The sequence below is a fragment of the Canis lupus genome, chromosome 34 (assembly GCF_011100685.1).
Source record: "Canis lupus familiaris isolate Mischka breed German Shepherd chromosome 34, alternate assembly UU_Cfam_GSD_1.0, whole genome shotgun sequence".
Lineage (NCBI taxonomy): Eukaryota > Metazoa > Chordata > Mammalia > Carnivora > Canidae > Canis > Canis lupus.
Window position 1 is genome coordinate 33,881,919 of NC_049255.1, and position 72,089 is coordinate 33,954,007.

Sequence of the window (72,089 nt, forward strand, 5' to 3'; positions counted from 1 at the left end):
ACACCAGGTGGAATGCTAATTTACCCATAGGATTTTGAGTGATTTTTCTATCCCTAGGGATGTGATAAAGATGTTGGTTGGGAAGTTCAGTCATTGAGAAAACAATTCACAGGGTATAGCTAAGAAGTCCACAGCCCCTACCTGGATGGCCTCTTCAGAACTCAGCCTCAGTACCTCTGTGTTTAGATTTAGAATTTAGTAAAAAAAAAAAAAAAAAAAAAGATTTAGAATTTACTAAGTAATTCACCTGCTCAAATTTGATGTCTATTGCATGATGTAATGTAGAGCCTTGGTGTCTATTTGAATGAAGAGGAGAAAAAGAGAATAATACAGAGATAAAAGATATAAATTAATATCTCAAAGATTGAAATCACTTTTAGAAACTTCAGTTGTGTAGTTTATGAACTAAATATTCAAAATGTTATGCATTCAGTTATTTAGGCATATATACATTCATTCGTTGATTCTTTCAACATCCTAAGTTTCTATTGTATTTGCATTATTAGACTAGGTGCTAAAAAGTTAACATTAAAGGAGAAAGTATTCTTATCTTGAAGCTTACCTGGGAGAATAAGGAATACAAGAAATGCAAATATAATAATTAACAATAATAATAATAACCATGAGTGGCTAAAATCTGAATTCTGACAGTCAGCCTTCTCTACTCCTTCTCCTTTAATGTTCACATTTGATCATTCCTATTGGTTTCACTTCCTAAATATATCATCTTGACCTAGCAGACTTTTCTCTGTCTCCCTTGCCATCATCCTGGTATAAATCACCCTCAGTTCTTGCCTAGACTTCAGACATAACTCCCAAAGAGATCTTCCTTATTCTACACTTTCCCCTCAAATGCATTCTCCACCATAGAAAGGTGGTCTTGTAAAAGCCATGACAATTCATGCAGTTCCCCTCCTTAAAAGTCTTCAGTGATCTCCCAGTGCTGTCATAATAAGTTCAAAATCCTTGAAGGGCGTACAATGCTTTGGGTGATCCAACTCCTTTCTGCCTTCATGTCTTGCCCTCTCTTCCTAATTCACCCTATATTCTCTTTGTCCTTCTCTGTTTCTTGAGTAGAACATGCTCTTTCCCATCTCAGAGGTTTGGTACACTTGTACATGTGTTGGTTCCTTTCTTTGAGTGTTGTCTGTCTCCTTTCTCCACTCACCTAAATTCACCTCTCTTTCTCCTGTTTCATCTGCCTAATCCACTATTTTTTCAGACTGAAAATTTGCTTTATCACAGAGGCCTTCTCTTTCCTACTTGTGACTCTGCATCCTTCAATATAGCACTCAGAGCACCCTTTATGTACTTTTATGTTGTTATAATTACATTGCTACAGTTATATACTTAAATATCTAGCTAATTTATGTGTGTTATTCCCTCTCCATAAGCAGATTGCAAGCTCCATGAAGTGAGAGACTGTTTTTTCACTTTTATATCTTAGGGTCCCTACATAATACCTTACTGTAAAAATGAATGCAAAATAAGTCAGAATAAAAATATCACAAAGGAAATACAAGAGATTTTCAGTAATCAAGTGACATAATCCACTTTGTTAGAAATGATACCATCACCCAAAACCATTTTCCATTATTCATGGAGCCAAGAACACTAGAAAGATCATATGTTTTCCATTACCTTTGACACCATCTCCCTGAACAGAATAAGTCAAGAAGATGTGTTTGCCATTCCCTGCCTTTTATTACCTTTTTCCTGCTTCTTCAGTATTCTCCCTTTCTCAAACATCATACTTTTCTCTGAAGTTACTCCCATTTTTCCTATTATGTGGAAAATGGCCTAATGAAAGCACATTTTCTCTCCCTGAATATTCCCATTTTTAAAAAAGATATTGGAAGAATTCTCACTCTAGTGATGATTAAATTCTGACATTAACTAAGGAAGATACCTATTTTTATAGCCTTCCAATCCATGCTTAACATCCATAAATGATACTGATTCTAGAATGTTGATGGAAGTCTTTCTGCTTTTCATTCTTGGAATCTTTTCAAATTAGTCATGATAAGCTAACTACAAATTCCAAATGTTAGGGCTTAATATAATAAAAGTTTATTCTCAGGTATACAGCAGCATAATGCAATGTTCTGGGTTGATTTAGATTTTCAACCAATATTGTTGCTTATTTCAGTATTCCATTGTATGGATATGTCACAATTTATTTATCCATTTACCTGTTAATGAACATTTGAGTTATTTCAGTTTTGGACTATTGTAAATAAAGCTTTATGAATATTTATGTATAAATCTTTGTGTGCACATATACTGTAATTTCTCTTGACGAAATACCTAGAGTGGAATTGCTGATCGCATGGTAGTTATATGTTTAACTTTTTAGGAAACTGCCAAATTGTTTCCTTAAGTGGTTGTACTATTTTGCGTGCCTATTTGCAGTGTGTGAGAGTTGTAGTTGATTTAAATCCCTGTCAACATTGGTTTGTGAAATTTTTTTAATTGTGGCCATTCTAATAGATGTGACTAGTATCTTATGATTTCAATTTGCATTTCTCTAAAGACAAATGATGTGGAGCACCTTTTTATGCTCTTATTTGCCACCTGTATATCTTCTTTGTTGTATCTGCTTCAAATATGTTCCCCACTTTTTTTATTAGGTTGTTGATTTTCTTATTGTTTCTTACTATTTCTTCAAGTATTTTGTCCACTTTTTAAAAATTATGTTGTTGATTTTCTTATTATTTCTTATTTTTTCTCATTTCGATTAAAGAATATATCAGAAAATTAAAAAAAAAATGTCTGGCTTTCCTTCAAAGAAAAACTTTTCTCTTGCGGCTTTGCTCTTGTGTGGCTCTGCCCCCCTCTGGGTACTTAAAGTTCTCAAGATTCAGCCCTCACATGGAGAGGAACAATGTAGAGGCAGAATGAAGGTTTATTGGCAGGAAGATTATACAGGCCAATTCCAGAAATGGCTCACATTAGTTCTATCCACAGAACATTGCAAGGAAGGCTGGGAAATGTAGTCTGCCTGCCTAGGAAAGAAAGATGAACAGTTTGGTGAAAATAGCAAGTCTCAGTCACATCTTTCATTCTAAGGTGAAAGACTATTCCAAATCTTTAAGGTATCTAGAAACTCTCATATGTTCAGATCTGTATTCTTACATTTCTCACACCCAAGTCCCAGGAATCTGCAGTCTTTTGCTATTAACATTTTAATTAAAACTTGTTTTATTGTTGTTAGTGTTACTTTGGCATGAGGAAGGGTGCCTAACGTTAGAAAAAATTATTGGGGGCTCAATTTGAAATCTATTTCACTAAATCCCTTTATCTAGACTCTGACTATCCTGGAGTTTTCAAATAGCATTTGGGGGGAAAAACAAGAACAAAAAACAGAACTGTTGAGTCTTTCCTGATGTACCCTACATTAATAAGAAGTAAAAGTATTATATTTACATAGCCACCAATTCTAGCCATAATGAATACTTCATTTAGAAGGAAAATAAAACTGCTACAAGAGGTTTAGCTCTCCTTGACTCTGTAAAACTTCCCATCTTCAGTGAAAAAAATAGAATAACCAAGACAAAAATGTAGGTAGTTTTAATGAAAATAGAAATTTAAACGTCAAAATACCTTACAGTCATTGCATTATCAATCCTCTAATTTCCTAATTTAAAAGCTTTTTAAGGCTATTATGTTAATTGTCTGATTCCATAAAGAACCACAACCCATATATGGCTAGATCCAAAACAAACACAATGTAGCAAAACTTTCATTACATATATGCAGAGCAGAGAACTCAAGAAATAATTGTAAGTTGAATGTCTACCCTTTCAGATTGGCCTCTTCAGTCTTCTCAGTCATTATTTGTACTGTTAGGCCCATCCAATTATTAGTTGGTCAGCCAATAATTTTCATTTTAAGGGATGGACTTGATACATGCTGAGTGTCAAATATTCCAGTGAATTTTAATTCCTGAAAAATAAAGTCATGACTAGGCTGGATTTGGCTCCTAATACTTTAAAGCTCTAATACCTAGTTGATATGTACAGAGAGTTCTTTCCCTTGCCCTGAAAAACTGTTGGTTTATTTCTTTAAAATGTGTGAACTAAAACCATAGATAAATTCGAGATTGTACTGATTGAATTGGATACAAAATACTGAATGTACCAAGAAGTATCAGATTTTAAAATATTCTTTATTTCTTTTTTCAAATCATAAGCATAATGCATATTTCTCAAGTCCCTTGCAAAAACAGGTTTCTGTCACATGGTTTTAACACATCATTTTAGACTGGTTTTTACAGGAGGAAAAAAAAGTCAGAATAAAACAGTGTGCATTGTGTTGAGACACATTTCTCCTGGTCTGAAAAGTATTTTAGGATCTTTGTAATAAAATATCCTAATACCTAATATCCTACTGGATTATATTTATCTTCTAAATCACACTGGGTTACACCCATCAATAATTCCCAATTAACAGTTAACAGAACAGGGAATGTATCTTACTAATTTTTGTATTTCCAGAACCTTGGGCAATATTAACACATAGCAGACACTTGATAAATGTGTGATGAATACATGAATTAATTTATTTCTATTCTGTTTTAATAAAAACAAAACAAAGTAGCATGACTCAATCTGATAAATTGCATAAAATATATCATATTCCTTTTTTCTGGGCTACCTTTACCTCCTAACTGCTCAGTTCTCAAATTCCACCACAACGTATCACATGACTTCTAACATAACACATATGTGATACATACTAAATGTCTAATAATATGTATTTACTGAATGATTTAATGAACAAATGGCAATGCTCAATTAAAAAACAATAAAACAGGAGTACCTACATGGTGCAGTTAGCCAGACTCTTGGTTTCAGCTTAGGTTGTGATCTCAGGGTTGTGAAATTGAACCCTACATCAGGCTCCATGCTCAGCAGGGAGTCGGTTTAAGATTCTCTTTGTCTCTCCTTCAACCCCTCCCACTTGGGCTCTCTTTCTTTCTCAAATAAATAAATAAATCTTTTTAAAAAACAATATAATAAATTCTGCAAACTATGAATAGAGTTTAGACATGAAAATGCTCCTTTAGAAAAGGTAGAGAAAACAATTCTATACTGTTGATGGAAATGCTAAAAATATATTAGTGAAAGTTTATTTGACCAATATCATCATGCACTGACTTCTACTTTTGAAAAAACAGATTGTTATTCAAATCTCAATGCTTTTTTACAACATTAAGAAAAATATAATGCTTTGGGGTACCTGGATGGCTCAGTCAGTCAAGCGTCCAACTCTTGGTTTTGGCTCAGGTCATGATCTCAGTATCATGGAATTGAGTCCCGCACCCAGGCTCTGCACTCAGTGCAGAGTTTGCTTGTCCTGCCCCCACGCATGCACACATTCTCTCTCTCAAATAAATAAATAAATAAATAAAATCTTAAAAAAAGAGAAATATACTGCCTATAACACATAGTTTAGGATTTTTATGTATTATCATATTAATTATAAGTTAGTCACTTCAAGGATATGGAAAATTATTGCTCATAAAAACGCTATCATAACTTACTGCATGCTCACTAAATTCCATACATTTTATATACATATCATTAAACAGCCTGTTATGTTACTGCATATCAATTTACTCTGAGAATTTGTCTCAGTTATCTGTATGATCTTCTAACTCTGTATTTCCAAGGCTAGAAATTTTATGAGAGCAAGAAATAAGTGCATTCTGTTTATCACAACATACACAATATTTAGTACAAGATCAGTCATATATTAGTTCAAATAAATATTTACCAATTAGTAAGTGAACAAATAAATTAACACTGCATAGTAGATAATATTGCTCCCACCATACTTAACAGAAACAACTTAGACTTAGAGGCTGCAAGGAATTTGTTCAAAGTCAAATAACAAGTGTCAAACCAGAATCTGAACCCTTATTTTAAAATCTCCAGATCTATGCTATAATATGCCAAGGTTTCTAGTTCAAGCAAACACCATGTTTTCACTTCTCGGTTTAGTCTGTCCAGGCTGCCACAGCAAACTACCATAAACTGGGTGGCTAAAACAAAACAAAACAAGACAAAAACATTTATTTCTTGCAACTCTAGAGATTGGTACGTCCAAGATAAGGGTGTCCAGTACCAGGTGAGAGCTTGCTTCATGGATCATAGATGGCCCTCTTCCCTCAATATCCTCACAGTGCAGACGAGGGCAAGAGGGCTCTCTAGGGTCCTTTTTAAAGAGCATTAGACCCATTCATGAGGGCTGCACCTGCATGACCTAATCACCTCCCAAAGTCCACACTTCCTAACACCATCACATTGGGGATTAGGATTTAAACATAAGAATTTGGGGGGAGAGCATAAACATTCAGGCCATAATACTCCTCATTTATTCTTCAAAATAAATGATATAGCATGTGTTATTGGTTTGTGTGAGACCTAGATAAATGTCTCTAAAGAAATTATATGGACTACAGACTAACTAGACCTGGTTAAGACACATTATTCAAGATGTTTCTGGTTGAAGAGTGGGAATTAACACATTGTTTAACTTTAGATTTTGTTAAGTAAAATCTGTCAAAAAAATTGCAAAGTCCAAAGCTGGGCAAGAAGAAAAGAAAACAATAATAGAAATTTCACTTCTACCAATCAATTTTTAAAAGACAAGACAGGAGAAAAAAGGATAGAAAATCTGAATATGAAAATAAAAATTTATATTAACTAATATGTCAATAGTTATAATTTGTCAGTTAAAGGCCAAATAATTCCAATTGAATTAAGGAAATAAATCTATTATGAGATTATTTATCTCATAATATTTATGTCTCATAATATTTATGTCTCATAAATTCTATTTATGAGACACTCCTAATGCATAAAGATTTAAAAAGGCTGATAGTAAAAGATGTTATTTTATTTTATTTATTTTTAAGAGACTTGATTGATTAGATACAACATATATATTTATGTGAAAGTTTTGATAAATTCGATATAGTAGAGATTATACCCTAAATTATAACATATACATTCCTCTTAAGCACAATTATGGTATTTACAAAAAATTACATTTATTACATTTATAATAGGCTAGAGGCAAGCCTCAACCATCCCTGATGGTCCTCTAAGAAAATAAAAAAACATTAAAGACACCAGAAGGAAGAAACAACACCAAAAGAATCTAACATGAGTTGTTGAATAGAATATGATTATACATACCAAGTTAACAGAATATTAAATTAATATACAGTAATCAGTATTTTTAGAGTAGCAACAAAACTCAGAAAAAAATTTTAAATGCCATTTGTAAAAGTGGTAAAAGCTATAATCTCTTGGGGGAAATTAAACAAAAGATGTGCAAGACATAATGTAATAATATTTTAAAACTTTATTCAAATAATTTAACCAACACCTAAATTAATGGAGAGATACTTTCTAGTTAGATATAGTCAATGTTATAGAGATATCAAATGTCCCCAAACTGATCTATAGCTTTAATGCTATTCTGATTAAAATTCTAAGTTTTATGTAGGATTTTTAAATCAGATTCTAATATTTGCATAGAAGAGAAAAGAGCCAACATTAGCTAAGATATTCATGAGGAAGAATAAAGAGGGGTGATTTGTCCTACTGGATATTAAATATTAAGATAAAGCCTTAATAAATAAGAAAGTGTGGTATTGGCACAATGGATACACAGATTGACCACAGGACAGAATAAAAGAACAGGCACAGAAGAAACCTTGATAAATATAGCATAGCACATCACTGGGGAAATGAAAGGCTATTTGATAAAAGTAGCTTTAAAAAGTCAATTTATATTAAAAAATTAAATTAGGGCCCTCCTCTCATCATATTAAAGCTAATGATTTAAAGATTTCCATATGAAATATAAAACTGTAAGCATTTTTCAAAATAATATAGGAGAGATCACCCTGAAATCAGGGTAAAGAAGACTTTCTTAAATAATGCATAAAAGCACTAACCACGAAGAAAAGATTGATGACTATGATTCCGTTAACAATTTCTGTGCCTCGAAAGAAAATGAAAATACAAAAATACAAGTCACAAGCTCTGAGAAGATATTTGCAATACTTATGACCAACAGAAGAGTATGATTGCCTCCGATATTAAAAAGAAACCTCCTAAGTCAACAATACTATTACTCTACAGGAAACTGGGCAATAATATGAACAGAAGTTTCACAAAAAGAAAGGAAAGATTGTTTTAGTAAGCAAAATTATGAAAAGTAGTTCAATCTCAGTAGTAATAAGAGAAATGAAAATTAAGATGAAATGTGATAGCCATCGTTGTACCCGCTCAATTGCAGAAACTAAGAATTTGACAACACCAAGGTAGTTGACCTGTGAACAATGTGGGGGTGAGGGGTGCTGATCCAGCTGAAAATCTGCGTGGAATTTTGACTCCAAAACTTAACTACTAATAGCCCACCAGCGACCAGAAGCCTTATTGATAGCATGAACAGTCCATTACCACATATTTGGTACGTTCTATGCCTTATGTACTGTATTCTAACAGTAAAATAGTCCAGAATAAAGAAAACATTATTAAGGAATCATAAGGGAGAGAAAGTAAGTATATTTGCAGTACTGTACTATAAAAAACCCTCATAAAAGGAGACCCACACAGTTGAAGCCCATGTTGTTTAAGGGTGAACTGCAGATAGAGAAGATATGGAAAGTCTTAGTCGTCGCTTGTGTAGTATTAATTCTTTTCAGTTAAACCCTTATAAGAATCTCCCCTATTTCTACCATGACTCCATTTCATATACACATTTTTACTTCCATCCTTGTTTGTAGGCTCATCATTGTTGGGCACATTCTTGGGCTTAATAACATATTTCTTATTGTATTTTATATCACCTTGTAATGCATATGTTACACACATTCTTTTGTATTAAAAGGAAAAATGTAAGTTAAAAAAAATAATGTGGCTATTTCCAATATAGCAAGCCAATTAAGAAATCTGTGAACTGTATTTGTGTTTATACTTCTAGGTCCAAAGGCTTTAATTGGATAGTCTCTCTCTCTCTTTTTTCTTTTTTTTTTTTTTTGGATAGTCTCTTATTAATACTAACCACATTTATACACGAAAGCTTCTAAAGTATTTGAATTCCTGAATTTGTATAAAATGGGCTCCCGAAATTTCCTTATTTCTGAAATTGTGCTGTAGTTCTCCTCAATAGTGACTATAATCAAGAACACATTTCACAGATTTCTAAATTACTTATTGTGCTCTGCAGTTCAAAAGAGTGATTTCAAATCCATTTGACTCTCGCAAGAAGCTTGGGTGGTGGATGGATGGGGCAGTTATTACAGGGAATTTTTAAATAAACAGAAACTAAGTCTTTAAGAGGGTAAATGCCCTGCACAGCTCCACATACTGGCTAGTCGCAAAGTTTTTGTACCTGACTTCCCCCTCTGTCCACTCTCTCCCCTACGCCATCTCACCTCTAAAGATAATAATAAGCTTGTAAGTCTGTGAAATGTTTCACCACTTTCAAAATGCTTTCCATATCACGTCATCTGTTTTGATTCTCACATTCAGCCTTGAGTTCCTTTAGCATATTTCTTTCTTCTCATAACATATATAGAGCATAATTTAAACCAAACATATATGGTATTAGCTATGAAAATATTAGGTCTTTCTGTTAGAAAATTACTTGATAGTCAAATCAAAGTAACAATAAATAATCTTGTTTTTGTTCCATAAACCTCACAGTTATGTTCACTGGTTTGTCTACCAAATAAGTAGAAATAATTATTTTGGAATTTCTCAGTTGTTTTTTTTTTTTTTTGAAAATAATGAATGAAAGGATGAATGGATGGTTATGTCATCCAAACATCTTCTGCTATTCTGGGCTTTGTGAAGATGAAAAGAATTGTGTTCCTCTCTCTAGAAATTGACTTATTTTACGCTTAACAAGTACAAAGGAAATCCTAGCAGAGATATTTCTTTAAATGCGCTGTGACGTATAAGGAGCACTATTCAAATGAAGTATTATTGAACGGTATGCTTCATTTTCATTCTTATTGGTAAACATCTGCTTAGATTTTTCTCGCTCTCTGCCTAATATCCATGTGGTCTTGCCAGCGAATGGTAGTCTTGTTAGAGGCAAACTACATTTCACATCCCATCAAACCCACCTGCTCACACTTGGCAGGATTTGGCCAGAATTGCTTGCTCATTAGAGGCTCTGGCAGAGAGAAAGGGGTGGGTGGAAGAAGCAATGAAACCAGTGCCTGAAAAGTGAAACTGAGGTTTAGATTTTATATGGGATTTTATTTGGTGAGTGGTTACACTGCTTTTCATTATACCAGATAACAGGTTGCTGGCAGCATATTTAAAAGATATAGAACTTTTAAGGGGCTGAACATGAAATTAAAGCTCGATGAAATGAATTCTAATCTGTGCCCCATAGTCATATGTGTGCCAGGCAGCGTATACCTTGGTGCCTTAACTGTAATCGGGCTGTTCCCCTAAAAGCAGCAACGATACTCACTTTTGCTGCACAAGGAGAATCTAGGAAACAATACCATTAGGAGTTTATATGCCATCTTATGCTCCGCTTTCTTTGTAACATTACATCAGTTCTACAGGCATTTTCTGCCCCATTTACCAAACTGGCTCCAGTCAATGAAGTTTTGCATTATATGCCTCCAGGGAAGAAAATAATGCAAGAGTTTTACTGTCCATGTTAATGCCATTTAATACATTACTCAAACACATACTTAAGACCAACAGTTCTGATTACGCAACTTTGGTTTAAAGTGGCTTCCAAACTGACTTCTTAACTGGCAACTTCTCAACAGCTCATGTCTTCCCAAACCTCCTTTCGAAAGACTGGAGGGTGGAAGGAGTGCAGTTTGCGATGCTGTGAACACTCTGGGTTGTTTTCAATGTCGTAACTTCGTGGTCTAAAAAGGAAGACAAAAGCAGCATCCAGCTTGTTTGTTTTGTTTTGTTTTTTAAAATCCATGTGTCTAAATTTTGCTTAAATTGGAACTAATCCTCACCTACCTCTTGGGAGTCTAATGTCTTTGAAAAATGGCTTAACATTCTAAAAATGATGTGAGTCCAAAAGTTAAAGTTTGGAGTAGGAGTGAGTAGTGAGGTAGAACAGCATTCCGTCTCTTTTTTGGAGGACTTGGATTTCACTCCACTCCTTTTGAGTAGGAAAAAACAGATCTGTCTTTTCTCTGTTTGGATAAGAAAGGGAGAGGGCTTAAAGAAGAGAAACATTTTCAATACCAGCTGTTCCCTAACTCAAGCCCTGCATAAATTTATTCTTTCTTGAGCTGGAGATACTAGGACAAAACCCTACAAAGAGTGGAAAATAGAAAGTGAATCAATAAAGCCAAATTTATTATTCTAAGTTACAGTATTTTCTTAGAGAACAAAAATGCTAAGGGACAAATTAACCACGGTTCAATCTGGAACCAGTGATAAGAATATAAGCATCTAGGGGTGCCAGGGGGGCTCTGTGGGTTAAAAGGCCAACTTGGGGTTGTGAGATCAAGCCCCGAGTGGAGCTCCATGCTGGTTATGGAGCCTGCTTAAGAGTCTCTCTCTCTCCTTCTGCCCCTCCCCATCTCTCTCTCCGAAAAAACAAAAACAAACACACACTCACACACACACACACACACACACACAAGGTACAGAGCCATCTAATACAAGCTCTGGGCTTCACTGTAGGGGGCGAGCTTTTAAGGCACCCCTATGTGATAAACTCCAGTTGCTAACTCTTTCTACAAAAGTCTCTAACATATTTAAGCAATCATTGCCAAATATGTGAATCAAATAATGCCATTTCAAGATTATGCAACTAGCTTTCTTATTTTTGGATGTATGGTTTGGGTACCTAGAAATAATATAGCCTTAATATCAGGGTCTTCACTTCAAAACAATACCCAGACTTAATATTTAAAGATTCTCCACCAAGTTTAAGGTCCCACCATAAATTTAACTCATAAACATATCACTAAATTTACAAAGTAAGTCTGGGATGTGTGTGCTTAAGCCCAGCAAAAATGACTATTTCAGTCTGAAAGTCTGAATTGAATACAAACGAATCAGCATGTCAAATAGGAATTTAAAAATAATGCTTCATTACGGCTGCATACTTTATTCATCCTGGCTGTTGACCATTTGTCTGCTTAGAGCTAATATATGGGACCCCCCAGGCAAACCGAAATTCTATCTTGCCTTGGCCCACCCATTCTTTTGTGATAAAATATTTACTAGACAAACTTTCTTTCGTTCTTTCTTTTTTTCTGTCTTACCCAGACGCTCTCCTCACGGAAATTTTCCACTTTTTCAACGGCACCAATTTTTGAGATTTGCTCCAATAAAATTTTTATTTATTTTTTCCTACACTCTACTATGGACTCTGCATTTTTCATCCTACCGAACCATGCTAAACTGCTGTGTGAAAGGTCATGGGTTTTAGAACTCTGCAGACCTGGGTACAAGCCCCATTTCTTTTGCTGGCTAGCAATTGCTCCTTTAAGCTTAATATTGTGAGCGTCTGTTTCCTTATCTAAACAGGGCGACAGTTTTGGAGGGGGTGGTATAAGAATTAGTGGTACTGTATGAAGATAGTGGTCCCCTGCTGTAAGCTCTTAAAGAACCAAGGGAAGACAGAATGAAGATGGATTGCCATATCATTCTAGTGCCTTCCAAACAGAGCCTGTGTGTGCTAGGCCTGAAGAATGTGCAACCAGGCGACAGTTCACAAGAGAGCAGTGAGTCTTCTCTGAGAAAGGAGTCCTTGGCCATGGCTTCACTTCCCTAGTGACTAACTCATCTGGGCAAGGGAAGCGAAGCCTGAAATGTTCGGATTGCTGTGAGGGGAAGTCAGCCCGACAGGCTGAGTTGCCTTTCTTGTCCTTGGCATTGTAACAGTGCACGGTCTTCTGTTGTTCCTGGAACCACTCAAGCATATAATGAATGGAGTACCAGTGATTGGAAACGGTCGGCCCTCGATGATATTTCCGCAAGTTGTTTTCCTTCTACAACTTGGTAATGGATTTTTCTAACCTTAACAGGATGGTTGAAGTGTCTCATGATTTTATACGCTGTTGCCCTCTCTGGAGCCAACTCTGTCCAGTTATCATGTCATTTTTTTCTTAGCACCAAAAATCAACTTCTCTCCAAAATCTGAAATGTTTTCCTTGGGAGGTTACATGAGCCTAAGCAAACAAACAAACTGAAGAGCCATTCCGGGTTTTCTGAAGAAATTTGAACTTTCTCTCTCTCTCTCTTTTTTTTTAATGAGTTGAGTTTTTGGATCTGTAGATTAGGTTCACTGAATTCTGCAGAGGTCAGGGGAGAGTAAGGAATGTTTGACAGTCTTTGTGCCCCAGGGGGGTGGGGAAATGGAGCTCTGTGAGGCTGACCCATTTCTGTGTCCCAACACCTGGTAGGCCAATTGCAGGGTAAGACAGAGGTCCAGCTTGTGAATACGAACTAATGAAGCACTGTGAAGACCGGCTAGCCAGACGCATCTGGGTTAAAATCCCAGCCTGGCCACTAACTAGATGGATGAACTTGCACAAAATTCTTAAAATCTATGAGCTTCAATTTTCATGACTTTGTAGGATTGTGAGGATTAGCATGTATTGCTTATTGAGTGCTTATTATATGTTGGCCAGTATTCTAAGCATTGTGCTTGTAATATTCCAACTGATTTTAACCACAGTCCTTTGAGGTATGAAGCAAATATTATTATTTGGATTCTAAAGATGAGGGGACTGAGAGAAAGGACACCTGGCCGAAGGTACCAAAGTTACTGATGACAAAGTTAGAATTTTTACGTAGGTAATGTGACCAGAAAATTCATATTCTTAACTAGTATGGTATAATTAGGTCACCTGACATATTGACCTGCCATATAATTAGCATTTAGTAAATGGAAGAATTCAATATATACTTATATATGTTATTTATATATTTCAATATATGTCATTTATATTCAAGGCTTATTTTTGGAAGTTTGAACAACAATCAGTAAACTTGGCTTAAAAACACCGAACATGCTTTGAGGATTTCTTGTTGGAGCTTTAGAGTTGACACACTGGTCACTGGTTGCTGATTTAGGAAGATCTACTCCCTTTTTCATTTTAAATTCAGAGATGATACAGATACTCCAAGGCTGGTTCCAATATTGAATAAGGATCTTTTCCTCTCTGTTCCTAAGGACATGATTTTGTTTTATAGAAAGAGAAAATTTAAATAAACTTACTTTTCATTTTCATTCTTATTCTGTTGTCTTCAGCTTTGCTCTACATTGATATGATCTTGTGATTCTTTTTTCCTAATTTATTTTGATCCATATTTTTCCAGTCCACCAGCTGACTCTTCAGCAGTTGAGTTTCTGTGCTCTAGATGCCATGAGGACACAATTCTAATTCAATGGGTGCACGATAGAGCACAGAGTCCCTTCTTCTACTACACCTGACACAAACCAATACATGCCTTCACAGTAAGTCTACATGTCTTCTTTCTATAAACCCCCTGCTGCTTATTCCTCATGTCCAGCCAGCTGTATGATGAGAAATGTATTTAAAAGCTTCTGTATTGATTTTAAAATTCAACACAAATGTGATACAATTTAAAATTCAATACAGAATTTAAAGTACCAAATCAACTAACTTTATTTTAGGATTTCAATTCAATAGAATTTCTTTTTTTTTCTTTTTAACACCTTAAAACGTTCTCGATTTTCACCATTGTTTTTCTTTTTTAAGATTTTATTTATTTATTCATGAGAGACACAGAGAGAGAGAGGCAGGCAGAGACATAGGCGGAGGGAGAAGCAGGATCCACCCAGGGAGCCCAATGTGGGACTCGATCCCAGAACTGTGGGAATCACGCCCTGAGCCGAAGGCAGATGCTCAACCACTGAGCCACCCAGGCTCCCACCATTGCCTTCTAACATGCACGTCTGTCTCTAGCCTCCTGATGCTCCTCTTTCTAGATCTGCACTGTTTCTCTAGCCTATGATTGTGCTTCCACAGTCACACATCCTGGACATGTCCTCCTCACCACTGGCCTCTCATCAATCTACCTTCCAACTTACCCTCTCTAAAATATTTTGCTGACAAACTTCACCCTGTAATAATTCTTAGTATCATAAATATAGGATAAGTACTCAAGAAGTTATTGATTATAAATAGTTTGTGAATTCTTGGCCAACCATATATTTAGATGTTTCATGACATGACATGATAGAAGCATGTGGGCACAGTGGACTGTCAAGTTCTGCCACCATTTCTCAGGTTGGATTATGTTCTTAAATGGGCTGAAAAGTTGCTTCGCAAACATCTGTACACATTTCATAAGTGTTTAGTTTCTTACGTTGCCTTGTTTTGAGGAAGGAAATTTGAGTTTTAACTTTCTCCATTTAATTCTGTCATCTGGTCTCCTCTAAAGTTCCTACTTAAATTGTTTTCTGAGATAATAAAAACATGTAAATAGTTTTTTATTATTGAGTCAAATTTCTTATTATCCCTGGTAATTGTTTAACTTTTTAAAAATCTGATTTTTATCTTGCTTTTTCTACCATATTTAATCTCTAATTAATGTCTATGTATATAACCTATTTCAGGATCGCATCTTTTTTTTTTTAATAACTGTGCTTTTTTTCTAAGTGCTTCATATACCAACTAACTAATCAACCAACAAATAAGTGAATAAATGAAATTGACCAACCAAAAAGGGCCTTTGGAAAAGGGAAACCCAATCCTATTTTGGTTTTCTTGAATGAATTCATATGAGAAATTTAGATCCGTGCCATACATAAACTGAGTTTAGCAACCAAAGCCTGACATTCTGGCAATTTCACCAGACTTGTAAAAGTTGTTATTTTTGACTAACGAAATGAAATTTGCATTGATTACCTAAACAGACTGACATTCATTTGCGTGAACATGATAAATCTACAGCAAGCACACCAGCCAAATAACATGTTCACTGGAAAATAGTTGCAGTGTGAAATTAATAAGTTCTTTTCCTCTTTTCAACATAGGCAATAGGAACTTTTTGGTTTTGCTTGAGTATTATCTCTTCCAGCTTATACATTGTTTACTTTTCTTAATGGAATAATAACACCATGGCACAAATGCATTCTTTCCGTGTGAGATAATTACATAAATCAAGTTAGTCCAATACTTACACCTAGCCTGAGTTCAAAACAGTTTTTTTTTTTAATGTTTTGATTATAAGCAAGTAAATGAGCATATGTCCAATTACATTTTGGGTGCAATAGCTTTAGCCACCACATTTTGGCATTTTATTTTATTAGCTAAAAATTCACATATGGTTCCCATGTCTCCAAGCTGTCTTTAAGGATACAAGAGTTGTATAACCTAACATTGTTTTCTTCCCTTTTCCCTCCCCGGCCCCCTCCCTATTTCTCACATATGTTCTCTCACTGAGGTACCTCTCTTCGTTTCAAGGATTATATGTGCAAATTGTGAAAACCTAAAAGTTTGCTGGTGCTTTGAAGAAATGATGAAAGAAATGCTTCCTATCCTAAATTTTTACCTACTAGAAGAATCTGAAAGGAATGCCACAATGTTTACTATAGAAACAGCAGTATTGGGGCACCTGGGTTGCTCAGCGGTCTAGCATCTGCCTTCAAGTCGGGTCCTAATCCCAGGGTTCTAGGATGGAGTCCTGCATCGGACTCCCTGGAGGGATCCAGGGATCCTGCTTCTCCCTCTGCCCGTCTCTTCCTCTCTCTTTGCATCTCTCATGAAAAAATAAATAAAACCTTAAAAAAAAACCCACAATACACATCAGTATTAGTATGCAAAGATAGAAAGCTCACAATGATCATTATTTAGCTGCTTCTTTCCTATGGCTTGGGGCACACTGTAGTTACCACAGTCCCTCCCCTCTTCAGAGCCCTCCCCAGCGTGGCTTTGGAATGAGGAGGGGGGAAGCTAAGGGAAGGAACATCTTAAAAACTAAAATGTGGAAGACACAGCCATGCTAAGGAAGGACACCGGGTAAGGGAGCACAAAGAAACATATTCAACCCCTTGTGGTCTCAGCATTCCTCCCCATGTATCTGTGTTGCTGATACAGTTAATGGTTTGGAAAACTGCAAGACTTGCATATTTTGGCCAAGAGTTAAAGACAACCTTTCTAAACAACTGACTAAAATTCTGTTACTTTTTAAAGCTGTGACACTAACATTTCAAGAGCCTTGGGGTAAATTAAATGTCTTTCTTTCAGTTGCCTTTGCTTATGTATTAGAAATGCTATTTCCAATTCCCAAAGGAAGTGGGAATTTTGAATATATGGTTGATTTACAAAGATTTCTGAAACCTCATACATTTGCAGAATTAAATCAATATTAGACACTCTTCGAGTTCAATATATATTTAATTAAAAAAGAAAAAACAGTAAGATCCTGAAAGTCAACTGTGCTAAATATTGAACAGGGCACACTATAAGGGTAGATCTGATCCCTGGCTTTCAGATGTTTAACTTTAAAAAGTTTTCACTATTTGCAAGCCACCTTTAAGAACCAGGACATGGAATGTTTCATCTTCCCTCCCACCCCAAAAGAACAGATATGATGAGTGTAGTGTGCAGCTGCTGAGATGACAAAAGTGTTTGAGCTTCCCTGGTCACCAGGTACCTACTTGTTCAGTTGATTTTCCTCTCTCACATTTATAGATAAAAATGTCTTTTCAGAAGATAGAAAAATCTTTGTTTCTTTTGTGGGAAATAGATTGCAAAAGAGAGCCAACTGCTTAATAAATGGTGTTAGTCTTTTATGTATAAAATTTTAACAATATGAAGGGTTTCTTCAATCATAATCTTTTGCATTTGAGTTGTGGGACATATTCCGATAATGGTATTTAAACTTTGGGCCTACTAAATTCTATATTTTGACACATCCTGACTTTTTGGAAAGTCGGTTTTGCAACAAATTGCCAATGAAAGTTAAGGTCTACATGTTTGTAATTGAATCAGAAACTTCAATTTCCTTTTAAAATGGTAGAAATGTATTTAAGACTAGTTGTTTGAATGCAGTGTCTAGAATCTAATATTAATAATGTTCAACATAGAGGATATATCCATTTTACAGTGACTTAAATACTCATATCATATGATATAAAATTCATAGAAACTATGATGCTCTCAGATTTTGGTTAAGACATAAGATAGGCTATTGTTCCTTAGGATAGTTTTGTTATTGTACTATTTCTAAGCTGGCCAATCTTATATCATCATTCCTTTTAACACTATTTAGAGAGAAAATACACAGCCTCATATGAATATTCTCAGGAATAGTAATTATTACGAGAATCATAGAAATAGTAGGTTCCATTTATGAAACACTTACCCCGCCTGGTACTATGCTAGATGTATTACATACGTTATCTAGTTTAATGTTCCAACAAAAACCCTATCTCCATGTTGTACATGAGAAAATAGAAGCTAGAGAAATTGCCACTAATTTCCTCTGAGCCATACTGCCCACAGAACTAAAGTTTTACCCCAAATCCTTCTGTCCATGAAGAGGTTAATAGATTTTTATAATGGTGCAAATTATATGGTAGTATTACACTTTTAATATTAAAGCATTTGATTAAGATGTTATGTGAATTTAGGGGCTCCTGGGTGGCTCAGCAGTTGAGTGTCTGCCTTTGGCTCAGGGTGTGATCCTGGATCCTGGGTTGGGGGATCAGACCCACATCGGGCTCCCCGCAGGGAGCCTGCTTTCCCTCTACCTGTGCCTCTGGCTCTCTCTGTGTGTCTCTCATGAATAAATAAAATCTAAAAAAAAATTACATAAATTTGAAATTTTGAAGAGTTTTATTGAAAAGCATTTTAAAAGGAGGTACCATTTTTCATTAAAATATTTTTGTAATAAATAACTATATGTTGGCAAATTGAACACCAATAAAAAATAAATTTATATATATCAATAAAGTGTTTGGTGGCCACTAGAAAATGCTTATTATATGTCATTAAGGAAAAATTAGGAAATGAAATTATTCATGTAATATAATATCCATACATGAACAAATATCTCCTAGAGAAAAGACTAAAGATATGAGAATGTTAACCATAGTTTTTGGAGGTTGGAGTTATTGGAGTTATCTTTTCCTTCTTTGTCCTTTATCTCCTTTCCTAATCTCTGATAGTAAGAATTTATTATTCACATAGTCATAAAATGTTTAGGTTAAATTCTTAAAAACTAAAATACCAGAAAGAAGAGGCCGCAAAATGAAGTGGATAAGAGAAGGAAAAAAAAATATATATATATGTCTGAAGTACAAAATTCAAAAATTATACAAGATTATACAACAAAAGGAATCTCTACTTTTACCTATTTTTAAATTTTCCTCCTAAGAGGAAGCTAAAACCACCTATTTCTTATTTCTCCTCATACATATCCACTGCATACATGTGGTGCACAAGGGCGTGTTCATGCACATGTGGACACATGCATGTGTGCACACAAGTGCACACACAGACACACACACTTTTCCTGCCCAATCCCTGACAATCTCTCCTTCCACATAATGGAAGCTCATTCTGTTCTGGGTAAATATATGCCCAGCTAAAACGCAATATTTCCAAGATGCCTTGTGATTTGAGCAGCTATTCAATACAGTTCTGGCCAATGAGAGGGAAGCAGAAGCTCATAGGGCTTCTAGGAATGTTTTTTGGAACCTTACAGATTACACAATTCCACTTCTTTCTGTCTACAATATCACTAAGATGTAAGAAAATGGACAACCATCTGTAATAAGTAAGTGGTAAGTCACACAGTGAAAATTGAGAGAAAGAAAGCAGCAGTCTGGATCTTTGCTGGCATAAATGGTGTCAGTGCGATAGCACTAGACAGCTTCTGTGTGAGAAAAGTAAAATTCCTAATTTATACCACATCCTTTAACAGCAGCATAATCTTCTACTTTGTGGATATGGTATAATTTATTTCTTGCCGCCCACTAAAGTCCAGTTAGGTTGTTTTAATGCTCTGGTAAAAGACAGTTCTGCAGTAACTAGTGAGGTAATGTCATTCTGTGTGTGAACATGCATATCTGCAATGAATTCTCAGAAGCAGAATTGCTTGGTCAAAGGGCTACACAAGTTTGGGTATTGTCAAATTGCTTGCCACAGAAATTGTTCCAGTTTATTGACATCAATTCATGAAAAAGCAGGTTTTGCTACATTCTTATTAAGACATATCAAGCTTTGAGATTTTGTTTTCCAGACTGAAAAGTAAAAGGCTTATCCCCATATAGTTTTAATTTAAAATTTTGTCATTGTAAATAAGGTTGGAAATCTTTTTGTTAAATAGCCATTTATTTTCCCTTTACCCACAGTGTCTGACATTATTTGCTCCACTTTCATTGTGTTCATTTTTTCCTAATTATTCAAAGGAATACTCATAGCTGAGAAAAAATTATTTATTTATTTATTTATTTATTCATTCATTCATTTATTTAATATTTACTTACTTGAAAGAGAGAGAGATAATGAGTGCATGGAGGACGGAGGGAGAAGGAAAAAAAAAACAGGCTGTCACAGGGCTTGTAGGAGCTGGATCTCATAACCCTGAGATCATGGTCTGAGTTGAGATCAAGAGTCCAATGCTTAACTGGCTGAGCCACCCAGATGCCTCACAATTCCTTTATTTTTATATAATTTATGGATTCCTAGCTTTTCCGTATTTTGCTTTTTTTTTTTTATTTAGTCTATGCAGAATTCTTTTCCACTTGTGAAGTTGAATTTGTCTTTTTTTTTTTTTTTAATGGCCTCTAGAGTCACATTTGACTTGAAAAGTCCCTTTTCCGCTCTGATTATTAAAACATTCTCCTATGGATTTAAGTGGGTTTTTTAAAAAGATTTTATTTATATATTCATAAGAGAGAGAGAAAGAGAGAGAGAGAGGCAGAGGGAGAAGCAGGCTCCATGCAGGAAGCCCGATGTGGGACTTGATCCCGGGTCTCCAGGATCAGGCCCTGGGCTAAAGGCGGCGCTAAACCACTGAGCCACCCGAGTTGCCCAGACTTAAGTGCTTGATGCATTTAGGAATTCATTTTGATGTAGCATGTGAGGTAGGGATTCAACTTCATTTTCTGCCTGGTGTTTACTCAATTGTTCCAACATAGTTATTGAATAAACCCTTTCTCCTTACTAATTTGCAAAGCCACCTTTATATACCAAATGCATATCCATATCTGAGTCTATTTTTGGCCTTTTAGGTCTGTTCCATTAATCAACCTGTCTAGTCATGTGCCAGCATCACACTGTTTTAATTATTATAGCATTATAATGTGGTTTAACATTGGGCGTGGTCCCTCGTTATTTTCATTTTACAGAATGGTTCCTCCTCCTCTTGCTTGTTTATTTTTCTACATGAACTTTAGAAACAGCATGTCTGCTTCCAGAAAATATTATTTTCTTATGAATTTAACATTAAACATATAGATTAATTAAGGAACAATCTTCAAGATGCTGTCTCTCTCTATTTGAAAATATTATAAACATTTCCATTTATTTAAATCTTATTTTGTTTCCTCAGTAGCATCGTATGATTTTTTTCTTACGGATCTTATGCATCCTGTTAATTTATTCTTCTATATTCATTCTGAGTTGCTATAATTTATCATTGTGAAAAGAGTGTGCATTGTCTTTTTTAACATGCCGTTTTATCCGTCTAGCATGATTTCAGAATATTAACATTTCTTCAACAAGTTTAACAAATGCATTTATTGCTTGTGAAGCTGTTGAATTCATTTTCTTAAACTTTTAAAGTACACACATGATTAACAAATAATCATAATATTTTTTCTTTTCTAATTTTTAAACTTATTATTGCTTCCTTTTTTTCTGATTGCAATGTCTTAAGAAGTTCAAATTCAAGTTTGGACTCTAATTTAGCTGCAAATATATTAATGTACCCTCCCAATTTTGCTCCTTTCCCCCTCATCTCCAATGCTAGTAAATTTATCCTGGCACAGCCTTCTTTTCGAATATCTTAATAATCTGTAGCAAATGTATGTTAAGTACATTTTTTTTTTTTTTGGTGGAAAGCAGGGCAGTAAAGAAAGGTAAAAATGGATGATGAGTTTGAAAACAAATGAAATTTGTAAATAACGAAAATATTTACAAGCCTTGGCTAACAATTCCACCTTTTGAAATATATTCATAGCAATAAAATTCAATGCAAAGAATAGTGTTGCCCTGGAGTTTAATGGAGGAAAAAATCCACTTGGAAAATTCCTCACTCTAATCAAAATAAATGTTGGCATTTTGATAGTGCTTTATAAATATGTTCAATATTTTTTTTACTGGAGTCAGATTTCAATTATTTAATAAGGGATGTTTTATATCTAAATAACTGGAAAGTTTAAAATGACTAGATAACTTTCTTAAATTAGTGGACTTTTGATAGAATGGTCAAATGTTTAAGCCCTCGCCGTGATTTGTTGTATTCCATGTTTGATTTTCATGAGAAACAGACAAACGGATAAAAGAAACCATCACATCAGAAAAATAGAACATGTAAAATAATGAACTAAATGAGATCAAAGATGATAAAGTCAGTTTACTGAGATGAATAGTTTACCTATTTCAAATGTTGATCTCAAAACTAATTTCACAGCAAATTCTTTCCTTAAAAAAAAGAGAAAGAAACATGTCATGGCCAATAACTGCTGAAAAACTGTGGAGACTGGCACTTCCAAATGCTTGGCAGATTATTAAGCCAATTTTTATTGAGTCCACTCTAGTTGTTGGAGGGTCTGTGATTCCCAACTGTTTCACATCAGAGAATGAAAACAAGTAGGGCCCAGCCAAGACCACATTGGTGACTGCCAGCCCCTTTATATGCCAAACATGAAAGCAACAAGTCCAGATGCTTTGATCCTTGCATTTTTGGACTTAGCCCAAAGTTATAGAAAAAAGCACAACTCATGTTAGGACAACATACATTATAAGTAGAAATCAATCAATAGCACTGTGACCTTCAAACTCAGTAAATGTTTGGAGTTAGTTTCAGAGCATGTAATCTAAATTGGGGATTGGAAGTTGGAACTGGTCCTAAACCAACAAAAAAAAAAATGTATATTTTTAAAAAAATAGAGATTAAAGGAAGCAACAGATGAAATTTTAATTTATATGTGTATGTGTGTGTGTATGTATATGTGTATATACACATATACTCATTGAAGAATGTATTCTATTTTAAAAGGCCCTGAATGGTAAGGAAAAGCAAGCAACCACCACAATGAAAACCTCTTTCCTGCATATAATTAAAAGAGAAACTACACTGTGGCAGGAAAATATATTGGAAGGAAATTATGAGCTTTCTCCCAATTTAGGGTAAGAGAATAATGAGATAATTTAGGAGGTGAGTCACTTGGTTGCTAGGACACTGTCCTGACTTGCAGCAGAGCTCCAGCCTGCCAACTTATGAAACAATTGGCCCTGGTCTTGGCAGCGTTGTGGGTCTAAATTCCCCAACACAGGTATATTGAAGAACTGGCAATGGCAGAGCTGAGCTGAAAAGTTGATGGTCAATCTGAATTTGGGCACAAGTAAAACTGTAGCCTCAACCCTAGTATTTTAAATCACTGCCTGTGGCCAGGGTAGTTACTTGAAAAAAAAAATCTTCTGGGACAGAAAAAATAACAGTGAAAAATAGCTTCGTTTAGAGGGGTGGGATCTGGCACCAAGAAATAATTAAAAGCAATTTTGCATCTTTTATTTTTTTTTAACTTTACAGTAATGATTTGATTGTATTGTCGCACAAGTTCTGTCTAGACCGCATTGTGTTAAAACCTCACCGTTTTGTATTGTAAAGCTTTAGAATTGTTCCTGGCACCAAATAGGCTGTTCTAGCACAAAAGCTAATTTACAGTAATGCTGATAATGTTCAAGAACCTATCATTAGGATTTCTTTCTCTTTTTCCACATTTTTAAGTACAACCTTTCTTTGTCAGAAAAGTAAATTAGTGGCAGTGATAATACTTTGCAATCCCTACCAACCCCTCAGAAAGGCAATGTACAGATAGCCTGACATTTTCAAAACCTTCCAGGAACTGGCTTCTCCAGTTCCTGGAAGATCTGGTCTCAGGCTGCAAAAACAACTTTTCTTCTTTTCATGCAGTATGCACTTACTCAAAATGCCTCAAAGCATCCCTCAGAGAGCTGGGTCAGGGAAGTTGATCATGCCATCAGTGAGACTGTGTCATCCGGATGTGTTCTGGATGTCGACAAGTGTGCCCATGCACAAGGCACGGCCCACGAGTGTATCCAAATAAGGGTAAATTAAGGCACAAGAGCAGAAGGTGATCATTTGTAAATGAGCCCATTTACCCAAGTCTGTGAACAGTCTGATTCAAAACGTAGAAATATTGACATGACACCGTGGAATCCATCGTTTGCACTGAGACTTTTAGTTGTTGCTAGTTATTTCTTACAATGATCCATGCTCATATGTTGATCTATGCATTCAACAATTAATGCTCTTGTCTTTATATATGTCATCCATACCCTCAGAAGACTCCTTTTACTCTGAAGCAAATATCAACTAGGCATATTTCTAACTAGGTGTTTGAATGGTGAGTTGAAAAGACCATCTATCTATTCATTTATCCACTCATTCTTCATGGAGCCCTTACAGCTCATGAAAGACTTTATCAGATGCTTAAAAGGGTTTTAAAAAGTGGAAAAGAATATGCTGTAGTGGAAGGGTCACTGGCTTTGAAGTAAGAATATTTAGTTCTAGTCTGGCTTCTTCATTTATCAAGGATATGGCCTTGAAGAAATCACCTATGCTCCCCGTACTTCCAATTTTTGATCGCTTTGAAAACTGAAATAAGGCCACTTTTCTGCCCTACTCTGGTTTTGAGGATAAGAAAGACAATCTTAAATAGAGGATAATCCTTTGTAAATTACAGGCAGGAGCCCAACACAGGGATTATAAGAGGAGGCTGTTTTCCTGCTCCAAAGGAACTTCCCATCTATTTTTAGAGGCAAGGTATCTTTACAATAAAATGGTTTGGCACTCGTTAAAGGAAGTTTTTTGATTGACCACAATGAGTAACAAAAAAGTGACTGCTTTAATAGTTGATTGACAAAAAAACATTGAGCAGACTGGGATAGGGATCGGACACTCTGAGATTTGGGATTTGAGGTGACCCCAAAGGATGGGGACAATTGCACCAAGCCAAGAAAAAGAGAAAATACATATAGTGAGGGAGTTCTGTGAACCACGATATGAAAGTACAAATATACAGTGAATATTCATTGAGCTGATCATTTATTCACTGAATAACATTTGTTTAGTGTGAAGGGAACAGTTTGGCTGAAATTCTTCTGGGGCAGATCAAAGACAAAATGTAGAGCTTCTGCTCCTTTCTGATACGCTATCAATAATTGTAAAAGCTGAGGCAACTGTGTCATATTAGAGATGGGACAAGTAAAAGATGTATATCTGAAAGGAGAGAATATAAGACAGGCTAACAGGAAATCTCTGTTCCAATTTCTCTAGCCCTAGCTTGCCAAGTGGGGAAGTGACACTCAGGCCAAAATATAGTGATATATTTTTGGAACAACTCCTGGCTTAGTCCTGGTTTGGAATAACCACGGAGGGGTATTTTGGATAGTGTATCTGGTCTACTTTGTGTTGGCACTTCTGATGTTGTTCTGAAGCTAGGTGAGCCACTCTGTCTTGTCAGAATGCAGGCAACTCTGGATGTCAGGCAGATGGCCAGGAACACCAAGAAAGGCCTAAAGGAGGGTCAGAGGTGGAAGAGGGAAAAAGGAGAGCATTCACTCCCCATTTCCAGCTGGAGTAAGTACAAGAAGTGCTGGTAATATATGCCCTAGATCTACAGGCCAACAAAGAGTCTAAATGAAGCACGGTGGGTTGCATCCAGTGACTGGGCTGGCCATGAACTTACCAGATGGGTTGATTGAAGTGACAAGAAGTGGCAGGGACAAAAAAGAGATATAACGTAAACAAAATGAAACAACAAACAAACAAAGGTAGCTTCAGAATGAAACTGATCTGGAGACCTGGAATGATCTGTTGTCTCATCTCTGCCATGGTATCTCCTCTTTTTCTCCTTTCTTTCTCCGCCTCTACTTTCTCTTGCAGAATTCTTCATCTTCTTCTTTTCTCTCTTACCTTCTTTTTGATTTCTGTTTTGAGCAACCAATTCTATGACAGAGTTTCAAGGTTAGCATTGGATGTCAGAGCCTCCTGCAAATTATTTTTACAAAATTATTTTAATTGAACAAATTGAATATTTAGAGTTTATATCAGGCACTTTAATAGTCTGGTAATACTGAGCTACCATAGATGAATCCTCCCACCAAAAAAAAAAAAAAAGGAAAAGAAAAACCAAACAAAATAAAAACTGGACAACGCACAGACACACATAGACATACAAATATATCTTTCTATCTCTATTAGGTAGATAAATTATGGATGATAGATATGATAGATAAATTTTTATGTTTAGGAATTGGATAGCTATTAAGGCAGTAAGGATAATAAAATTGAAAATTATTTCCAAGATGAAAGAAGTTCCCCCAAAAATGCAGAGAGGTAAAAAGATGAGTCCAATGTCCTGGATGATTTTTTCTTACTGTATACTGATCACAAGAAGCTAAGAGATGGAGAGGCTGAATAGACTGTTAAGATTGGATAGCAAAAATCGAAGTTTAGGGCTTACCAACAAGGAGTCCTAGAAAAGACCTCTGACTGTCAGTTGGGGCACCCCAGAGGGCCACACTTTAGGTGTAGGGGTAAGTTGGAATTAGATGGGCCTTAGCATGACTACTCATCTAATAGGGTTAAAATGGCTTGTCCTTATCTTAACTGCCTACAAGATCATATGACCCAAAAATAAGGAGGGGAAAAAAAAAAAAAAAAAAAGGCAAGAGGAACAAACTTCAAAAAAGTCCAGATAATAGTAGTTATCAAGCACAAACCTTAAAATAACCAATTAATATATTCAAAACATTATATAGTAAGAGAATTTCAGCATAGAATTGAAAGCCAAAAATGATAAATTATTAAAAAAAATAAATTATAAATTCTAGAAGTGAAAAATACAATAATTGCAATTAGAAACACAATAGATCAAATTAATATCTAACTTGACAGAGCTGAGATGGGGACTACTGAGCTGGAAGACAGATCAGGGCAGCTCGGGTGGCTCAGCGGTTTAGTGTCGCCTTCAGCCCAGGGTGTGATCCTGGAGACCCAGGATCGAGTCCCATGTTGGGCTCCCTGCATGGAGCCTGCTTCTCCTTCTGCCTGTGTCTCTGCCTGTCTCTCTCTCTCTGTCTCTCATGAATAAATAAATAAAATCTTTATTAAAAAAAAAAAGGAAGACAGATCAGAAAAAGAAAATTAGGGGCATCTGGGTAGCTCAGTCAGTTAAGCATCTGCCTTCGGCTCAGGTCATGATCCCAGGGTCCTAGGATCTGTCTTGAATTGAGCTCCTTGCTGAATGGGGAGCTTGCTTCTCCCTCTCTTTCCCTCTGCCCCTTCCTCTTGCTTGTGGGCTCTTGTACTCTCTATCCCTCTCAAAAAAAAAAAATCTTTTTTAAAAAAGAAAGAAATGAAAGATAAAATTATATCCAGACTAAAGCATGTAGAGAAAAAAAAGTATTAAGAAAAAAAAAAAAAAAAACAGAGGGGCACCTGGGTGGCTCAATAAGTTAAGCCCTGATTTGTGGGATCAGGATCGTGAGATCGAGCCCCATGTCAGGCTCTGCTTGTCCTTCTCTCTTCTCTCCCTCCCGCCAAATAAAGATATAAAAGAACAACAATAATACAAAGAAACAGAAACAGAAAATGACCTAAAAGACATTTAAGACATGGTAGAGAACAAAGAGGGAGGAAATTACCACGATTGTAGCTGGAGTCCTGAAAAGGAAGAAAAAAAGAATTTTCTAAATCCTAACAAAAATGTCATTCAGTAGAGTCAAAAGTGCTATGAACTCCAAACACAATAAATATGGAAACAACAACACGTAGGACCATCACAAAGTTCAAAACAAAACAAAGAGAGTATCTTAAGGTAATCCAAAGAAAATAGACATATTCCTTACAAGTTAGTAAAAATAACACTGATAACCAATGATGAAGGTCAGAAGCCAAAGGAATGGTATTTTCAAAGTGTAGCAACACTATAAATATCAGAAACTTGTGAAATGCAACAGCTAAAGTCCTGCTTTGAAAAAATACGTACCCTCAATTACATATATTAGAAAAGAAGAAAAGTTGAAAAATTTACGTCTAAATGTCATCTCAAAAAGAGTGAAAGAAAGAAAGAAAGAAAGAAAGAAGAAAGAAAGAAAGAAAAAAAGAAAGAAAAAAAGAAAGAAAAAAAGAAAGAAAGAGGAAGAAAGACCATAGAAAGTAGAAGAAATATAAGAGCAGGAATTTATGAAATAGAAACAAAAGATGCAACAGCAAAATTCAACAGAAGCAAAAATTATTTTTAAAAGTAGTAATAAGAGTTAGTAACAATAAAGCAACACTGATCAGCCAGGGGAGGCACTAATTACCAATGTTGGGAATCAAAATGGTAAATCATACAATAAGAAAAAAATTTTTAATACTAAGAAAAAATTTAAAATATGTCAATAAATGGGCAAATGTCTACAAAAGATTTAAAATAATAGGGTTATAAATTACTAGCTTGATATCAAAGTACCCTAAAGAATAGATTTTAGATCAATACATTTTGTGGATCTAAAAGAAATTTCTTTTAGTACTACTGGGAATACCATTCTAGTCATTTCCTGTCCTTCATATTGACAAGGACAGGCCACTCAGACATCCTTGAACAGCTATTGTACAGAATTATCCTTTATGGTTTGTTACAAAATTATGTATGGAAAGGTTGTAGAGGGTGACATCATAGATTCATAGAATAAATGAACTTTGGGTTGGATGATGACATGGTGAAGGAGAGGATAAAGAAGAGGGGAGTAGAGGATCCTATATCATCTCAACATTTCAAAGAGCTGCTTAGCATGTATTCCAGGTCTTTGCTGAAGTCCAGCAGGCCAAAGTGCTCCAAATTCCCTGGCAATGTGTCTGAATATATATTTTCAAAGAATGAAAATTTTGTGTGCAAGATACTCCTTCCTGTCTCCCTGCAGTGCTTTCTTAATCTTCTCCCATTTCTCTACTCCTTCCCTCTCCTTGTGTGAAAGGCTTTCCCACCCTCCAGCTTCGGCCATGTCTCCTCACATTGAACACAATAATTTGCTATCTCCTGCCTACAATGACAATTAATCACTCATCTTGGATGACCCCCAAATTTCTGGAAGTTTGGTTTTGTTGAACTCGAGACACACACCAAATCATGACACTCTCGCCTCATCCCAGTGACAAAGGTCCTCAATCCAAGACTCAAACATTTCTGCCACTCGGCTTCAAACCACCCTTCCAGCTTTCACTGACATTGCCCCCTTCATCCCCATCTTGCAACCAAAAAGCCCCACTCTCCTGTCTCACTGGCATCTGCGATGGTCTGCGAACGTTCTCTGTGTGCTTCAGTTCACTCTCCCTCTCTCCTCCCCCAGAAATGCCCTGGAATTTCCCCTGGTTTGACCTCTCACACTCTTACTCTTCCTTCAAGTGCTAGCTCAGATTCTATCTTATCTGAGAACACTTCTTGGGTTACTACCCTGTTCCCTCCTTTCTCTACAGTCCCGCAATATTTTCACCCTGTATAGAGACCACTCACTTATACCATTTTTAAGTTTTATAACTGAGTAATTTAAATTGCTTTTCCTACTAGATTATAATGGTGGGGAACACTTTTTATTCACCATTGTCTTTCCTCAACTTTTAGGCCATAGTTTATACAATGTAATTAATAGAATCCTTCTAAGTTTTTACTCTGAACGTTCACTGGTTTTGCTCATGCACATCCTACCTAAACTACCCCTCTCTCCTAGAAAAAAAAAAAATCCTTATTCTTTAATATGCAACTCTTTTATCATTTCTATAATGAGTTGTCCCCATAAAGTTAAGTTCACAATTCTATATGTAAAACATACTCTTTTGTTAGAACATCTAAGAAGTGTTTCTCACAGAGATGTGCTTTATTTGGCACTAAGTTTGTGATGAAAACTTGAATTGTATGTACATATGTTTAGTATCATCTCACATATTTTAAGGCACCTTAGACTACCTGTGATTTTGTGTGTGTGTGTGTATTTAATTAATTTTGACTAAATGTGGCAACCAGCCTGTGTGAGAAAAATACATATTCTTATTAATATGAGTGTCTTAGAATAGGGTTTGAGGGCAGAAGGAGTTTCCACAAAATTGCAAGGTCAAAGGGAAGGTATAAAAGAACAGTGCCAAGAACTTCAATCAATGATTCAGCAAGATTGCTTTAGCTCAAGGTTAACTGTGTTTTGGGGGGAACACTGAAGGGGTATCACACTTCTAATCTGATCCATGTCATTACGCCATGGGAACAGCAATCTACCAAAAAATTTAGAGTATATATGTAGAGTTCTCAAGAGATAAAACCCAACTTATTTAACCAAAGGCAGTATTCTTCAAACGCAGCAAATAATTCCCAACTCACTGAGCATTTTTGATCCAGGCATACATCCAACAGCTGGATGTGTATGCTCAACAACTGAACAGTGTGTGTTCTGTAATAGGCACCTTTAGTATGAGCTAGAATTTGTGTCACTGTACGATGGTTTGATCTTGTCCTGGGCCACATTTCTAGATAGACAATGGTTTGAGATATTTGACTTAGTTGATAGTTATACCAAACAAACAAACAAAAACAAAAAAACCCACAAGAAAACAATTGTCACTTTTACTAGAAATACATTTTAAAAGATAAGTTGTTATATTTCATCCTCTACTGTTTCTACCAAAACTAATAAACCTTGTTCAAAACACTGTGACAGAGCGAATAGGCATACAAAGAAAAATGTCGGCTTTTGCCATAAGAGAAGTCACAGTTGAATTGGGAGGACAAAAATATGCATGCAACTATAAATAACAGTAGGAAAAACTGAAAATTAAATATGTAGTTGGTAAAACTTTCTCTCACATGAGAAAAGATTTAGCAGATTGCTAGGATGGGGAGCAGAGGTAATTATTCTCTGGGCAAGTTGCATACATTCTTAGTCAGGAGGTGGCAACAATCAATATCAGACTAAGCATAAATCAGAGGAGGAACACAGTGTTCTTCATTTAATTTTCTCAGCAGGAATCATGAAACTTTTCAGTTGCTGGGTCAGCTTGGACACTCTATGTCCATGTTGCGTGTATATAATTTGGGTTCTCATCTTTTCTGGCAGTTCTCACAGAAGTTATTCTTTTAACTGGTTGAGTTTAATTCTGCCAAGGTGATCCCATAGGCAGATTTCAATAAAAGAATGTGTGTAAATTATCAGCCGTTTTAGATTCTAAATTTTAATCTGGTGATAATTCTGCACTAATAAAAGAAGTTGAATTTTAATGGGGAAAGATGAAATAGACTTCTTTATATTTATGGAAATAATTCTGGTTAGAAAGTGTATTACTCAGTCTAAGTAGGTAATGAGGTATGAATCATTTCAACATAAAATCGAAAATGTTGCTTTAAAACTGAAATGACTGAGGGTTTTTCCCCCCCTACTTTCTTAAGATAGATCTTCAAAGCTAAATACATACCACAATATGCGTCCAACATGAGTGTTTTTGATTGGAGAAATATCTCTAACAGAAATAGGGTGTACCCAGCACTTTTTAAGAAAGGTCATCTCTTTTCTTAAATTGATGTTTAGTTTTTTCCATAGCTAACAATTTGGGATAAATCTGAAACATTCATTTAACATTTTCTAACCACATTATCTGTGGCCAGTTTCATTTATTCATAACTAAAGATTCAATAAATCATCCAGTGTTTACCGACTGCCTGCTGTGTGCACAGCCCTAGGCTCTGTTTTGTGTGAGATTAGAAAGAATGGATTTCTGACCTTGGAGAGACTATAATCCGATTCGGTTAGACAACTGGCACACAGAAATGATAGCAACATTGATGAGGCCAAGTAGAATCAAACTCTTCAGAGTGTGGAAAGACCTTAGGTGTGGTTTAATGAGAGAGAGAGAGAGAGAGAGAGAGAGAGAATTTTTGAGGGAACCCCAGAAACTAAGCCAGAATCGAGTAGATGGAAGAGTGTTACAAAGACAAAGAGCAGCACCAGCATCCACCCAGTGTGACTCAGGAGTCAGAGCAGAAGGTAGTCTATGCCCCAGCAACTCGCAGCACATGGCTTCCAGAGCATCCCCAACACCCCCATGGCTCCAATGGCTGTGCCTTAACAATGTGTTCCCAGCCTCTTCTATCATTTCCACAAGCCAGAAACATATTCCCCTCAGGTCTACTTCAGATGCTACCTCTTTTCTTCACGATTTCTGATTGATCCAGTTGTTTTTCTTCAGAAACTCTTAATCTCCACCTTTCTTATTTCAGGACTATGTTTGGTTCTGCATTGCAGCTCTTTGTGTCTAGTACTAAGTTCTTCTCATTTCTCCAAGAGCATCTTTACCAAAAATGATTCTCCTTTATATCTTTGACAGAGCCTAATATGGGCTACATTCTCAAGGATTACTTACCAAATGAATGGATAGCATATAAACAAATCAATAATATGTGTAATTAATCACACAGTTGCTATTGTACCCGCCTAAGTGATTCTTGACAAACTAGGTAAAACAGCCCTCCAGATTTTTGAGCAGAAAAAAACATCTGCAGGCAGATTACATAAAAGAAAGAATACAACACAGTTTAGGGTGTTAGTGAAGAGACTTTTATCCCAACCATGAGATGATAAGGGCAGGAGCAGGCTATTGGTGCTGGTAATAAGGAACAGAATGGATATATATGATTGGATAGATATGGGACATGAAACAACTAGATAATGAACTAGATGTTTTTCTAATTTTTTAAGTTCCATAAAATTTTGAAATTTTGGATAATGTCTCGTGTGCCATTGTAGATGTCTCAATATTTTTGTTTAAGTTTTTATCTATTTATTCATGAGAGACAGAGAGAGAGAGGTAGAGACATAGGCAGAGGGAGAAGAAGGCTCTCTGCGGGGAACCTGATGCAGGACTCGATCCCAGGACCCGCAGATCACACCCTGAGCCAAAGGCAGACGCTCAACCACTGAGCCACCCAGGTGCCCCTCGATGTCACAGTAGTAAGCAGCGATTTGTAAGTGAAAGAGGATTGCAGAAAAGAGGATTGCTGAACTCCAGTCTCAATCTGGGTATCCCCTCACCATGTGATAGTGAATAATTACTTGATATCTCTGATTGTCAATTTCCTCAAAGATACAATAGGGACAGTAATATTGAATTCTTTTGAGTGCTGTGAAGAACCAAAAGAAAGTATAAAAACATGCCCACTGCAGTGTCTGGTATTTTAACTAATTAAAGGTAATTATCACTGAATGTTTGCTGAATTTATGAACAGAAGCATTAGAGTGAAGGTGGAAGGTAAAGAACAAAGAGAGGACACAGGGAAAGAATGAACAAGCCACTGGAAAAGAAAGAGAATAGTTCAGGGTCGGTAGACTCACCAAAGCACTTCAATGTTCTTTGATTGCTTTAAATTGTAGTAGAAAATCATGCCAAAGAGATGAGCCTCTATGAAAAAGGGACTGGAGACAACAGAGGTTGTTGAGATCATGTAAAGCCTACCGCAAATGAACTGGACACACCTTTAGTATGAACAATTTTTAATTATGCTATGTGACCATTAGGTACAAATAGTCTGCAGTTAGGATAAATGACTATACTTGCCATCTGTGGTTGCAAGGCTTAACCAAGCTTTAGGTAGAATTAGCTTTGGAAAAAATCATGAACCAGGTGGAGGCCTTAAGTGACTGCAGTCATGTGAATGATAAGAGCTTGAAGTAAAGGATAGCTATTGACTTGGCCCACTATTCCCAGTGTCTCTCATTTTCTGCACTTCCTCTTTGTTTTGACCTCCCAAACCTTAAGGAATGAAGGACAAGAAGCTTATGGCATGAAATCTTTTAGATTTCCTCAAGATATAGAAGTCAATTTTAAAAATCCCCTAAAATGTGAAGGACAATTTTGGCAAAAGAAAAGGCAGGTGAAATATTTCTGTAGTATGTAACTACGCCCCAGAATATCTCCTGAGTTTTTATACTGTGTGTTACCTTCTTCTTACCTCCATAGTTTAGACTGTGAAGGGCAAATGCATAGCAGTAAAGGCCAGACTCCATCCCAATATGTGTCTGGACTCTTATTCCTGGACTTGAGCAATTTAGACCCTACATGATCAATCAGACTCAGTACTCCTCCGCTTGGAGCTAAACTCAGCCTCAGAATTCACCTCAATGCATTGCTCTAGCCAGTCAACCACAAATGGATTGGAATTAGTTTCTAAGTTAAAACCTATTTGTCATCCTTGGTTCAGATATTTATCTGCCTCAAGGCAGGCGTCTGGAATACATGGTCTCTAAAATTCATGTCTTGTTCTATCAGCCTATAAAACTCTCAGTTCCAATAATCTAATTAGCAGAACAAGGTCATGATTATGTAAGATGGAAACTCTTGAGTATTAAACCTTAAGGTAAATCAAGATTAAGGAAATTTATGTCTTTGGTTGTATGGATAAGTATATCTTCATGTTGGTATCCTTTAGCTCCTTCTAGTCATGCATTCACGTGTGTGTGCGTGTTTATAGAATTACTTCATATATGACTTTACCCATGTTCATAATTTTATCCCATATTTACTTCCCTAATCACTTTTTTATAGCTTTTATTCTAATTGTTTCATGTTTCAGAACCAACTCATAATTTAATCTGAAGTCTTCTAATCATTCCTTTTGGCATTACTTACCAGTCTGAAATATGATGATGCTAAGACACTTTTTAAACCCCTAGTACTTTGAATAACGATGGGCAGATTGCCTTGAAGGAGAGATACCTGGCTGTTTTCGGTGCACTGGGTTTACTGCCAACAAATTTGAGAAGAATAAACGTTTAAACATCAAGTATTCCAGAATTAAAAACTAGCTTATGATTTGTCTATACCCTTGTATATTTTGGATTTTTTTTCCTTTTCTTATTTCCTTCCTTTCCTCCACCGTCATCTCTCAAAGATTTCTGACCTTTATTTCACACAAAGGTTTCCAAGCTGTAGGTGTGACTCTACACTTAACATTCTTCCTTGATGCTCTTTTCTTCCCCTCCCTCCATCAAAACATCATGGATTAGTATCTTCGTATTTCTTTCCCATGTTTGCAATAGTTCCCCCTAAACTGAAGTTTAAACAAATAAACTGTAATATGTGGCTATTTCCCATTTCTCCCATGGCACCAAAATAAACAGAGTAGAAGCCCTAAAGAAATAACTAGAGTAGAAGGTAACCTTTGGATTCTTAAGAAGACATATGCATGATTTTAAGATTTTAGTGCTCTGTATTAAAGGGCCTTTAGTAATTAATTAAATCCACCTAAATCATAGTATACAATTAAATGGTATTTCATATAATTTTACCTTTTGCCATTTTTTTATGGTGCACATTTATTGAATGGCATTAAAGAGTAGTATAATCAAATATTTTAGGGTGAGAGTGAACACGACATTTCAGGGGTTAATGGGCAGGTTAGCCTGGCTGGAGCAAGGTGCTTTAAAGAATTTTAAGGAGGAGTAATGGTAGGCATAAAGTCTAAAATCAACCAATCACCACAGAGTATCATAACTTCAAAAAGGTGGGCACCCCTAACGACAATCTGGGTGTCTTTACAACATTTTAATTTTCGCTCGGAAGGTTGGGGGGGGTCTTGCTAAGGTTTCTCCAATTCATCTTAAAATTAAACACTCTGGAGACCATTCTTTAACAACTCTTTTGGGTCATTCCAAAACACCTCTGTTATGGAGATTAATACTCTTTGATTCGGAGCCAAAAGCATGGTTTTCAGATGTTACAATTACCTGTTCAACTTCTCAGGGGCAATTATTTGAAAGGAGTAAATGCTCTGACTACAATTGCCTCTGTGGGAGCCGCAGTAATTGCCATTCATCAGGGCAGCAACCTGCTGAGGGCATCAATTCATAAACTCTGAGCCATCAATAAACTGCAACCTGGGCCCCAGGGTGCCAACATTCTTTACACAATGAAATATTATTACTGGCAATTAGGTAAACAATGAGCCAACCCGGAAATGGAAGGGAGGTTGCCAATGACTACCTTAGTGCGTCATACACAGATGTCTTGATTCTTTTCCTTCTAGAGAAACACCTTGGGATGACTCTTTTTACACCACCGGGATCCCAACTATCACAATAACCCCCACGGATGAAAGGAGGAAGAAAGAGGGAAATGTTAACAGATGGTATTTTGTTTTAATTAGGAACTGTGTTGTGGGGGAGTAGGTAACAGCCTTCCTGTCGTAGATACCCACCCACATCATACTCTGCCTTTGCAGGTGGTTGGCAGTGGGGAGAATGGGGGGAAGGAAGGGAACCATTTAACTGAACTCAGGGAGGCCACCTCCCCAGCAGACCATTTAACCGTGTTCAGAATATCTGTGTTAATGAGAGCCGATGATGTGTGATGTCTTGGAGAGTTTAAAAAGATTTTGCCACACATGAGATTCAGTCACCGATCCTATCTTATTAGTGAGGTAAACAGGGTGGGAATGAGGGCTTGTGTGCCATTGTTGTTGCTTTTCATAAGGGGAAAGGATGGAGGGTCAGAGACGCTAAGTAATTGCTCAGACCCCTGGGGTCCCTCCCAGACCAGTGCTTTACCCATTCTGTCCAGTTGTCTATCTTGTTCAGATTTCTCCTTGGAAGGTGCTCATACCAGGCTGGAAGTACCAGTACCAGGGTATCCAAAAGGGGCCCCCACCCCTCTCCCACTGAGCAGCTCTTTCCCGGGGCTCTGGCCTGAGGAACCAGGGAATGGGCAGCCAGAGACGGGTGTGGGAACTTATGGGGAAGGCCTGTTTCTTGTTGGGGAGCCAGAAGACCAGGAGTGAAACTGAAGGCACCATCAGCAGCTTCAGACAAACAGACAAGGCTGTGAAAGTTCTTTGAACTGACAAACATGGTGGCCACGTTGAAATGCACTCAGAAAGTTGATATATGATGAATGTTGGGGATGTTTTATGAAGTGAAAAAGAAAGTAACTCCACAGCCAGATAATTTCAGTCATTTTTTCTGTCTATGTTGGAATTGATGGGTCCCTCATCTCCACTCCTGTTATTTTTACCCAAATAAATAACGCCACTGAAAGCTGTTTGATGGGATGAGAGTACTGCTAAAACAGGAAAAATCTGTGAGAGCAGAAGTGGTGGGAGGTCAGGAATTTTTAAAAGACACCATTAGAGAAATGCTGTGGTTTGGGGTATGTTCCTAAGGTAATGCCATGCATCCTGGGTCAGGAAATTCTTCTGACTGATAAATCATATTTTATTTTTATATGGGTCTTAAGTTTATGAAATTTGTTTTATATATCAAGCAAGTGTAGGATCGATAAAATGTATTTCTGAAAACTAAGCAGGAAATGTCAGTGCAGTGGTCAGAGCACAGGATGGAGCGCTCAGAGTCCTGTAGAAGTCCCCGCCACCACGCCACCACCATGAGCTCCCCTGCTTGGTGGGATCTGGACAGGAGAGCCAAAGACTATTCCTTTCCTTCCTTCATCTTAAAAACAAATTTTAAAAATAGACCTTTTCACCTTTCAAAGCACTTGCTCGCTTCATGCTTGCTTACTTCCCTTATTTTTCTTTTTCTCCTTTCCTTTGGTTTATAAGCCAACTCAGGGTTTCAGGGGGACTGCAGCAGGGTCTAGGATAGATATTTTTTTGCAGAATTTCTATCCAGAACTCTTCATAGCAACATTTAAAATGTCAAAGAGAGGGGCCCCTGGGTGGTACAGTTGGTTAAGTGCTTGACTCTTGGTTTCAGCTCAGGTCCTGCTTTCAGGGTGGTTGAGACCAAGCCCCAGGTGAGGCTCTGCGCTCAGCGTGGAACCTGCTGCAGTTTCTCTTACTCTCTCCCTCTACCCCTCCCCCTGCTCACACTCTCTCTAAAATAAATAAATTTTTAAACATAAATGAATAAAATGTCAAAGACAGGACAAGCTCTAATGAAAAGTTTACAATAGTTCTATTTGACCTTTGCTCATGGTAGGAGCAAGGATTGGGCCAAGAGGATCCTGAGAGCCAAGTGCGTATAAAATCCTCTGAAGAATTTCCTCTGAAGTTTCAATAGAAAGCCTTCTAAAGTTTCCCTAACTCCTAGGTGTGGGATTAATTTTGAGACTCAGGAGAGGAAATAAATATTAGAAAATAGCTATTAAATCAAATACTCCCCAGGCTCAAGAATATCCTGGTGTAGCCTATGTCTATAATTAAGCAAGTAAAACAAATCATGGAAGAATTACATTAGATTTAAAATATATATATATATGTTGGAATTAGTAAAATTTTTCACATAAAGATGTGATTTGCCTTTTACTATTTTCTGTGAGTTCAGCTGCCTCGTTGTTTTCTCCCTCGTTAGATTATAAACTTCTGAGAGCAAAGACTATGTGTTTTATTTCTTATTCATCTTCAGGAGGAGCTGATACCATCAATGGACAGTTTTGCATATGACTCTCTCTCAGCTAACGGATTTTTCCCTTCTGGAAGTATGAATTTATTTCCTAAAAATAATGAGAGCATACACATAAACTAATATGGAATCAGAATTATAAAGAATTTGGAATATCAAATATTTTTATGTATTTTACATTTAGATTTTATATATTTTATGTTTACTTTATAAAACCCGTAATTCTCACTGATGCCCAGTGTCTTTACGGTAAGTTGCTAGAATGTGTCCCTCCACTGTTTAGATTTTGATCCAATCATCGCTATTTTACATTAACTCTGGTTAGACATCCAACACACAATTTTAAAAGTCCCTTTGTTTTTTTTTGTGAATCCAGATGCAAATGCCACATACACGAGTCGTTATTTGCATTTTTGGACCTTTAGTGAATGAAACTCCTGGACTGGAGAGAATTTCAGAGACAATGAGACACTAGATTGCATTGAGCACAACTCCTTTATGGGAGTGCTCCCTATGGCACTTAACGTCTCGGCACGGAATGTGGGATTGACTATTCCCAGTTTTACAATTTTATCAACTGCTCACCTATTTCTGAAATAGATGGTAAGGTCCCTGAACGTTGCAACTCTTTTTTTTTTTATGTGATCTTTAACATTTAATACAACTCCAAGAAGTAAAAGCAATCTCATTCAGTCCAAGGTTTTGGAAACCAAAGATAATATCGGATAGGAAAAACAACAAATTTTTATCGCATACTAATAAAATGGTGTGGCTTGTGTGTGCATGTGGATGTGTAGCTAATGATCTGTGAGAAGAGATGTGCTGAAGATTTTTAGGTATGGAAAAACAAGATTTTGCAGTGTGTTTTTAAACTCATCTGTTGGAGTCATTTATTTTAATTGTTAGTCGTGCATTCCATTACATGAAGAGAAATGCTTTCAAAATAAGTTCCTGACTCAATAAGAAAATGTTCAAACCTTACCTACTGATTTGTTGTTAGGAGTAGTGTGGTATCATTCATGTGTCACAACGTCGGTGAGCAAAATTAACCTCAAATATCAACGAGTTTGCTGCATTAAGGGAACAAACACAATTCTCTGCCACAAATTTGAACAACATTTTGACTAATGTCTCAATGATTCAAATCACTAGTTAGAAGATTACTTTAAAATGAACCTTGACTATCATAGGAAAACTCTACTCATTCACTCAAAATAGGCCAAAACATTTTTTATAACTATCCACAGATTAACTATAGATATAATTTAAATTTTATGGCAACAGGTTTATAATTTTTTTCCTAATATTATCTCTCCCCACCCCCATATCCCCAGGAAAAGAATAATGCCTGATCCAGTGCTTTGTATTTTCTAAAATCTTATGTCAGAAGCTCCTTCACTAAAGTTTTTAGTTGGGTAACTTTGCAACTTATGGTTCATGAATTTGACTATCATTGTGTTCATTATTGAATCAAGGACTTTGTGGCCTATACAGTCATTTATTTCCACATAATATATTCTCTTTATTTCTCAAGATGTTGTCACAGGTAGCCAGAGTCTTTCACCCATTCTGTATGAATAAAGATGGCAATGGCCACTGGCAGCCATTCTGTGACTGAGAGGAGGTTGGCCGGAGAGAAACATTATATCTATCTGAGCAAAGAGATAAAAACAAACTAGATCTCCGATAACATTGTGAGCTAACTGGCAGCTCAGAAGATTGTCCTAACTCTAACCCTCCTTGAACATGAGTAAAATTATTTTACTATTGTTTAAACTAGTTTAAGTCTGGGTTTCAGTTATTTCGAGGCAAGAGTACACTAAGACAATCCTCAAAGAAAAAGAGATTAAAGAAGTAGCACAGAGAAACTATTCATATTGCAATTTTTCCTGGCGCCATCCATGATTACTGCTAGATTTGACCTAACCTAGTCAGTTGTAGAAGTTAAGATCAAAGCAATAATCATAGATCAAAGACAGAAACAATAAGAAATAACTCCAAATACAGTTGCAAGTGGTAGTCCCAGGTGGCTCTAACGGTGGTCCCGTGCTCATGTTGGTGATGTTCTTATTGCTATTATTGTTAAAGCCTCGAGGTTCCTCTATGATAACCAGGCTTATTAAGCTTTATTGTATGAGTCAAGTGATTTGCTGTCTACTGAATTCAGAATATGGTTTCTTTGCATCATCAAGAGTTGAAACAGACTGTCACTTACTGTTGTTTATTTCTACATGCTTTCCTAAGAACAAAAGGGAATCATTTCTCAGCCCTTGTGCAACACTAACAACCACTCAGATGACTGCTTTAGCCCACCGTTGCAAGTTTTCCCTTGCATCATCACTTGACTCATCCAGTTAATGGATAACACTCTTGTGCTTTGACAATTTCTAAGCTAAGTGTAATCTTCCTGTTTCTGTCACAGGTGACCGATTGCTGTTGCTGTTCAGATGTACAACATTCATTTTTTTCTCTTTTGACTCCTATTCATTAATAAAGTATTTCAATAAGTTTGTTTTTTTTAAAAAAATAAGACAGCAGCTGGAGCAGTTTGAAACTAGGTTGCCTGGGTTTGAAGTCTCATTCTTACCTACAAGTTCTTAGGTAAGTAACAGCCCTCTAGGTATTAATTTCCTCATTTGTAAAATGAGGTATAAGTAGAATCTATCTCATAGGATTGCTAGGAGGATGCCACGAGTAAATACATGCAAAGCATTTAGAATGATACGTCACATACCTTATATAATTAGCTATCTGCTCATTCATTCATTCAGCAAATAATTCATTGAGCTCCTAATATGGATGAGGTGTTATGACTTATGAGAGTCCAAAGATAAAAAGGCACAGTCTTCTGCTTTTGAGTACTTAACTGTTGCGTATGGGAGAAATGACACGAACAAAAATAACATCAGGGAATATTCAAAAAGCATCACTAAAGCATGTTATATGTGAAGTGAGGAGACAGAGATGAGCTAATGCTACTTCTCTGCCACAAATTTGAACAACATTTTGTTTATAGTCATGTAATTTATGGAGTGTACTGATTTCATGTTTTTTCTGTTGCTATAAGAATTCTTTTGTCAAAGCTTGTTTGCTTACCTGTTGCCTGTTTTCTTATTATCCATGTGGCAAAGTAGCATAACATAAGGAAGGATACTAAAGAAAATGCCAGGGGACACCTGGGTGGCTCAGCGGTTGAGCTTCTGCCTTTGACTCAGGGCGTGACTCCCAGGTCCTGGGATCAAGTCCCAATTGGGCTCCTGCTTCTCCCTCTGCCTATGTCTCTGCCTCTCTCTCTGTCTCTCATGAATAAATAAAATCTTTAAAAAAAGATACCAAAGCAGAAAACATTATGGTATTCTGATTACTGAGTAGAACTAGCCATAACTTCCTTTGTGACTCATCGTGCCCTGTAAATACTTTATTAACTGGAAGATCAAAGATCATATCCTATTGAGCTTTGAATCCCCATTATCTAATAAAATGTCCCTGATTTCAGAGATCTGGCCAATTAGAATATCACTTTTTCCTGGTTACAATGATTGGTTCAGAAATGGGAAAATCACCCAAATAAGACTCAGAAATTTTCTGCCAGAGCAATTGTTGAAAGACTCATTCTGTCTACGCATTTTGCCAAGCTGTTGGAATATGAGGTGGAATTGTCAACAACCATCTTGCTGCCACCTGGAGAAAGTCTGAGAAGGAAGCAGAGCAGCAGAGGCAAGAGAGCCAGAGACATAAAGAGAGAGAGAGAACACTGACAGCGTTGGAACTCTGTTTAGCTGGGCTTGGCTGGCCACTTGGCCTTCATAGTTAACGAGCAAATACATCCTCTCGTTGCTTAAAACCAGCTTGGATAAGGATGTTTGCTTACATACAAGACCCAGAGTATGTTATTATTATTCACAGGGTTTTTTTTAGGTTAAATCTTTCTGAAACATAGTTTTATTATTTAAACAGTTATGGAACTGAAACAATCAACAACATTCTCACCACCCCATCCCTACCGCATCTCTCAACATTATCAATTGCATAGAGCTTCACAGATTACAAAGCACTTCCTCTGTCATGTTAGATCCTAAATTATAATCCTCTCATCAAGTAGGGGAACATTGTTATTAATTCTTTATGTGCAAGGAAACTACGTTTTCAATCAGTTAAGACGCCTGCCTAGCTTAATTCATTTTGTAGATGAGTATCTGTTTTCACAAATTTGGTTTAATAAAATGGAGCAACAAATCCAGATTTACCCTCCCATTTAAAACAACAGAAAAACCAGGGAGAAAAAAACATATATATATATATATATATATATATATATATATATATATATATATGTGTGTGTGTGTGTGTGTGTGTGTGTGTGTGTTTGTTTTATATATGTCTGGAGAAAGAAATATATATATACATATGTTTTTTTTCTCCAGAGATTGAAAACCAGGCAGCACAACCACAGGACTATAATCTCTGAGAAAAGGGAATCAAAGTGAAATAGAAAAGGGAATCAAAGTGAACCATGCCATCATACCAGCCTAATGCCTGGAGGCAGTTTTCAGGCTGCAAATCAGGGAGGAAAAATCCAAAAGCACAAGTTGAGGAAACTGGGAAAACAGTTCCAGAAGGCCAAGGCATCTAGAATTTAGGGATGGAATGCCAGAAAGGAGGGAGCTGCACATAGAGCTCCTTAGAGCTCCAAGGATCTACAGAGGCAACCTTCAGTTTTTGGCTAAGTACTAATCAGTGCAAGTTGGGAGAAAACGATCGATCGAAGTTCAGAGAAAGAGCCACCAGAAAGTAGTAGGGAGAACAATTCCTGATACTTCCACCAGTCTGAGAGTAGTTAGTGTTCCCACTAGGCAGGATGGAAAGACATTATGTTACAATAATACTGTAGAATCCCCAAAAAGGCCAAGCATTGGTGGTGGGACTGAATTAGCCCTCGATCAAAGGCTCCTCTGCTTCCATTCTAGCAAAATCTAAAAGCAAGTCTCAGAATGATTTAACTGATTCCAAGTAACTTAAAACAAAACCCAACACTATTTACAGGAATACAATATAATCCAGCTAGCAACAATAGATGGATTGTTTAGCGGATGTCTGGCATCCATTAAAAAAAAAACTACTAGACATGCAAATAAGCAGGAAAATATCACTTCTAACAAGGAGAAAATCAATCAATAGAAATAGTCCAGAAATGACAGAGATAAGGGAATTACCAGAAAAGCATTTGAAATGGTTATAAATACGCTCCATATGTTCATGGAGTTAGAAAAACACATGAGTATGATGAAAAGAAAAATTAAGGATATGAAAAAGACCATTTCTGAAGATGAAAAATGAACATTAAATCAAAAATGATTTGGGTCAAATTGGCAGCCTATTAGTCACTGCAGAAAAAAATAGAGCAACAGACCGTTGAAAAAAATTATTGAAGGGGTAGAAACTATTAAGACATATCAGTTGAAACTATCCAAAATGCATATAGGACAAAAAAGATTGAAAAATACGATGAAAGCATCAGTGACATATGAGACAATACTAAGCAATCTAATAAAAATGTAATTGGATCTGAGACAGGTGAAAGAGAAGAATAAAAAAATATTTGAAGAAATAATGCTAATTTTTTTGAAATTTGATCTAAATAATCTTCCCACCATTATAAGAAGTATAAAGATTATTGAACAAAATAAACATTAATAAAAGCATGCTAAGTCACATCACAATCAAATTACTAAAAAAAAAAGTGATAAAGTTTTAAAAGTGGTTTAAAGGTGCGTGGTACGGCATATATTAAGGAACAAATATACAAATATTTTCAAAATTTTTGTCAGAAACTATGCAAGCCAGAAGATAATGAAGCAAATTTTTTAAGAGAAGGAAGGAAGGGGCTGGAAAGAAAGAAGGAAATTATCCACTTTCTTACTAGCTAAAATATATTTTCAGACAAGGAAACAGAAAATTCATTGCCAAAAAAAAAAAAAAAAAAAGATAGCGAGAGAGAGGTTCAAATTGCATTAAAAAGCAAAACCTAACTATATCCTATCTACAAGAAATTCAGTTTATTGCATTACTCAAGATTAATGCAGGGAAACAGACCAATGGAACATATATAGGCATATACAAATAAATATTATATATATCCATATGTATATAAAATAGGTCTCTACACATACAGATATAGATATAGATGATATAGATGTAGATATAGATAGATACAGATAGTGATAGAGATAGATATAGATAGATATAGATATAGATACAGACATAGATAGAATTGGCTCACATGATTATGAAGGCTTAGAAGTCTCAGTCTGCCATCTGGTAGCTGGAGACCGAGGAGTGATGGTCATAGAATTTTAATCCAAGTCTGAAGCTTGAGACTCAGAACTGATAGTACAATATCCAGTTCAAGTGCAGGAGAAAACTAAGTCCCAGCTCAAAAACAGGCAGAGAAAAGTTAATTTTTCCTTCCTTCTCTTTTTCACTCTATTTACATTTCCAATTGATCCGATGAGGCCTACCCATATTGAGGAGGACAATCTGCTTTATTCAGTGTACCAATTCAAATGTTACTCTCGCCCAGAAACATCCTCACAGATACACTCGGACTAATGTTTAACCAAATATCTGGGCACCCTGTGATTCCATCAAGTTGGTTCAGAAAATTAACCATCAAAAATACAAATACAGCAATATTAAAAGTAAAAAGATGAGAAAAGATGGACCATGAAAACACAAATTAAAAAAGAAATCTGAAGTGACCATATAATATCAAACAAAATCGACCTCAGAATAAGGAAAATTACTACTAAAAGGACCAATTCATCAAGAGGACAAAAACAAAAACAAGACAAAACACCCTTCTAAATGTGTATGTACCTAATAACAAACCTTCAAAATACATGAAATAGTAACTGAGGGAAAAAGCGTGACAGATAAATAATAAATTTATTGCTGTGGTTGGGGGGAATTCAACACTCTTTCAAAGTAATTCATAGAAAAAGTGGACAAAAAATTAGTAGTGTCATAGACTTGAATACCACTACCAAGTGGCTCATTTTACATGGAGCACTACTTAGAGGAAAATTTACCATTCTAAATGCTTCCAAAAAAATAAAGATCTATAAACAATGATCTGTGCTTGCACTTTAAGAAACTGAATACAGAAGAGAAAATTCAGACAAAGTAAAAATGAAGAAAAGTCTGGTGAAGATAAGAGCCAAAATCAGTGAAAGAGCAGAAAGAAGAATAGAGAAATAAATAAAACCAAAATTTATGTCTTTGAAAACAAAAATAAAATTGGCAAACTTCTTGCCATACTAATCAGAAAAAAGAAAATACACAAATGATCAGTGTCAGAAATGACAGGGAGGAAGGACATCATGATAGACTCTACTGACATGCGAAACATAGGAACAACTTTGTGCCAATAAATTTTAGAACTTTGATGAAATAAATTCCTTTAGGGGAGCCTGGGTGGCTCAGTCAGTTGAATATCTGACTCTGGGTTTCAGCTCAGACCAGGATCTTGCGGTAGTGAAATCAAGCCCTGCATCGGGCTCTGCGCTCGGTGTGGAGTCAGCTTCAGATTCTCTCTCCCTCCCACTCTCTCTCTCTCTCTCTCTATATATATATCAAATAAATAAATAAATCTTTAAAAAGAAGAAAATTCCATTAAAATGCAAATTGTGCTCGGAAAATTGGACATCCACATGCAGAAGAATGAAACTGGACCACTCTCTCTCACCAGACACAAAGATAAACTCAAAATGGATGAAAGATCTAAATGTGAGACAAGATTCCATCAAAATCCTAGAGGAGAACACAGGCAACAACCCTTTTTGAACTCGGCCACAGTAACTTCTTGCAAGATATATCCATGAAGGCAAAAGAAACAAAAGCAAAAATGAACTATTGGGACTTCATCAAGATGAGAAGCTTTTGCACAGCAAAGGATACAGTCAACAAAACTAAAAGACAACCTAGAGAATGGGAGAAGATATTTGCAAATGACGTATCAGATAAAGGGCTAGTTTCCCAGATCTATGAAGAACTTATTAAATTCAACACCAAAGAAACAAACAATCCAATCATGAAATGGGCAAAAGACAGGAACAGAAATCTCACAGAGGAAGACCTAGACATGGCCAACACGCACATGAGAAAATGCTCTGCATCACTGGCCATCAGGGAAATACAAATCAAAACCACAATGAGATCCCACCTCACACCAGTGAGAATGGGGAACATTAACAAGGCAGGAAACCACTAATGTTGGAGAGGATGCGGAGAAAAGGGAACCCTCTTCAACTGTTGGTGGGAATGTGAACTGGTGCAGCCACTCTGGAAAACTGTGTGGAGGTTCCTCAAAGAGTTAAAAATAGATCTGCCCTATGACCCAGCAATTGCACTGCTGGGGATTTACCCCAAAGATACAGATGCAATGAAACGCCGGGACACCTGCACCCCAATGTTTCTAGCAGCAATGGCCACAATAGCCAAACTGTGGAAGGAGCCTCGGTGTCCATCGAAAGATGAATGGATAAAGAAGCTGTGGTTTATGTATACAATGGAATATTACTCAGCTATTAGAAATGACAAATACCCACCATTTGCTTCAATGTGGATGGAACTGGAGGGTATTATGCTGAGTGAAGTAAGTCAATCAGAGAAGGACAAACAGTGTATGTTCTCATTCATTTGGGGAATATAAATAATAGTGAAAGGGAATATAAGGGAAGGGAGAAGAAATGAATGGGAAATATCAGAAAGGGAGACAGAACATGAAGACTCCTAACTCTGGGAAATGAACTAGGGGTGGTGGAAGGGGAGGAGGGCAGAGGGTGGGAGTGAATAGGTGACGGGCACTGAGGGGGGCACTTGACGGGATGAGCACTGGGTGTTATTCTGTATGTTGGCAAATTGAACACCAATAAAAAATAATTTATTATTAAAAAATAAAAATAAAAAAATAAAAAGGTCACTGAAGAAGAACAGATAACCTGAATAGCTCTACATTTGTTAAATTGAAAACATAGTTAAAAACCTTCCTTCAAAAAAGGAAACAAAATAAAACTACAGCATCAGATAATGTTACTGGTAAATTCTACCAAAAATATAAAGAAGAAAGATGATATATTCTAGAAAAACTCTTCCAGAAAATTGAAGAGGAGGAAGTACTTCTCACCTTATTTTGCCAATATCAACCTGGTATCAAAACAGACATAGACAATATAAGAAAATTACAGACCAATAAGCCTCATGAACATCCTAACAAAATTTTAGCAAGTAAAATTTAGGAATATATACAAAATATAATAGATTGTGACCATCTGGGTTTTAATTAAACAATGCAAAATTTTTTTAAAGTCAATCAAAGTGATTCATCATATTTATAGGATACAAAAGAAAACCCATGTGATCGACTTAATACAGAAAAATGTTTATTGAGATGTTTTTATGTTTGGTAAAATTCAAGAGTTATTTATAATAAAAACTCTCAGGAAACTGAGACTAGAAGACAACTTCCTCAACCTGATAAAAGGAAACAACCTATTGCTTTTATCAGGCAAATATTGAAAACAAGGCAAATATTTCCTCTCTGTTCATTTTATTCAATGTTGCATTGCAGACTCTAGCCAATGCAGTAGGGCAATAGAAAAAAATAGTTTAAAGTAGTCTACATAGTCAACCTTAAAGAAGCTGCAAAAATGTTATTAAAACTAATAAGTAAGTTTAGCAAGCTTCAGGGAATTAAGTTCAACATATGAAAACATATCACATTTTATGAACAATAAATATTTATAAATGAAAATTTAAAAGGCATGTCATTTACAATATTTTCAAATAATAAAAAAGTTTAGGGATATATTAACCAAAATAATGAAAATATGTGCACTGAAATCTACAAAATACTCCTGAGAGAAATTAAGAGCCAAAAAAAAAAAAAAAAAAAAAGAAATGAAGCTACGTACCATGCTTATCGATCAGAAGACTGAACAGGATTAAGATAGCAATTATCACAAATTGAAATATAAGTATAATTGAATCCCAGGTAACATCACAGCAGCACATTTTTCTTTGCTGGAAATTTATAAGCTGGTTTCAAAATATATATGGAACATCAAAGGATTTAGAGCAAACAAGAGTGGTCAAGTTTAAAGACTTACATTACTGTACCAAGGTTTATTAATAAGCTACAGTTGTCAAGTATTGGAGCAATGATAGACAAATAAAGTCCAGAAATGGATACATGTATACCTGGTCCATTGATTTTTGACAAAGGCGTTATGGTAACTCAATTGGAAAAAGGATAGTATTTTAAACAAATTGTGCTATAAAAATTAGATAGCCACATGGGAAATAAAATAAATAAACCCGGACCTCTACTTTACACTATACAGAAACATTTGCTTAAAATGGATAATAGCCTTACCTGTTAAGAAGTAAAACTATAAAAATTAACATGAAAAAACAAGACAGAAAATATTTGTGACCTTGGGTAAGGCAAATATTTCTTGTATGGAACACAAGTATAAGCCATTACAGAAAAATGAATAAGGTGAATTTATTTTGATTAGATCAAAATAAAATATAACTGCACTTTAAAAGATCCTGTTCAGAAAATGAAAAGGCAAGCCACAGAATGGATGAAAATATCTGCAGAGTTTTTAAAATAAAAATATTTCAATATATATTCTATATTGAAAATATATAAAAATTCTTACAACCCCACGAGAAGACTTAGGAAAGATGAATAAAATTGGCAAAAGGTTTGAATAGAAACTTTGCCAAAAGAAGTTTACAAATGGCTAAAACGTACACAAAAAGTTGCTTAGGATTATTAATTATTAGGGAAATTCAAATGAAAACCAAAGTGATATATCACATAGTAGAAATGTGCTAAAACGTAAAGGCATGTGTCAGGAATATGTGGACCGACTAGAACATTCATCCATTGCTGATGGGAATGGGAAATGCACAATTGATAATGGAAAACAATTTGGCAGTTTCCTATTAAGTTAAAACGCATTTATCATACAACCCAGTAATCCTGCTCTTACATATTTAGCCAAAAGCAATGAAAACATGTTTACAGAAAGGCTTGTTCTCAAAAATTCATAGCAACCTTATGTGTAATAGTAAAAAACTGGAAACAATCCAAATGCCCATCCTCTGGTATATCCATACCGTGGAATACTACCCAGGAATAAAAAGGAATAAACTTCTGATACCCATGACAATGTGGACAAATCTCAAAAGTAAATTGAAATAAACCAAATACATATTGTATGATATCACTTATATGAATTCTATAAAAGACAAAAAACCAAGTGACACAGAGCAGATCAGTGGTAAGTTGGGCTGGGGTGGGGGCAATGTGAGAACAAAAGGTTGTGTGGGAACTTTCGAGAGTGATGGACATGTTCTGTGTCAGGATTGCGGTGCTGGCTACACAACTGTGTACACGTGCCAAAGTCATCAAATTGTACACTCGAATTTGGTGAACTTTATTGTATGTAAATTATGCCCCAACAAAGCCAATTAAGGGAACATTTCTTTAGGCTCTCTTGTTTATAACACATGTACTGAGGAGTGAAGAAGAAAAGGTTGTTTATTAAGAAATTATAAGACCTTCAATTTTCTCTTTTTTTTTTTAACCTCTGTCTTCAGAGGTCTTCAACTGTCTTTCATAATGCCTTTTTTTTTTTTTCCCTGTGGATATCGTACGAGCTCTTCAAATTCAATTCATCCGATCTCACATCATCATAGCTGTCCCCATGTATTATGCTTTTGTTTTGTTTTGTTTTGTTTTCTGACTCACCTCTGCATGCCAAAGCCAGAACCCTGGATTTTCTTTTTTTTTCTTTGAGTCAGTGTTATTTCCTCAGCAATCCAAGGTTAACCTGGTATGGTGTTTTTTTTACCTTTGAAATCTTTCTGGTTCTCTGCATCTGCTCTGCCTCCACGGCCTGTAGGCCTCATGGTGTCCCTCTGAGAGGACAGCAACAGCCTCCTAGCTGTGCCTCTGCCTCCACCGTAATCTAATTCCAGATCTGACCTGTCACTTGCCCTTCCAGCAGCCCCACACTGCCGACAGTCCTAATCGCTTTACATGGGTGTATAAGGCCAGCAATCACCTGCCCTGCTTACCCTACAATCCTAACTCTGGCCTCCGCCAGAGAATTGTCCTCAGTTCTTACAGTAGTGTGGCACGTTTCTGTCCACCTCTGGGAACGGTGGACATTTCAGCCTGTCCTCAATCCCCATGCCCCTCTGTCCCAACCTCCCCAATCTATCTGCTTCTTACTCATCCTGCAGTTCTTCAGCTTAGACATCACCTCCTCTGGCCACCATTTGACTTGTCTTGTGTTTCCATGGCACCCAGAACCCCAGTCCAAGCAGTTACCCCAGAGAAATCTTTTTGGAATCTTTCAACCTATACCCCCTTCTAGACTACAAGCTCCACGAGGGCAAAGAACTTTCCATCTTCCTCACCAGACCTCCAGAAACTGCCATGATGCATTTTACATAGAAAACACTCAACTAATAAGGGTTAAAAAAGTTAAGTGATTTCGCTTTCTCCTATTGTTATCAAAAAACATTCAGATTAATCACATTATTTTTTTTAATTAAATGCTGAGTCATGTGCTTCGCTATTGAGCACATGGTTCAAATACTCCCTATCTCCATAGGCAGCCATTTTTCAGGGTCACTTTTTAATTTAATTTAATTTTTTAAATCTTTTTTTAAATTCAGGATTTACAACAAGTTTCCTTCTTTTATTTTTTTTAAAGATTTTATTTATTTATTCATGAAAGACACAGGGAGAGAGAGGCAGAGACACAAGCAGAGGGAGAAGCAGGCTCCATGCAGGGACCCTGATGTGGGAGTCGATCCCAGGACTCCAGGATCACACCCTGGGCCAAAGGCAGGCACTAAACCGCTGAGCCACCCAGGGATTCCCTTAAGGGTCACTTTAAAAGCATCATTGGATCCCTTTCATTGTAGTAATCCCCCTCATTTCTCACTCATTCTTTAATTTCCTGAAACTTGTGAACATGCGGTGTTAATAAGTGCCCGTAATAAGTGCAGTTGCACCAGACAGCACTCAAGATACTCCATCATTGATCTGCACCTGTCTGTCCACCACTTTTTCCTTCTTACAAGGTGAGAGGGAGGTCTCAGTTTGCACGCAATATGTGTCTTCTGTTTAAAAAGAAGTGGGTATTTATGTAAAAATTTTCTCGTGTTCAGGGCAAAAGCCCACAGATTGAGAATCCATCTTCTCTCTGATAAAATGCATGGTCATTGTTGGAAATATTATGTACTGAACCTCGGCTGGTGCATTTTAGTAGATTCTGAGAGTGTTTAGTGACATTGAAGAAGGTTTATTTTAAGGAGTAGCCAGATAGGGATCGTCAAAGTTCATGATTTATTGGAGTATAACACGAAATAGTATCTTTCTTTATATCATTATATAGTTCGCCATGGTTCTTGTATTTTCTCTTCCTTATGATTTTCTTAAAACCCTTTGCTTTTCTCTGGCTTACTTTAGTGTAAGAGCATAGTGTATAATACATACAACATGTGAAACGTGTAAATTAACGTTTATGTTATCAATAAGGCTTCCAGTCATCAGTGAGCTATTAGAGATTAAGTTTTTAGGGAGTGAAAAGTTACTATGGATTTTGGACCATACAGGGGTCGGCACCCCTAACCTCTGTGTTTTTCAGGGGTCAACAGTATGTATTTATTTATGAAACTTTGGTTATACTCTACTTGTTCAACTCACTTTCTCATGGTTATATTAAATTTGTTCACTGACCGTAATTTATTTAACCATACTTCTATTGCTGAATATTTTTATGGCAGCATAAACAATGCTGCAAAGAACAAAATGAGCATAAATCTTTTTTAATATCTCAAATTGTTTTCTTAGAATACATTCCTACAAGTGAACTTGCTGGCTCAAATGTGTGAATATTTGTAAGGCTTTTGTTATATCACATCCATATTACCCTCTAAAAAGCTATGTTATCTTACATTTCTAAAAACAATTTATGACTGTCCTCATTTCCCACCACCCTTGCCAATACTGATTATTATCATTTTTTATCTTTGCCAGTGTTGCATGTGAAATGTCTTTTTCAATTAATATTTCAATATGTATTTCTTTGATATTGTGATGTAGATTTTCTTATACTGTTTATAACTTGTCTAGTGAATTTCTTGGTATTTTCTTTTAACAATTTTCCTCTTATAATGTACCACATAAATAAGAACAGTTGCTCTTCATTTTTACTTTATTTTTCAATTACTTTTACGGTTCACCTTTGTTTTTTTATTTATTTTATGAGAATAGTTTTTCAAGTTTATGCTTTTGAATTCATTAACATTTCTAATTTGGTTGTATATTTTTCATTTCTACCAAGAAATCAGATTTTCATCTGTACATTTTTACTGATTTTATGAGTTTAACCTGTATTATTTTAACACTTTATTCCATCTGCAGTTTTTAAATAAATATTGTGAGGTAGACATAAAAGTGTTTATTTTCCAACTAATCAACAAATTATGCCATTCCTCCTTCCCATTGATTAAATCATTCTTCCCTATTGAGTAAAATGGATTTTTTATCATAGGAAGCACATGTTCTCTCTGGTAATCTTGGGCTACTTATTCATCCTTCTTATTTGACTTATATATGCAAAACAGTACATTTATGTTCATTCAAATATGGCTTGAATTTCACTTTTCATCATATGATATTCACTGACCAGACATAGTTAAGTAAAGTGTTGAGTGTGTGTTGGATCATTTTCTCAGTTTTCTACTTCCTTCCATCAATTCATCTGTCCTTATATTAGTATCATGCCAGGGAGTCATTATTATAGCTTCAAAAAGGTGATATCTAATTTTGAAAGCTCTTTTCGATATTCATTCTTTCATAACTTTTTTTGTTGCTGCTTTTCATTTATTCTTCCATAGGAGTTTTAGGACCCATTGTATTGAAATTGTTTTAAATTTGTACATTTAGTTGTGGAGATTCACTACCTTATAATATTTGCATTCAGGAGCATGACATATATCTATACAAAATCAACCTAACCCAGTTTCTCAATAAAGTTTTACATTTATGTTGATGCTGTCAATATATTATTGAGTTCATTCTTAAGCACAATTTTATGTCTTTTTAAAAATGCATTTCCTTTTCCCATTTTGTTATTCTACATGGATTATGATTGGTTATTACTCCAGTGAGGCTATCTCTGAAACCTGAAAATAGGCCAGAATCGCTTGTCATAGAAGGGTATCACTAACCTGTGCTTATCGGGAAGAAATGACCACCACAAAGTGAATAGAAAGCAGAAAATATCATATGATGAACTCAGAGGTATTGTCCAGTCTGAAAGGAATGGCTACTCATCAGTTTCAACAATTGTTGCCAGTCAGGACTCTGTCTGGGATTCTGATTTCACAGGGAGAATATGGAAATCTAGTTTTATGTGAAATGAGCTCTGAATTTCTAAGTAATGATAAAGGCACATAAGGCAAATTCAATGTAAAAAATAGTAAGATCCTAGTAAAAACAGGAAGTTTTCTGTCTACATTAATTTATTTATGCCAAAAATATTTATTGGTTACCTATTATATATCATATTCTATAGGGAAAAACGAATATATTAGTCGGCTTGGGCTACTATAACAGAACGCCATATACTGGATAACTTAAACAACAAACATTTATTCCTCACAGTTCTGGAGTATGGAAAGTCCAAGATCAAGATCCTGGCAGATGTCTAGTGAGATTCCCTGGCTAGAAATATTCCATATGTCATCAGTTCATGTATATTGCCAAACATTAATGCTAGGAAAGTAATGCATCTCTGAGTCCACAGTAAGAAGACAATGGAAGCTCCATGTTTGGCATCCTATGCCCTCCTTCCCTTGGTTGATTTTAAATATATATCCTCTCCCTGTAATAAATCATTATTAGAAATATAATCACTTTCAGTGAGTCCTGAGATCCTTCCAGCAAATTATCAAAACTGAGGGTGGACTTTTGTGGAGAGTGTTCCCTCTAAACTTTGATAGTTGGCTTAAAAACTCACACTGGTCACTCAGGTTAAAGTCCTAAATGACTCGACCCTTAGTGCAAATACACACACACAAACACACACAGAAAAGATATCAAATCTAGTTTTTTAGTTTTCAGTGATATTGAAATAAAAGCAATCAAGAAAATATTGGATCTTTACTTGGAGCAATTTTTGTAAATGGCATAGAAAAAGCAGTTCTCTGCAAGTAAAAAAATTTTGCAGACTGAAATATATAGAACGAGAATTGAATAGATTAGCATAGATCAAAATGATAGTAACGATTATAAGAACACATCACATCCTACACGTCTGAAGTAAGTCCAGCTCATACTAACAGCACTTATAACTGAGATGACAAAACCGTGTGGTAATTTTGGAAAATCACATAAAAGTACAAATAACTAGTTTCAAAATGGGGTATGATAAGGGATTTTGTAATCGGTGTGTACATAGGTATTTGTGGAAAAATTAAAAGAGATCAAGTTTTGATTGATAGTCAACAAAATTTCCTAACTGATCCATGGGATGCACACCAGGCTGTAGCTTAGGTTCATTAATAATGATCTCATTCAGAATACAAATATCTCTCTGTGTGAGAGCTATCTACTTAGTTATCAAAAGTGAAATCTGGGGCTTGCTCTGAGAGAAATATGATTCTATTCCAAATGACCCAGATAACATATTCTGAGCATTAGTTCAAAAGTGATAAACTGAGTAATACTGAGAAGATGCTTTAAAAAAGACAAAGGAAAAGAAGTAGACATTTCTAATCTACATTAAAGGTTTGAGGATAAAACAGTATCCTTCAAATGTTTGAATAATCATTATGTAGAAATACAGACACCTGGGCAGCCTGGGTGGCTCAGTGGTTTAGCGCCGCCTTCAGCTCAGGGCCTGATACTGGGGTCTCCAATAGAGTCCCACATCGGGCTCCCTGCATGGAGCCTGCTTCTCTCTCTGCCTGTGTCTCTGCTTCTCTCTCTCCCTCTCTCTGTGTCTCTCATGAATAAATAAATAAAATCTTAAAAAAAAAAAAAAAAAGAAATACAGACACCTCCACCTGAGTGGCTTGTTAGGTAGAACCAATTCTAGTCTGCAATGATCTCCATGTGAGTAAAACTATCTAATAATCATAGCTGTCCAAGGGTAGAATGAACAAATAAGTATACTTTGCTGTGGAAGCATTTGTCTAAGCATGTGATGGGGACTTTATAGAGAGTACTCAATATAATTTAGTGGTTCTTAATTGATAAACTTTAATCTTCAAAGTGATTTTAAAAACTGAGTCACCTTTAATCACAATCAAACACCTTCAGGTTCCATATCTTCCGATTTGTTTTCCTAGCCCAGAACAGTTTAGAAGTAGTAGGTTAGAAGTGGGGGGAAGCGGTTGCCAGAAATGACCTAACATTTATAGAATTCTTGATATTGTTTTACATATATTATCTGATTTATTCTTTAGGAAAAAAGTTACTATTAAGCCAATCTCTCCTTTTGTAAGAAAAGAGATAAGGTCAGACATTGAAAGAAACCACCCAAGGTCAAACAGCTAGAAAGCAAGAGTACACATTCTGTCCAACCTAGATCCCTCTTCCAATGGCTGTGTTGTTTCTCAAACCACCTCTCTCTAACAGCAGGAAATGAGAGCCAACAATAAGTCAGAGAAGGAATGACAGAGACTTTCTATAAATCAGATTGAATACCTTACAAAGCACAGCTGTCTGGGGCCGTTTACTGTGCCTACAAACAATGGCTCCTATTTCAAAAAGCTCTCGAATATGTCACTGAATTAGAAGAGTACAGCAACCGAAGTTCATTTGAGTATGCAAGCTCCACAACATCAAGAAAATATGGAGGTGTAGGGGCACCTGGGTGGCTCAGGCAGTTAAGCATCCAACTCTTGATTTCAGGCTCAGATCATGATCTCAAGGTCATGGGATGAAGCCCTGAGTGGGGCTCTGAGCTCACTGGGGAGTCTGCTTGAAATCCTCTGCCCTCTTCCCTCTGCCCCTCTCCCAAATAAATAAGTAAATGTTTTTTTTTTTTTTTTAAAAAGGAAGGAAAAATAAAAAATAAAAAATTAAAATTAAAAAAAAGGAAAGAAAAAATATGGAGGTGTGTTCAATATGCTATGTCTAAGATCAATGCCATTACCATTTTTCAGGAAAAATTTCATGTAAACTGCTCCTGTTGCTTCAGAAAATTACATTGATTGAGGTTCACATAAAAACCCTTTGATGTATTCTGTGATGGAGTTCAGAAGTTTGCCGGAATCAGCTGCGGACAATACAGATATGTGATAATGGTATCAGGATGGTTTGGTTTCAAATGACAGAAATTCAAATGGAACTAGCTTAGACAATAAAAGAAGTTTATCCAAAGGCTACTTTTCCAGCCTCATGAAGGACAGAGGTAGAGCTGAGCCTCAGAGGCAAGTGGACAAAATGACTGGTCTTGCCCAGGAATCTTTCTTTCCATCTTCTATTTACTGTGGCTTTCCTCAGAGTCATCTTCTCCTACTGAAGACTGGCTTTCTCTACGCTGTGCATGACCTGGCTGCCAGCAGTACCTTGGCTTTACTTTCTGTAACTACTACCATCACTCTAAATTCCATGGACTGTCTTGTCTTAGTCCTATGTGAAAATCATGAATAAGGACCCCAATTACTTAGTTTAGCTCAAGTGTTGAACAGTGAGCCAATCAGTTGCATCCTTGAGAAAGAGTTCACATAGAATCAAAATGGTCTCTGAATGACCAACCTGTATATTAGGACCACGTCCAGACTTGGAAATTATAAGCCAGGGAGACATCACAATAAGCATCTAATGCATTTGGCCTCCATTGAATTAGAAGTTTTTGAGGAAAATTCTACCAAAACATGCACAAATTATTAACAGAAAAATTAGGCAATTAATAGAATAAGCTTCAATGATCTAGAAAATATACTTATTTCAGACATTTCATTGTTTAATGATAGGCGACAAAACATATATTTTAATCAAAGCCTTTTTCCAAGCCTTTTTCGTGTGTGATTGAGGTCCTAATAGAAAACTGCATTTTTGATAAAACGAGTTTCTCTAAGGGATTTTTGTAAAATATTCCAAGATCTGTTTCATCTTCTTCTAGCTCAGTTGTTTTAAAGCATTACTGTACGAGTTGAGGTGAAAGTGGGTAATATTATTCACTTTTACTGAGGCACAAGCCAAAATTCAGTGAGAGCAATGCATGGAAATGTATGTTAATCATTAGAAGAGGCTTAAAAGTGTGTGTTCCAATGACATGGCTATATAGATACAGTTCTTAACTGGAATACTATTTATGTGAAAATTCAAGTTGCTGCCACTGAAAGTTTATGCCGAAGGCAAATTGTCAAATCTGAAATGTAAGGCCTAAAAAGCTGGTCTTGGATAGATTAAAAAACACACAGCAAATAGACTGCATTGTTGCAGGCTGAAGCTCATTTTCAGAAATACATTGCTCAGCACTAAAGTGGACAGTCTAATCAGTTCCTCTGCAGAAACAGCAAGATTTTTACAAATGAAAGAAAATCTGCAGAGATGAAGCTGTGACTGGAAAATTTGATCCACATGGTTGTATTTTTAGATCTGTCAAAGATTGACCTCTGTTTGCAGTTTTCCTAGCAATAGTTTAATGTAAAATTAGCCTATATGTAGCATTTCTATATTTCATGGAATTGTGCTATATATTATACCTTATCTATTATTTCTAGAAGGTCAAATATTCTCTGCGTTAGTTGCAAATATTTCTTCTTTTTGAGCTATGCAAATAATCTTTAGCTTATTGTGCCTACATTTTGTACAGGATTCTGGTTAACTAACCTAAAATCCTTATCTGTGATGAGAAAGCTTGGTGGAAATTTACAGAGGATGGAATGTACTATTTTGTTGCCTTCGGAATATCTAAAGGGTAAAGAGATGGTGAACATATGGGGAAATTCTCACCACTGGAATCCAAACAGGAAGATTTCTTATTTTTTCATCAGTATGTGGGAAAATCTTGGATGTGGAAAAATAGTAACTTCTCCACATTTAAAACAGACACAACCTGGTTGTTTTCACAGGCATATCATTATTATTCCATAGATAAGTGAGTATATAAGTGTGTCAACACATATATACATGTGTGTGGGTACGTAACGGTGACCAGGAGAAAAAAGCTCTAGAGTAAAACCATTACCCTATTTTAAAGCATGCTTTTACTAAACCTATTATTGGCAATTCAGTTGACAATCATATTACTGTGTGACATTCAAATGTCAAATGCATATCTCATTTTCAACTAAGACCATTACATCATTCCTTGTCAAATGCACTGAAATATGGCTAGGTCTAGCTCTGATTAGATAAGGGACCTCATGCTGGTTTAGCAAATCCAACCCCAGGGATTGATTCCCAAGCCGAGGAAATGGCAAAGTTATTATTGATGATGGTGCCAAAGCTAACAGGTTTCACATGTCCTTCATGAACATATGGCTACGGCCCCAACAGCGACACCATTAAGAGCCATTTGTTCAAGTGTCCTAGAATCATTGCTGAAGAAAGGTGAAAAATATATAAATTTTAAAAACCCACCAGTATAGAAGTTTTCCCAACCCATTGTAGGTTGCTTGGTTCACTGCACTTACCAGAATCATACAAAAAATAATCCTTCGTGTATGTGCAGGAGTTTGTCTCATTAGAGAGACCATATAACAAGTGCATTAGAATCCAAGTCTGGGGTTTGAGTCTGGGCTTTGTGCAGTCCTGGCTATATGACTTTGCAAAGTTTCTAATTTCTCTAAACATCAATTAATTCTTCTACCCATTGTGATTACTGTGAAAATGAAATGAAATCACATATAACGAAGAAATGATGGTTCTTCCTAGGATGTTATTTAGCCTTTTCTCAACTTCATGAAATATGTAGGGTATGCAGTATAGTCTTGTTCTAGATCAAGAAACAGACCCAAGGAGGGAAAGTGCTTGTCCAAGTTCACCAGGCTAATATGGCTGAAAGAGATCAAGCCCAGGTCTCTTGATTTGAAATCTAGTATTCTTAAAGTGTCCATGGAAGAACAGAAACCCTGTAAATTAGACTACAATTAAGGTACTACTACACTCACAGAGGCAAAATGAAATAGTGAATTGGTGTTCAATGACCTCAATGATTCAAACCCAAAAGTACCAAAACACTTTTATGTAATATGTCTGAATATATCAGCCAAATATCCGAATAATTGCTCAATTATTCATATAATTTTGAATGTATATATAAACCTGGTCTTTTTGTGGGGGAGGGGATGAGGGTAGGCTCTGAATCATGTCTCCAATCTTTCCAACATAAATAGAGAGTATTATTTTTCATTTTCCCCTTCTAATTTGTTCAAAATCCGGTGGCTTTTTTTTATTATTATTAAATTGAAGTTTGTGGATAAATGGGAAAATCTTTACTGGAGTACAGTACTTCCAACTGAAATTTTGGTTTGAATTAGACTGCTACTAGGAACACAACTTCATACAAGAGTGACAAGGCATGGCCTTCTTTGTAGGTGTGTGTTGGGGGTAGGGCATAGTTAGAAATCCTTTCAGCTTCTATTGTTAGTGCAGAACCAAATTCTGATCGGGAGAAAATGTTTCAACCCTGTTAAAAGGGGTTACATTCAAGTTAGCCCAAGACAAATCTCATATCAGGAATGAACCAAAATTACAGTTATTTGAAACTAAAAGAAACCTACCCCTTCTTTTTTTCCCCCCTTCTGAACCTTATAAACTGCATACCTATTTCAAGATAGAATTAAATTCTTCTGATTATATTTCCTCAGCTACAGCTCTGAACTGAAAATAATATCAGCATTAAAATAGAAATTAGTGTCATTTAGAAAACAACCAACAACAGTTTTTTAAGCCACAGAAATACACATCAATTGAAACAAATCGTCAGCCGATTTTACTAGTTAAAAATCTAGTGTCTGTGCTAAAAACAAATGTCAGCCTACCATCATTTATGTTTTATAATAAATATAGTGCTTAGCAAAATATAGGAATAACATTACCATGGATTGACAAGCCTTTTATACTCTGAATAGGTACTACACAGAAAGTGCGAGAGCAAGTGCCTTTGTTCACTGTGAAGTCTGCATTGTAGAATGATCCCTAGAGATGAGGAAGGAAGAGGTTCAGACATAATTAGGGCCCATTTGAAAGGCTATGTTCAGTACAATGATGTGGGTGTAAGTTTCTCCACAATAGAGAGGGTGCCCCGACCCTCTCTTCCGGCTGCTAGTAAGTTCTCTGTCCCTCTCATCAACCTTCTGGGTTTTGCTCTAAAACCTGTCCAAACTGAAAGGTCTTCTCAAGCTAGACAATGAGCACGTAAGGTGGCCACTCTCCTGCCTGTGACAAGTTCTATCCTTGGAATTTTTAACCTCTTTTTTTTTTTTTAAGATTTTAATTATTTATTCCTGAGAGACACAGAGAGAGAGGCAGAGACACAGGCAGAGGGAGAAAAGCAGGCTCCCTGTGGGGAGACCGATGCAGGACTCGATCCCAGGATCCCAGGGTCCCACCCTGAGCCAAAGGCAGATGCTCAACCACTGAGCCACCCAGGAGTCCCCAGGAGCAGCACCTTTAAAGAAGAGATTGGTGGGTGAAGCTACCCCACTACCCCACACACAGTAGAACTTACATAGACCTTTTTTGACCAGACATGAAAGGAAGCCTCAAAAGCAGAAAAGAGAAAATCATAGATTATAGGAAGTGGTTACAACGTTTTTATTTTTTTTTAAAGGGGAAAAGATGCCCACTTTTAAATTTTCCTTGCACCATGCACAATCTGAGACTGCTTTTTGTCTCACTTTACTAGAAGGGCCACATTATGAATCAAGTAAGATGAAAAAGAAAAAAAAACATTTTGCCAAATTATGATTGCTAAGATGATTAAATTTTTTTGTTTTTGTTTAAACAGCTGTCCTTTCTACATATTTGCCCCCCAAATTCTACTTCTAGGAATTTTTCCTGAGAAAAGAAAGAACAAATGTGCTCTAAACTGTAAGTCTATAAAAGAGTTTTAACAAAAATTAAAATAGAGTACCGGTTAGAAATACCATGATATTTGCCTGTATACAATGGAATAAAATGCAGCCATTAAAATGATGATACTGAACATTTTTTTTAAGATTTTATTTATTTATTCATGCGAGACACACAGAGAGAGAAGCAGAGACACAGGCAGAGGGAGAAGCAGGCTCCATGAGGGGAGCCCGATGCGGGACTCGATCCCAGGACCCCGGGGTCACACCCTGAGCTAAAGGCAGGTACTCAAACGCTGAGCCACCCAGGTGTCCCGATGATACTGAAATTTTTCATTTAGTCTCTGCATACTTGTTTAGTTCTTAACTGTAGGGCCAGATCCCGGCACATCATTGGTATATAGCGGTATCTGCTTTCAGGAACTTCACAGGTACTTGAGATAAGGGTGGACATATATTTATTGAAAAAAAAACAAAAACAAAAGCAAAAAACAACACAACAAACTAAAGAACATTATACTTTTGATTTGGCTAAATATATGTTATTTATACACACTTATGTTTGTGTATATATACTCATGCACATTATAATATGCATATTGCACCTGTTAGTTATCGCTGCATAACAAATCACCCAAAACAGTCATTAATTATCACTTATGCATTTGTGCACCACTGTAGGCTTGTAGATTGGCTGGAACCGCTCTGCTCCACATGTTTCTCATCCTTTTAGTACAGTGGGCTAGCCCGAGCATGTTCTTTTTGTGGTAGTGACATAGGTACAAGGGAGAGAATGGAAATAAAGACACTCTCTTTAGGTCTAGGCATAGGAATGTACCATGAAAAATGTAGGAAAGGCCCAAGATGCTTAGGCCCTGACATTAGTTATCTGAATGATAGCATTAGGTGTGAATTTTAATTTCTTCTGTTTATTTTTTCTGAAGTTACAACGGAAACTTACTCTTCATAATCTAATCCCAACAAACAGTTTAAAGATTTCACCAAACTGAATTTTCACAGGTTTCCTTTATTTTGTCTCTTTTATAATTATTCACAAAGAAAGGGCAACGACTGGAGAAAGAAAGCCTAATATTTTATGATGTCCTTCCATATGTCAATAGATCATAATTATAACTACCTAATGCATTGCTGGGCATTGACTTTGAATGTGAACACTGTGCCACTGAAAACCAGAGTGGTAGAGAATTATGAAGTTAATTATCACCCCTGCTTATTTATTTACTTTCTTCATTTAAGAAAAACCAAACACTTGCACTTCAGTTGACTTACAAAGATAGCAATCTCCTTAGATTTACTCTCTTTGCATGTACACAGCTGTTTTGATACACAAGGTAACGAGATGGCACCTCACATGCTGTTATTGCTTCTCAAAGGATGTGTGGTCCTTTGCCTCACAACACTCCCCGTATGGCACATAGCAGGAATGCTTTAGGTCCCATCCCCTTTTTTTGCTTTCTGTGCTCAAGTAAGTGACTGTTTTTTTTTTTTTCTTGTCCTATTGACTGGTTTAGAAAGCCTTTCTTCCCCCCTCCTTTTTTGGTGCCATGATTACATTGAATGGTTGATGTTTCTAGTGAATCATTCCACCAATTAGGCTAAAATATTAAAAGACAAGTAACTTGAGAAGGAAACTCGCATTTCTATAGCACTTTGCAGCAGATGTATCCTATTTACTGCTTTATTTTATTGCTTAATGACTGGATCTGAAGTAATTGCACCATTTGACAGATATTTATTTGTAAAATGTGATTCATTCAGTCAGACACTTTTAGAATGATTTTCATGCCAAGTGTTAAAATTGTGTAGGCTTGAGTAGCTCTTTCAAAAGATGCAAACACGCATGTAAATTCCATGCATCAAGCACATCTACTTTCGGCCCTTTTTATTATAGAAATATTCCAGTTGACAAAGAGTGCTAGTGAATAGACGGCAGGGACTTCTGGACTTTAATCAACCGCAATCACTGGCAGAGTTCAGAATTAATTTCCTAACCATGAATCACCTGCAGACAATGAATCACGTTCTAGAGAATTTTGCCAAGCAAAACAAGCCATCATGCCCTGTACAACTTTTGAGGACAGGGCCATGGAAACTCATTTGACTAGCATAGTTGAAATAATGAAAAGAAAAGAATATCGAGAATAGTGGAACAAGCTTTCAAATAGTGTCTGGTGACTTTCAGCTTCACAAAGACAGGGGAATCAAGAGTTGAGCATGAAAACACTCTCCGAAATGGTCTACCCATTGGTTGGATTCCGTTCTTAAATTCTTGTTCCTGAGAATCAAGGTAAAGAATTTTGTTAATACTTTTTTGGCTCCGAAACATTCTACACATCACAAACGCTAGAACATTTCCACCCATTCCTTAACCAAAGTATTAGAAACTTTGTCTTTAATTTCTTGTCCATACACTCTGTGAAAGGAGAGGAACAAGGAGAATTAAATATACAGATAACACAGATTAAAAAAAAAAAAACACTTTTGAATGAAATAGCCTAAGTTCTTGGTGTGATTGCCTCAATTTTCCATTTTCTCTTCCAGATAGGAAAACAAAGAAATCTATGATCTTTATTTGTTTCTGGACATTATTTAAAAACTGAGATAAATTTGACTTGAAAGACATGCAGCAAAATATTTAGCATCTTACATAATATTGTTAAAATAGAATTAATCATATAAAAGGGAATATTATCATTGTCAAATTTAGGCCAAGTTAATTTCAAACTCCATCAACAAGTAAACAACATACAAGAGTAAAAAATAAAATGACCAACACAAGATATTTGACATGTATGCCGTTGCAAAGAAATCATGTATGCCGTTGCAAAGAAATCATGCATGCCGTGGCAAAGAGTGCAAAGAATAAACAGAAATTCTTATCTAGAAAGAATAATGAATTATAAGAATTTGTGAGCACATTAGACAAATATCAAAACCTCAAAGACTAAATGATATCCATGTTGATAAACTGGCTTGAGGCTTTTTTATTGATTGATAGATCATCGCCATCAAATAAGTTTGCCTTTATCGATTCATCCAACTTTGGCATATGAGAAAAAAAAGCAGGACTCATGTCATATGGCACAGAATGAAATAATTTTCCAGATGGGCAATCAATATTTCATTTTAGACCATGAAAACAGGTAAATCGAACTATAAAGTATCCATTGTCAGCCACTTGCCAGGTGAATGGAACACATTAACCATTATTATTATTAAGTGAAGCTAGCTGGAATTTTCATCTTTGACTTGTATACCACTCTGTTTTTCACAGTGTGTTGCCTGCAGACCTTCTAATCATTCCCTCTCACTTACTGATTGCCTTGGCACCCGGGCTTGCAATTCTCTTCCTTTGCAAGGGTTCTGTTATCATTCTGAGTGCCTGGAAAGACATGTGTTCAACCCAAAGAAACCCTGAGCTCTCTGCATGTTGGCCTCACCTCCAGTGACTTCCTTTCCTGTGCAGTGCCCTCAGGTGCCCATCACCACATTGTAAAGCTGGAGCCTTAATCTTTACCTGAAGCTACTCTATCTCCTAAATTGAAAATTTGGACCATATTTAATTATTTGACCCAGAACTCTTATTTTCTGACTGTTGCTTAATTATTTCTGATACTTTCATCTTTAGTCTCATTAGAAATAGTGATGAGAGCCCTCTTGGTACCTTATATTGTTCTAGACATTAGATTTCCTGGAGTAAAGTGAGAAGTCAAAGATGTCTCCTGTCATGAAGCTTACATTCAAAGCCCTTAACCCTCTCTTGATCGGCTTTCCCATATCCTTTCCTACACAGCTTAAATCCCATGACCTATCATTTCAACTCCTCTGTTTTTAACATCCTAAATTCTTTGCTCATTGTTGTTCCATCATCTACTGGCAGAAGCCCAAGCCTAGAAAACTCCAACCACCGCCCTTCCCAGCATATCCACCTCGGGGGCTGACCAGAAGTTGGAAGAAATCACATAACTGCAAATTCCATAATAAATTCATGATCTCCCCAACAGCAAGGGGGCCCTCACCACTTCCAAGAAATCCCTTTTTGTATGTTTTCCTAGCTCTTTTTTTTTTTTAGATCCCTTGGTACTTATTTTATTTTATTTTATTTATTTATTTATTTATTTATTTATTTTTAATTTTAAACAAACAAGCAAGCTTACTAATGTTGGCATCCAGGGTGAGCACTTTCAAATAAACCCCTTAACCAACTCTAAATTCATGTTGTGACTAAAAAATCATGGTGATCATTATCAATGCAGGATGTCTGAGAGCATATTCTTTAATCAGCCAGGACTCAGAGACTGAAGCAAGTAGAAATGTTCTGGCTTTCACTGGGGTGGAGCAAATGATTTGATTTGCCTTGGTTTTAACCATTTTGTTGGGCTTAACTTTAAAATTCAGCTTGCAGTCAGCAAGAACACTTAAAGCAGGAAGATTCCAAATGTCATGCACACACACACACACACACACACACAAACAAAACAAACAAACAAACAAACAAAAAAACATGTAAGATCTCAGAGCCACTTGACCAGCAGTTGTAGCACAGGGCGATGAAGGGTGCTCCAAAACTTAGTGGGGTCTCAGGCAGTTATTTGACATTTTGCAGGCTTGGTGTTCAGTAAATAGATTAGTTTAACAGGGTTGTTGTGAAAATTGAATGGGAAAGTATGTGTAAAGATTAGCATACTACCTGACCCCTCCTAAGAACTCAGAAAATATTAGCAATTAGTTGCTGATCCCACTTCCATCTCTAATTATGGCTCCATCCCTCTCCTCCTTGACACACCAGATTTCTTTAAAATCCTGCCAGCATTTATAATCTCCATTCCCTCATCTCTCTGCCATCTATTCATACTACTACTCCTCTGAATCTGTTCTCACTGAGGTCATCAGTGGCCTCCTTGACAGTAAATCCCCAAATTCTACCGCATGGTTTTATTTTGTTGACCTGTTGGTGTCACTTGACACTAGTGACCACTCTCCTTTTTGAAACATTCTTTCTCAAGCTTTTATGAAGAGATACACCCCATTGATGTCCTCCTGTATTATGTTACACTTGATCACCCTCCTTTTCAGGATTGAAGTCTATCTACTTTTTCAATGTTGGTGTTCTGTAAGGTTCTATCATAGAGTGTTTCTTTTCTTACTCTACACTTTTCCCTTGTATATCTATACTCTCACAGGATTCCCATCTCTATCCTTTAAGGTAAAGGCTAAGCTACTAGGGGGGAAAAAAGAGTGGCCTAAAAAATTAGATTTATCTCTCTCTCCTAAGAGTCAAGATGGACAAGGTCCAGGATGGCAGCAGCTTTGCTCTGCGTGATCACTTAGAGACCCAGCTTCTCTTATTCTGCTCCTTTGCATCCCTACCCCATCTGTATAGCCATTGTCTGCTATTTGAAGCTAGGTGTTTGTAAGCTTCAGGTCTTCAGAAAGGTCAGGGACAGAGACTATTCTTTAAACAAATGGCCTGAAGTTGCATACATTGCATCTGTTCACATTCCACTAGGTAAGAAAGTAGTCAAATGACCACACAGCTCCCTGGTGAAAACATGGATTCTAGTTGTGCATAACATCAGAGAAAACAGGGGGTGGGAGGATGGATTTTAGTAGACAACTAGAAGTCTCCACCACCCTCTAAGCCAATAACTAAAAATTCTGTGTCTTCAGATGCATTTGCTTAGCTTCGGACTCAAACATCTAACTGCTTACTGGCCAGTTCCACTTCATATTCCTTCTTACATCTTAGATTCGGTAGGTTCCAAACAGAATTTATAATATTCCACATCTCATGATCCCCAAACTCCATTTCAGTGAAAACCACTCCTTCTTTCTTGTTTCCTATCATAGCTGTAGGAAACACGGTGATATTTATCACCATAGTCATGGTTGTTTATCATCCTTCATTCTGCCTTTATCCCTCTTGATGTCCCCCCATATCAAATCTAATCCCGTGGCTTAGTGATGCTTTTTAAATATCTCTATCCTCAGGTCACTACCCTTTTACTACCTTTATTATGTCTCCAGCCTCCACTTATCATCCGATTTAAATTTACAAATATTCTTTATTTTCTGAATGGATTTGATTCTTCAGTCTAGACAGCAAGAGCTTAGATAGGAATGACACTCGGTTATCTGACTCTGTCTGGTACAGTGATTAGCAAAAGTTTGGAGAGTGGAAATTTATCTAAAAATTTATCTGAGTCTCACACCTGAGAGCTCCACTCATGAGAATGTGGATAGCATGGAATTCCTGCATTCTCCACGTGAAGTCCAAGTGATCTAAAATATAGATTTACTCTTACCACATGTGTAAGTTTTCACCTGCTTCCCATCGACATTAGAAAAAAAAAATCCGGGATCCCTGGGTGGCGCAGCGGTTTGGCGCCTGCCTTTGGCCCAGGGCGCGATCCTGGAGATCCGGGATCGAATCCCACATCAGGCTGCCGGTGCATGGAGCCTGCTTCTCCCTCTGCCTATGTCTCTGCCTCTCTCTCTCTCTGTGACTATCATAAATAAATAAAAAAATTAAAAAAAAATCCAAATTCCTAGCATGGCTTAGAAGTCTTACATCTTGGATTTTTACTTAATCTTGCCACTCCCCATGCTGAATTTTTGACTCCAGGCACACATCATCTCTTTTGGTTCCTTGCATGCATCATCTCTCCTGTGTCTTGAAGCTTTGCATATGGCATCCTATTTGATTGAAACTCTCTTCCTTACCCTCTGACCCTTTATAATGTCTTCCCGGGAGTCATGGGACCCTCTCTTGCTGATGGGATTAGGTGCCTTCTGCTATTTGCCCCTTTAGCACCTGGAATTTACCCTCTATTACACTTACAAAACTTTGTTATAATTGCTTTTTACATCATCTATTTCCTCATTAAAAAATGTCAGCTCGGTGATGACAGAAACCACTCTGTTCACTATTGCATCTGTAGAATTTGGGTACAGTTTAGAATGTGCTATTAAATACTCATTTAATATTTGTATATATGCATAGTTTGGAATGAGAGTAAAAGTACTACAAAAGCATTTAGTGGCAATTCAGAGTTCTTGGTACAATTATAATTAGGGTGAATAGATTAAAGTTATTCACTAGAGCACATTTTTCTTTAGAAAAATAATTTAATAACACTTTAAGAGTAATGAACTAAAATTAATGATGCCAGGCTACTGACATGGAAATGTCAGTCTGCCTGAATTCTTGTTTCCCTCCCTTGACTGATTCTTCCTTCTTGCACAGCCCACATAGATAGAGTTCTTGCTTTTGCCCCTCAGTCTGGCTCCTTGAGGTTTACTAGGTGAGAGACACAAGGAGGTGGTGAGCACAGAGACACTAGCCTATCAGCTGGTCTGACTTTTCATTCTAATTCAAACCTCCCTCTTGAGCACCTGTCCTAGGAAACTGGACTCAGCTATGGTGGCAATAGATTGCGAAGTGTGTCCCCAGTGACTAGTGATAATAAAATACCAGTGCTTACTAGTGTTTTTGCTTGTTTGTTAACTAAAGCAAACTCAGTGCCATCTGGATTATAACATCATTCTTTCCGTTTTCTTATCATTTCATTTTTCATTCTGGTGATTTTTTGTTTTTTGGATTTTTTTTAATTTTAAAAAATTTTACTTAATCCTTTGGGAGAAAGAGCATGGGCAGGGAGAGAGGCAGAGGGAGAAGGAGAAGCAGACTCCCCACTGAGCAGGAAGCTCCATCCTAGGACACAGAGATCATGACCTGAGCCGAAGGCAGAGGCTTAACCATCTGAGCCACCTAGGTGCCCCATTTTCTTATGTTTTTGTTTTAAGTGGAAAAGAAATGACACAGTCTATGTCAGAGCTGACATTAAGAGTTGGTTATGCATGTGATCGATCATCTAGTTACCTCGTTTTAAAAATGGATGTAGAGGTGGTTTTCCCTTTCATGTAAAGAAGGGCACATTTATACAGAGAATGTGGAATCACCAGGTAGTAGTTAATCAAGAGTGAGTCAAATTTAACACTGCTAAGCTTAGCTGGGGGCAAAAGGGAGACTGTAGCCTAAGACAAAAATCTCAGGACTGAGCAAAGCAAAGGGTGGTGTTGTTAGAAGAGAAGGATGGAGTTGTTTTTCTGAAAGCCTGTGCGTCCCAAGGAGCTGTATTTAACAGCTCCAGTTAGGATGAAGCAGCAATTCCACCAGTGGCTTCCAGCACATAAAAGTTCCAGGTAAGCATCAGTTACCTACAAGAAGAGATATGGATGTTGTCTTCATGCCCCACCCCCCTCCCAGGTATAGTGATAGATTTTTGGCAAAGACGTTTAGGGGCTTGTCTGCCCACGTATCCGTAACATACTAGGCTTTTAAAATTTTATTTCTAAAACTAATCACAGTTATATTTCAAATGACATTTAGTCTTACATTCAACTGGTGTAATGTTGCTATATCTAACTTTTAATTTCAGGTCTCTAGACTTAAATTAATTTAGTGGACAATTTATGTCCTAAGAGAAAAAGTCCCATTGCAAAGTGGAATTTACACAAAGTGAGACACTAGGCTCCAAAAAGCAACTATCTCAAGGACCCCTGCCAACACAGCATGTGTGCATCTAAGGGAAAGGGGAAAAAGAAACATCCCTCCTTCATGGTCCCTCTACCAGCAGCTCCACAGAAGCCTCATGGTTTACCTTGACCTATTCTAGCTCCTGATCCTGCCAGACATCCCTGTGGTTTTACACTTGGAAACATCTGGGACACGGTCAGGGAAAGCTGGTCCTGTTCTAGGACGCAAAAGTGTGTGGACTGATAAGTGTGTGGACTGACTCCTCTAAAGATTTGATGGGGAGTATTCTCAATAGTTATGCATTAACACGATCAGGTCCTGCAGACCCAAACACAGACACAGACCCTTTCTTAATTGCCATCTTCTTCCCTTTGGTTCATTTGCTGTGTTGGTCATTGTTCTTGTTGTTCTTACTTGTTTTGTTCATTTGAAAAGTTAATGCTTTAAAAAAATACATTAACAAATTATGTACGCTTGAAGAAAAACTTCAGAGGACCTTGCGTAATGTCTGAAAGAGCTGTGAGTCTCATTGTTTCTAAAAACTTAAGCCTCACACTTGCCCTCCATGAAGCATCTCTAGTCCTTGAAGACATCAATCAACTTTTCTCATGTTCCTTCACCTTTTGCTCAAATTACGTGTGAAACTACGGCATTGTAGAACTGGCTACTCCCCAGTGAATCCCAAGCTGTCCTAAAGATCATTTTCCACCACCCTGAAGGTTTAACTACAACTACATTTAATTGGCACTGGTGGGCAATTCATCGGGGGCGCTGCAGTGTGACTGCTCAGGAAATGTCTGCCTGCCGTAATGCTGGCAAGCTTATTCCTATAAAGTCTCATAAGATCACTTGTCGAAACATTTTGTGCTGCAATGTTGATGATATGCCCGGTTCAATCAATCAATCAACAAATATTTACGTTAAGTGCCTGTTCTATCACCACCGCTAGCCTGACATTCCCTCACCCCCCGCCTATTTGCCATGGTGCCCACGTGAATGGTGTAAAGGCAAGGGTCAGGGTGATCTTTCTCTGACCCCAGTGGATGCATGCTGTTGTTTCTAGCCCTTCTCAAGTGGAAAAATCAATTAATTCACCAACAACTATTTATTGCCATCTACCATGTGCCCACAGTCATTAGTAGACTTAGATGCCCTCTAGTATGGCGAAACTCTCAAGCTGGGGTCACTCTCTGTTTCTCTCCTTCCTCCCCCTTTTCAATAACAGTTTGTCATAGTAGCTCCTAACATTTGTATAGAATTGTGTCATTCACAAAGTATTTTTATTCTTAACCTTACTGACAGTACTGAGAGGGGGGCTGTTTTTTCCTCTTTTACAGCTGAAGAACCAAGAGACTTGGGTTTGTCTAAAGTCACAGCCAGTAGAGAACAAGGGAGCGTTCCCTGACTCCAGGGTGACTATCCCCAGGCCCCCATTTCTCTCTGCTACATATAAAGCATAATAAGTGCGGGAGTTTGGGAATAAGATTAATAATAAGATGAATAAAATAGGTGTTTTTTTTAAGATTTATTTATTTATTTGAGAGAAAGAGACCATAAGCAGAAGGGAGTCCATGAGCAGATTCCTCAGAGCATGGAGCCCATCGGGAGGTTCTATTCCACAACCCTGAGATCACAACCTGAGCGGAAACAAAGGGTTAGATGCTGAACCTACTGCACTACCCAGGCACCCTGCAAAAAAATAATTTTTAACTTCAGAAATGTAATATCAGAGTAACCCAGGGATTTCTGTCTCATTGTAAAATA

General features: G+C 36.6%; 3 long non-coding RNA genes across 9 annotated transcripts in view; 1 reads left to right on the top strand and 2 right to left on the bottom strand.

The window, feature by feature from the left end:
- Positions 1-1,741: 1,741 nt before the first annotated feature.
- On the bottom strand, positions 1,742-36,174 carry LOC102151967. Of its 7 annotated transcripts, none has more exons than XR_005383980.1 (8): positions 36,011-36,174; positions 34,914-35,027; positions 26,066-26,210; positions 22,611-22,657; positions 11,028-11,206; positions 10,739-10,924; positions 3,800-3,945; positions 2,888-3,005 (listed from the first exon to the last, which is right to left on the bottom strand). It is a non-coding gene; the product is annotated as an uncharacterized LOC102151967 (long non-coding RNA). The 7 variants fall into 7 exon arrangements; XR_005383979.1 differs by having other exon boundaries at positions 26,066-26,252; XR_005383978.1 differs by lacking the exon at positions 26,066-26,210.
- A 14,907-nt stretch (positions 36,175-51,081) lies between these two features.
- The window catches only part of LOC111093885, a 34,156-nt gene continuing 13,148 nt past the window's right edge, over positions 51,082-72,089 (top strand). The window contains exons 1-3 of the long non-coding RNA XR_005383595.1: positions 51,082-51,199; positions 61,702-61,784; positions 63,969-64,073. This is a non-coding gene — a long non-coding RNA (uncharacterized LOC111093885). The remainder of the gene's footprint in view (positions 51,200-61,701; positions 61,785-63,968; positions 64,074-72,089) is intronic.
- The window catches only part of LOC111093886, a 13,404-nt gene continuing 4,968 nt past the window's right edge, over positions 63,654-72,089 (bottom strand). The window contains exon 3 of the long non-coding RNA XR_005383596.1: positions 63,654-64,061. This is a non-coding gene — a long non-coding RNA (uncharacterized LOC111093886). The remainder of the gene's footprint in view (positions 64,062-72,089) is intronic.